The sequence below is a fragment of the Fistularia commersonii genome, chromosome 1, assembly GCF_037954325.1.
Source record: "Fistularia commersonii isolate RoL2024-O1a breed Wild chromosome 1, RoL_Fcom_v1.0, whole genome shotgun sequence".
In the NCBI taxonomy this organism is placed as follows: Eukaryota; Metazoa; Chordata; class Actinopteri; order Syngnathiformes; family Fistulariidae; genus Fistularia; species Fistularia commersonii.
In genome coordinates, this window is record NC_141284.1 from 12,367,055 (window position 1) to 12,435,856 (window position 68,802).

General features: G+C 41.6%; 7 protein-coding genes across 12 annotated transcripts in view; 5 read left to right on the forward strand and 2 right to left on the reverse strand.

Moving 5' to 3' along the window:
* The first annotated feature begins 8,307 nt into the window (after positions 1-8,307).
* LOC147237377 (sodium-dependent lysophosphatidylcholine symporter 1-B-like) lies at positions 8,308-16,502 on the forward strand. Of its 2 annotated transcripts, none has more exons than XM_086148335.1 (14): positions 8,308-8,573; positions 9,617-9,742; positions 10,215-10,339; positions 12,483-12,606; positions 12,699-12,777; positions 12,855-13,006; positions 13,101-13,191; positions 13,713-13,828; positions 13,925-14,008; positions 14,831-14,914; positions 15,120-15,232; positions 15,319-15,462; positions 15,665-15,841; positions 16,367-16,502. In XM_086148335.1, the coding sequence occupies exons 1-14, from the start codon at positions 8,481-8,483 to the stop codon at positions 16,410-16,412; spliced, it is 1,554 nt and encodes a 517-aa protein (XP_086004461.1). In that variant the 5' UTR covers positions 8,308-8,480; the 3' UTR covers positions 16,413-16,502. The 2 variants fall into 2 exon arrangements, with proteins under 2 accessions (XP_086004461.1, XP_086004470.1); XM_086148344.1 differs by having other exon boundaries at positions 8,559-8,573; positions 10,215-10,295.
* A 1,609-nt stretch (positions 16,503-18,111) lies between these two features.
* On the forward strand, positions 18,112-20,936 carry LOC147237378 (uncharacterized). The gene is made up of 8 exons (XM_086148357.1): positions 18,112-18,574; positions 18,668-18,780; positions 19,071-19,177; positions 19,306-19,480; positions 19,587-19,701; positions 19,773-19,852; positions 19,948-20,039; positions 20,111-20,936. Exons 1-8 carry the CDS (start codon positions 18,149-18,151, stop codon positions 20,725-20,727), a joined length of 1,725 nt encoding a protein of 574 aa, XP_086004483.1. The 5' UTR covers positions 18,112-18,148; the 3' UTR covers positions 20,728-20,936.
* A 237-nt stretch (positions 20,937-21,173) lies between these two features.
* Positions 21,174-49,255, reverse strand: LOC147237379 (uncharacterized). 3 transcript variants are annotated; one of them, XM_086148304.1, is made up of 8 exons: positions 48,962-49,255; positions 38,209-38,527; positions 27,263-27,409; positions 27,087-27,130; positions 26,852-26,987; positions 26,528-26,638; positions 22,326-26,336; positions 21,174-21,878 (listed from the first exon to the last, which is right to left on the reverse strand). In XM_086148304.1, exons 2-8 carry the CDS (start codon positions 38,501-38,503, stop codon positions 21,817-21,819), a joined length of 4,806 nt encoding a protein of 1,601 aa, XP_086004430.1. In that variant the 5' UTR covers positions 38,504-38,527; positions 48,962-49,255; the 3' UTR covers positions 21,174-21,816. The 3 variants fall into 3 exon arrangements, with proteins under 3 accessions (XP_086004430.1, XP_086004439.1, XP_086004447.1); XM_086148313.1 differs by lacking the exon at positions 48,962-49,255 and adding an exon at positions 47,940-48,088; XM_086148321.1 differs by lacking the exons at positions 38,209-38,527; positions 48,962-49,255 and adding an exon at positions 28,715-28,931.
* A 6,138-nt stretch (positions 49,256-55,393) lies between these two features.
* On the forward strand, positions 55,394-58,624 carry LOC147237380 (uncharacterized). The gene is made up of 6 exons (XM_086148427.1): positions 55,394-55,467; positions 55,686-55,724; positions 56,092-56,161; positions 56,300-56,710; positions 56,781-56,905; positions 56,993-58,624. Exons 4-6 carry the CDS (start codon positions 56,420-56,422, stop codon positions 57,027-57,029), a joined length of 453 nt encoding a protein of 150 aa, XP_086004553.1. The 5' UTR covers positions 55,394-55,467; positions 55,686-55,724; positions 56,092-56,161; positions 56,300-56,419; the 3' UTR covers positions 57,030-58,624.
* LOC147237381 (histone-binding protein RBBP4) lies at positions 57,189-61,933 on the reverse strand. Of its 2 annotated transcripts, XM_086148380.1 has the most exons (11): positions 61,808-61,933; positions 60,775-60,922; positions 60,541-60,686; positions 60,193-60,366; positions 59,988-60,103; positions 59,117-59,277; positions 58,874-59,000; positions 58,710-58,787; positions 57,987-58,121; positions 57,790-57,900; positions 57,189-57,682 (listed from the first exon to the last, which is right to left on the reverse strand). In XM_086148380.1, exons 1-11 carry the CDS (start codon positions 61,821-61,823, stop codon positions 57,620-57,622), a joined length of 1,275 nt encoding a protein of 424 aa, XP_086004506.1. In that variant the 5' UTR covers positions 61,824-61,933; the 3' UTR covers positions 57,189-57,619. The 2 variants fall into 2 exon arrangements, with proteins under 2 accessions (XP_086004506.1, XP_086004495.1); XM_086148369.1 differs by having other exon boundaries at positions 57,532-57,682; positions 57,790-58,121.
* A 63-nt stretch (positions 61,934-61,996) lies between these two features.
* Positions 61,997-66,296, forward strand: tslig1 (tRNA splicing ligase complex subunit 1). The gene is made up of 7 exons (XM_086148412.1): positions 61,997-62,205; positions 63,968-63,992; positions 64,076-64,197; positions 64,302-64,384; positions 64,547-64,599; positions 65,362-65,398; positions 65,597-66,296. Exons 1-7 carry the CDS (start codon positions 62,124-62,126, stop codon positions 65,681-65,683), a joined length of 489 nt encoding a protein of 162 aa, XP_086004538.1. The 5' UTR covers positions 61,997-62,123; the 3' UTR covers positions 65,684-66,296.
* Positions 66,297-66,529: 233 nt separating this feature from the next.
* Positions 66,530-68,802, forward strand: part of khdrbs1a (KH domain containing, RNA binding, signal transduction associated 1a) — a 5,614-nt gene continuing 3,341 nt past the window's right edge. For both annotated transcript variants that reach the window (XR_015106281.1, XM_086148395.1), the window contains exons 1-4: positions 66,530-66,887; positions 67,411-67,538; positions 68,495-68,611; positions 68,696-68,802. The exon at positions 68,696-68,802 is cut by the window's right edge and continues 40 nt beyond it. Coding sequence is in view for 1 of the 2 variants with exons in the window: in XM_086148395.1 (XP_086004521.1) it covers positions 66,722-66,887; positions 67,411-67,538; positions 68,495-68,611; positions 68,696-68,802 (518 nt within the window). In the remaining variant the exon portion in view is untranslated. The remainder of the gene's footprint in view (positions 66,888-67,410; positions 67,539-68,494; positions 68,612-68,695) is intronic.

Here is a 68,802-nt window from a genome sequence, read left to right on the forward strand (position 1 = left end):
TTATTGATTCTATATGCGGGATCAGCAAGGTAATTTTTACTAATTAAAACTCTCAGAAGTTTACTGATGGGGGGGGGGGGGTATCACCACTGCAAAGTCTCTGTTTCATCATTCAAGTCAATTACACTCATTTAATTTGGAGATGATCGTGGACCTGAGGAATGGAGAAAAGACTCCCTGGTCATCCGGGAGCTTGAAGTAGCGTGGTTGTTTTAAATACCAAAATGTCAACATGGATGGGGACCTCAACTGGTCACTCAGCACCACACAGCTGTTTCAGAAGGCTTTAAAGTGGCTGTACTTTCTGAGGAGGCTGAAGTGTGATACGTCACTTTCCTCAGCAACTTCTACAGCAACACTGTTGAGGGCAACTGGGCCAGTTACTGGCAGCCCCATTGCTATGGCGTGTGAGTGCCCGCAGGGAGTGGTGAAGACTGTGGAGGAGTAAAGCAGGCAGTCCACTGCTCTCTCTACCACCTTCGCGTCCTTGGAAGGGCTGCCTCCATCCTGAAGGACCACACCCACTCCACAGCACGAAGTCTTCACACTTCTATTCTCAGGCCAGAGGGTCATAAGTATGAAATGTAGGACCTCTAGACTGAAGAACTGTTTCTATCCCGCTACCATCAGATTCCTAAACAGCTGACGGGAGTTTACAGCCATGGCCGACCTCTGAACAATCAGCTGCATTTTGACGTTACATTTCAACTTGCACTTTTTTCCAGAAGCACACTCCTCGCTGATACTGCACTTAAGTCGTCAAACTCGTCTGACCTCCCTCAGAATAATCACAGGGTGCTTGCACTCAACTGTTCACCTTTTCTATTTACACACTTTTTAATTTGAACCTTTTAATTTGCACATGTTTAACTTAAACAATGTATTGCTAACCATGGCATACAGTAATAGTTGACAAAATGGTATATAGTCTGCACGACATTATTTAGATTTCTTTTGAATCTTTTAGATGTTGCCTTTTAATTGTTGTTATTGCATACTATTTTTATTCATTTTCTGGGATTTACTGGGGACAGCAAAGAAGAAATTCAATTGTACAGGGAAACTATTTCATATCGTTCAAATGAAAAGAGACACTATGAAGCCATTTTTGCTTAACTTTAGTCGTTGATTTTAGTATTTGAGGCTTAAATAACTTGTTTATCAAGATTCTAAAAATGTCTGTCCTTTTTTATCTTGATCAATAAAAATGTACTTTAAATACAAGGTGGCACTACATTCTAAATGTACAAATATGCATGTTTATTAAGGACTTCTTTTTAAAAACGATTTCTCTATCATCTTTATATACTGAAAACTTTGCTGTAAACCACTTATAAGATATATCCAAGCTGTTACTACAGTGATTTTAAACTAGCTTTGAAACTTTACCAGCATAAAGAAATATATGTGTGAAAATGGAGAATCAATTAAAACATCTTTTTAAATGATCGAATCAGTTCAAATGGGGAAAAAAAAATTAAGCTGAATTAAACAATGGGATGCGTTGGTGAGACGTGAATAAGTAAGATATCTAATGACATCTGTACATGTTTGTATGTAAGGTTATGTGTGTGTGTATTTTCACTAAGATTAATGAGGCAATAATTTTGCTCTGAACCACTCAGGATTGCGTCACATGACTTTTTAAGTGTTTTTTTGAAAGACATTTGCACAAATTTCATTTCGTTTCACAAAATGGGGATTAAGGCAGCTAATCACATATGTGGAAGGGGCACGGGAGTTAATCAATTTACTTTGATTGTTTTTAAAATGTACTAATATTTTACCATATCAAAGAAGTCAAAAAAGGAGAAGAGGGAGGTGTGTTCGGAAGCAGAGAGAGAAGAGGAAAGGCAAGAGTCTGGGACTGAGAGTAGGGTCTTTGAATATCGGAACAATGACAGGAAAAGGTAGAGAGTTGGTCGACATGATGCAGAGAAGGAAGGTGGATATACTGTGTGTCCAGGAGACCAGGTGGAAAGGTACTAAGGCTCGGAGCTTAGCAGCAGGCTTTAAGTTGCACTATCATGGTACTGACAAGAAGAGAAATGGAGTAGGAGTTATATTGAAGGAGGAGTTTGTTAGGAACGTCCTGGAGGTGAAAAGAATGTCAGATAGACTAATGAGTCTGAAACTGGAAATTGAAGGTGTGATGCTCAATGTTGTTAGTGGCTATGCCCTACAGGTAAGATGTGAGTTTGAGCTAAAGGAGACGTTCTGGATTGAGCAACAAGAAGTGATGCAGAATATTCCCAGAGATGAGAGTGGTAGTTGGTGCAGACTTCAATGGGCATGTTGGTGCAGGCACTAGAGGGGATGAAAAAGCGATGGGCAGATTTCGTATACAGGATAGGAACGCAGAGGGACAGATGGTCGTAGACTTTGCAAAAAGGATGGGAATGGCTGTAGTGTACACAATTTTTTCCAGAAAATACAGGAACATAGGGTAAGTTATAAGAGCTGAGGTAAGAGCACGCAGGTAGACCACATCTTGTATAGATGAGGTAACCTGAAAGAGATCAGTGACTGCAAAGTAGTTGTAGGTGAGAGTGTGGCCAGACAGCATAGGATAGTGGTTTGTAAGATGACTTAAGTGACAAGACAGATCAAGTGGACAAAGGCAGAGCAGAGAACAAATTGGTAGAAGCTGAAAAGGGAGGAGTGTTGTATGGTTTTCAGGGAGGAGTTCAGAAAGGCTCTGGGTGGTCAGGGAGAGCTTCCAGGTGACTGGACAACTACAGCTAATGTTTTCAGGGAGACAGGTAAGAGAGTACTTGGTGTGGCATCTGGAAGGAAGTAGACAAGGAGATTTGGTGGTGGAATGAGGAAGTGCAGGAGTACAAACAGAGAAAGCGGTTAGCAAAGAGGTGGGACACAGAGGACTGAAGAGAACAGACAGTAGCACAGGAAGATACAGCTTAAGGTAAAGATAGAGGTAGCAAAGGCAAAACAAAGGGCGCACAATGACTTGTATGCTCGGTTGGACAGTAAGGAGGGAGAAAAGGATTTATACAGGTTGGCAAAACAGAGAAATAACAATGGAAAGGCTGTACAACAGGTCCAGGTGATTAAGGATAGAAAGGGAAATATATTGACGGATGCTAGAAGAGTGATGGGAAGATGGAAAGAGCACTTTGAAGAGATGATGAATGTGGAAAATGAAATAGAGACAAGGGTAGAAGAGGTGACAATTGTAGACCACAAAGTAGGAGAGATTCGTAAAAGTGAAGTGAGGAACGCATGGAAGAGGATGAAGAGCGGAAAGGCAGTTGGTCCTGATGATATACCTGCAGAGGTGTGGAAGTGTTTAGGAGAGGCAGCGGGGAAGAGTTTCTGACTAAATTATTCAACAGGATCATAGAGAGTGAGAAGATGCTTCAGGAATGGAGCTGAAGTGTGATGGTGCCCATTTTTAAGAATAGGGGGATGTGCAGAATGGCCGCAACTATTGAGGGATAAAGTTAATGAGCCATACAATGAAGTTATGGGAAAGAGTAGCAGAAACTAGACTGAGAGAAAAAATCAACAATTGTGAAGAGCATTATGGCTTCATGCCAAGAAGTACCACAGATGCAGAATTTGCTTTGAGAATACTAACAGAGAAGTGCAGAGAAGGCCAGAGGGAGCTGCATTGTGTTTTTGTAGACCTAGAAAAAGCATATGACAGGGTGCCAAGAGAGGAACTCTGGTATTGTATGAGGAAGTCTGGAGTGGCAGAGAAGTATGTTAGACCGCTGCAGGACATGTATACCAGCTGTGACTCAGTGGAGTGCTGTAGGGGTAACACAGAAGTTCAAGGAGGCAGGACTCCATCAGGCATCAGTTCCGAGCCCGTTCTTGATTGTAGTGGTTATGGACTGGCTGACAGATGAGGTCAGACAAGAATCTCCATGGACCGCAATGTTTGCAGACGACATTGTGCTTTGCAGTGAGAGCTGAGAACAGGTCTAGAGGTGGAGGTATGCGCTGGAAAGGAGAGGAACGTAAGTTAGTCACAGCAAGACAGAGTATATGTGTGTGAATAAGAGGAACCCGGGTGGAACGGTGAGGCTACAGAGAGTGGCGATCAAGAAGTTGGAGGATTTCAGGTACTTGGGGTCAACAGTTCAGAGCAGCGGAGAGCGTGGAAAAGAGGTGAAGAGACAGATCCAAGCAAGTTGGAATGGGTGGGGAAAAGTGTCAGGGGTACTATGCGATAGAAGACCATCAGCCATAATGAAAGGAAAGGTGTATAAGATAGAGGTGAGACCATCAATGCTGTATGGCTTTTAAACAGTCACAATAACGAAGACAGGAGGCAGAGCTAGAGGTCGCAGAGATGAAGATGCCAAGGTTCTCTTTGGGAGTGAACAGGATGGATAGGATCAGGAATGAGTCCATCAGAGGGAAAGGACATGTCAGATGTTTTGGAGAGAAGGTCAGAGGAGCCAGAGGGAAATTGTTGTGTTATGTACAGAGGAGGAATAGTGAACGTATTGGTAGACGAATGCTGGAATTGGAGCGGCTAGGTAGGAGGTCTTGAGGAGGACCAAAGAGAAGATTTATGGGAGAAGTGAGAGAGGATATGGAAGTACATTAATTAGTTTTAGAGAGGAGGATACAGTGAATATGGTTAGATTGAGAAGGTTGATTTCTGTGGTGACCCCTGAAGGGAAAAGCCGAAAAGAGAAGAAGACTAATATTTTACCATATCAACACTTGACATGTCGAAGAATCAGTTGAAAAGAAAGGGAGCACTGCTTTCATTTTTGCCTTCAGCCTGCACTCACCTTAGTCTTCCTGAGGGTACAAATTTTCTCTGTTTGAACAATGAGCAATTCTTCATCAAAAGATTGATGTTAATAGAGAGATGAAGCACACACGTGATGCACATATGCGTCATTCTCCACAGACAACATGGCAGAAAGCCAGGGAACAAGTAAAACCAGTTCAAAGATTATGATGATGAAATTATGAGATGAACATGGAAATATTTCTAATTCTAATAATCAAGTTGTGGTAAGCCCTGACAGCAGAAGCTGTGATAAATGGCTGAAACACCCTGTGATGCCAAGGCACACAACTGATGTTGTGCGTAACCCTAACCCTAACCCTAAAGCAAATAACAGGCTTACATCTGTGTCAAACACTTCTTGTCGTGTTTTATCCACATCCTCCTGCCAAGGTTCTCTCTGTGTTGTCTCCATATTTCCTGCGTGGGTTTTCGCTCATGTTGTTCTCGCTTTGTCCTCCTGCATGGGCTTTCCCTGTTCTCATACTTTGATTCTCTGTTTTCTTTCCATGTTCTTCTCCATGGGTTGTCTCCAAGTTCTCTCTATCCAAGTTTTCCTGTCTGGGTTCTCTCTGCGTGTTCTCCTTGTTTTCCTGTTTAGATCCTCTCCCTCGTTCCTCATGTCTCCCCTGCATTGGTTCTCACTATGTTCCCCCACCTGGCAACCATATCTCAAGACCTCCCCATAAGACACAGTGCAAACACCAGGGATTGTAACAACTAGTCCTTTCATTGAATCGTAATGTCTCTTTTTAACCCTAGAACACTAACGTTCAAATAGGTAACACCATCACTAACGTTGGGTATATTTTACCCAATGCAATATCCTGGATAGAATACAGTTTTCATCAATTTATAGATGGGCCGGTGGAAGGAGGGAAATAAACATATAATTAATAACATCAATGAGCAGCTTGAAGCTACCCAAGGACCCATAAAACACAATGACAAGAATTGAATGGGTGAAAATCACCCGACGTTAGTGTTCTAGGGTTAACAAGCAACACAAGAGAGTAAGTAGTCCAAATTGGCTTCACACTTTTAAAGCACTGTAGTTAATATGTGTGTGTCTTTTCAGAAGTGGGGATGTCGTCTGGGTTGGAGACAGTGACAATGAGGAGAAGATAGAGGGCAGACCTGGAAGTAGCCGAGATGAAGGTGTGGCGGTTCTCTTTGGGAGTGTCCAGGATGAATAGGAACAGAAATGGGTCCATCAGAGGAACAGCCCATGGTACATGTTTAAGAGATAGAGTCCAATGCCAGACTTAAATGGTTTGAACATGTAAGGCAGAGGAATAGTGAATATAATGATAGAAGGATGCAAGGATGCTGAGATTGGAAGTGCTAGACAGACGGCCTTGAGGAGGACCAAAGAGGAGATTTATGAAGTTAGTTGGTGTGAGAAAAGAGGATGAGAAGGAAAGGTCAGATGATTTGCTGTGTTGACATCTGAAGGGAGCAGCTGAAAGGAAAAGAAGATGTCTTTTTGGAAGTGGTCTATAATTAGGAACTGACTCATAGAACAGTGAGAAAGGAATGAAAGAAAGTGATATTTCAAGATTCTACTCGGTTTATTATGGCTCTCACGTCACCTGGATGACTCCTCGTGTTTGCCTGCAATAGAGGACACATTTATCGTATTCACTCTCTGATTCACCTTCACTAGGCAAATGTGTTTCAGGCCTCTTCACTCACCTGGTATGGCAAGTGTGAGAAATCCAGTCTGTCTCAATGACATTGACTAAAAATTGACTCTGAGGCACAATCTGATCTTTCCAGCCAAAGTGCCAAAAAACAACTTTGATAATATAGAATAAAAAATAAAAGGTTGTTATTTTTCTCCTCTGGGACAGGGGGTATTTCCTTTGAGTGAAAACAGACTTTTTTATTGCATTCTGTGGATTTAAAGTTATTTGCTGAGTTTTTTTCATCTATCTTGAGTATATTCAATATTTTCAGTAAGTAGCTGTCTCTTTTATGCGTTTTTTACATTTTGCTGGGGACTATACGTGTACATATTCTGTGTCATATACATGTCATATTCTATATGTCCTAATGTGTGTGTATCTATATAAAATAAATTGTTTCTACAAATATAAACCGTGTGTGTCTGTATATATGTATATATAGGGTTCAATGTCAAGAGCACCACCTGATTACCAGAAATATTAACAATTTGTTCAGCTGATTGACTGGTTGAGCTCTTACAAAGTGAAAAAAGACAAGTATATGTAGATTCTATGACTACCCTCAGGCTTAAGTCCTGTTGCCATGGCAATCAAGTGCAAGTGTCCACGCTGGAAAGTATAGAGCATGCAGAATAAGACCATGCATTACAGTATTAACTCCTTCACGTTGTCAGGTTTCTATGCGATGGTATCCGAAGAAGTGTTGCACTGCGCTATTTGTCCCGCGAAAAACTGACAAAAAAGAAAAATCATATTCCTGAAAATCAATTCCCAGCTACGACCACTAGAATGGCTCAATGAGTCGCTACAAACTGCACCTCATTTTTGTCAGTGCTGTGAAAGAGACGCAGAATGACCTCTATTGCATCCACCTCTCTGGTTTCTGCGATGACAAATAAAAATTCATTGACATTTTTATATTATAAGATATTGGAACATTACATGTTTATGAGCATCTTTTGGGAGAGAGCACACATCGGCTTCTTAAACTGAAGGTGATGATCATGGACAGATACTGATGAAGTTTTTTCAGAAATGTTTTTGCATATTATCTATATATCATTATTATATATTATTATATATTATATTATACATCATCAGATATTATATATCTTTTATATATTATACATTATATATGTGTATATATGTATATATTGTGTATATAATGTAACATATATAGATTATATATATAATACATTATGTGTGTATGTGTATATATATATATATGTGTGTGTGTGTGTGTGTGTGTGTGTGTGTATACAGGACAGAAAATTAGAATATTTTGATAAAGTTCTTTATCATCTGTAATGCAATTGAAAAACAAAAAAATACTTTTTCATGATATTCTAATATTTTGAGATAGGATTGTTGTGTTTTCTTAAGATGTAAGCCATAATCCGCGATATTAAAATGATAAAAGGCTTGCAGTATTTCAGTTGATTTGTAATGAATCCAGAATGTATGACATTTTTGTTTTTGTAATTGCATTACAGAAGATAAAGACCTTTATCACAATATTCTAATTTTCTGAGACAGTCTTGTATATGTATATGTTGACGAATACATGTTAGAATCATGCGCTATGAAGTTGGTTTACTCTGAAATCTGCCTGATGTAACTAAAAAACACAATTCATCCCTTATTTATTACACTTCTGATTCGGGTGTTTATCGATCTTGCGGTTGCGTTACCGTATTGATCTCACGGGTTAAGTTCCCGTTTCGCCCACCATTCAGACACGCAACGTGTCGCGGACTCAGATCACGACAGCAACCGTGACGTTGCGTGACGTCACGCTTCATCGTCGACACCGGCGGATGAGAGAGGCTTTAAAATGATGGAGGCGGCGAGGCGTAGTAGTTTCCACGCGTGGCAGGCGGCGGATAAATGGAGTGTCTGGTTGACTGAGGGACAAACCTTACTTTCTGGGGAAGTGGCTTGTCTATTCCGGTACCGGGGAAGTGACTTGTCTATTCCGGTACCGTCGAGGGAAGTAATATTTTTGACGCTGTGAAAGCGCGATGACCCACGGGGAGGGTGTGGAGCGGTGCGCGGCGGGTTTGTTATCCCTTAAATCCAAACGCACACAAAAAACCGCAATGAATTCAGACACGGTGAGTGAAAGGTTTTTATTTTTTTGAAGGGGTTTTTCTTCCGCTCATTTCGACGAATTACCGAAACGCCTCGTGCATTGGGATCCGATTATTTCCTATTGATTTGAATTTCGGTCTCCCAGCGAGGTTCCAATTGTAACAGAATGAGCATCAATTTATCATTAACGTGTTGATTTGTGTGGAAAGTCGAATTTCCCACAAGAATCACAACTGCTTATGTCTATTAACCTCAGCATGGAAACAGCCCGCTTGAAGACTGTATTATTTTTACACGAAATAAGGAAACTTAAGAGACGCCCCACACTGTTTCCGCCTCCCATGATCATAACGCCTTCATCGGATCTTACTGTAGCGCTTAAAAAAAAAAGACATCCGCAACAAGGCTTTCCTTCTAGATGTCGTTGCTATATTTTCACACTTTCTTGGCACATCCGTGCGCCACAACACTGTCACTCCTCGAAACTTCCCGCTCTTCACCCACATCGATCCCTCCCCCGAATCACCGGACCGCATCCTATATGATAGGTCGACAGGCTATAGTTTTTATGATTTCATGCTTTGTTTTATGGTCGTTAAAGTACGTTACAGCTCCTGGTGAGATGGAACAAGGAACTGCAGCAAGTCCAGACCAACATCCGGTGACTGGCAGTGGTCCTGGATGTGATGACACTTCCTATCTCCCCAAAGACTGTGGGCTGCCTTATCCTGGAGTGTCAAACCTCCACTTGAAAGAGCAAGTGGCTGCAGGTCTACTGTGACCTACAGTAACCTAAATTTCACATACAATAGCCGTGTTTAGGCTCAGTGGCATCCCCGGGATTTGTATGTAATCGGACATTCTGAGCGATGGGGTGAGGGAACGTAGCCAATGGCAGTCCCTTGTAATAACAGGTCATGCGATGGGGCGTCGAACATTTTGATGGAAATTTGTAAAGAGGGATATAAGGGCGGAGGTGGGCTACGGAGATGGGATGATTGAGACGTAGCGCCGTTCACTTTGCCTCATCGTTACCTGACATATTTCCTGTTGTCCTCACCTCCAGGAAACACGGCGATCCAAGCTTTCAGTGTGGAACAAAGTGAGCTACGCCATCGGCGGGGCTCCCTACCAGATTACCGCCAGCGTGCTGGGCTTCTTCCTCCAGATTTACCTGCTGGATGTGGCCCAGGTGATTCACAAGTCCCCTTAGAGCAGAACTGTATCCATGCTTCCACCTTTTTACAGCATCAACCACAGTAAATGACAGATGTTTCGTTATTCATTCTGAAATGGCAATTAAATTCACACCTGGAAACACTTTTCTGTCATCTCACAGAGCATTTGAAGGGGGAAGCTTTGCTTTTCCCTGCTGAGGATCAGTTCAACAGTTTTCATCCTCAACCATTCTGTGTTGGCCGGTCAAGTGCATGAACCTGTGGCCCCCGCTGCTTTGCTTTGCTACCTAGTTAGTCAAATGATGGTTAAAGCTGTACGCAGTAAGAACATAGATAAAATACATTTGGCCCTAGCCAGGCTTTTCAAGGAGTTTGGACTTGGTGTTGTTGTTTTCCCTGCAGATCGTCTCTGCTGCCATGTGAGGTAGCTGCTGGAATCGTGTTTGTTGTGGTTTCGTGGCTTGATCCCCTTTTTCTTCCCTCCAGCTGGATCCCTCCATCGCCTCCGCTATCCTCTTCGTGGGCCGAGCCTGGGATGCTGTCACAGACCCGACCGTCGGTTTCCTGGTGAGCCGGAGTAGACACACCAGTATTGGATGCATGATGCCTTGGTAGGTGTTAGCGTCTTATAGCACCACTTATGTCAAAGGATAGGTTAGCGGTAATGTGCAAATACTGACAATTTATGGTATTGCGTGCTGTTTGAATACAGAAATGTTGTCATCGTAGTCAAGGAAACAAACTCCCAGACCATGAGTCACTGTGTGAAATTATAAAACCCACATACCATGATTATAGCTGAAGCAACTCTGTAGTGCACTGAGATATGCAATATGTTATTGTGTTTATGTCTCATCATCTTTATCATATCTTTATCATATCAAATTATAATCCATTATCTAGAATGATTTGGAGAATGTCAGACATTGTAGAAACTGAATAATCTATTGGTTGAAAAAAAATGTAATGCAATATCATGTTTCTCACACTACAATGCTCCACCTGTCTTTGCTCACTAACAACATTTAAGAGCAAAGATTTAATAACATGTCCCATTTATAATTAGGTGAATGGATTCATAGGCCAAAGTTAAGCTTGTTTTACCACCATAAATGGTGGTAAAATCAAAATGTGTGGGATGAGATTTTTACCGACAGTTGTCTCAGTAAGGAAGTCCTCACATAACAATCGGATGACAAATGACCTTGACATTTAGCTGGAAGGGCACAGCTCCTGGTTTGTGCGAGAGAGAAGATGAGAGACTGAGACGTGTTTACCAGATCGGGAAGTCTTCAGCCACCCGGTTCTGAAACCATTCTTGCTATCACAGACTTGGCAACAAACACGGATCTGAAAAGCGGCTTTCTTCACATCACAGGGGTAGTTTCGGGTTTGCGAGTACTTAAATGTGACATGCAGGCCAGGCATGATTTTCACATTGTGCAGGGGCAGGGGCTTTACGGGCTTCTGCTGTAATTGGTTCCATTCCGCAACACACCATCAGCCTCTAACCAATAAGGGTGTGTGTGTGTGTGTGTGTGTGTGTGTGTGTGTGTGTGTGTGTGTGTGTGTGCGTGCATATGTGTGCGTGTGTGTCTGTCTGATGTGATGTGATAATGAGGGGATAGCTGGCTGAAATAATATAATTAAAGATTTCTATATGAAAAAGTTCAGACTTTGCTATTCTGATTGAAATGAGAAATACCCTGTAAAGAGCCTGAATCAATCTAGAGTCATCTGATCGTAAAACACGTGACAAGAGTATGATTTCTCAGCATTTTTTAGACACACTGTCCACATTTTGCAAACATATATTTCATTTGAGAAGAAAACACCAGTGGTTTATTTTTTGCACCTGCACCTAAAAAGACCTCTAAAAGTCACGCACAGTGAGCTTTCTCGTTTCCTGTGTCTGCCGAATAAGACCGTGATGAGTGTAGCTGTGACAACGTTGCAGTGGTGACAACTGTGAGTGCGTGTGTGTGTGTCTAAGAAGTGATGAAGGTAATTTGTAGGTGTGGCTAATTTTAGTGTGGCGTCACTTCACCTCCATGTTTAATTCTTTAAACGTACATTGGTTAAGCATATCAATGGATGGTTTTTATATAATTTACAGATTTCCTACATGGAGTTCTTGGCATAGTGAAACATGCAAAGTGAAATATGTCAGATCAGGAAATTGAAGCAGGCCCTCCACTCAAACTGAGAAATAGCAGAGGGCTATAATTTTAAATATGGGATTGTAACATTGCCCTTATTATTCATTTAATTAATTACTCGGTACTTCCTACTTTATGTTGGTGCAAATATGTTTCCCGATTACCCAAGTAATTCACAGCAAAATGAGGACATATTAAACACGTTTGAAATGAAACACAGGTAAGCAATAAACGCCCTCTAAGAGATGGGGTGCTTCATTCCTATTAGCACTTTTATGCCTTGTAATCTCTCTCCATCCCCGTACAGACCCACATGAGAACAGGAGGGGTTTTTTAATCACTCACCTTCTCTGGGAATATTATCTTGACTGTCAAAAACAATTTTCCTAAAGTCACAACAGTTTTGCCTGGTCTAGCAAGGTGTGCCCTCGGCGTTGCATTGCTGTTACATTATACAGTCTTAGAGCTCCTCACCTGAGCGCTGACAAACCAAGATTAGAGAATCTCAACGTGAAAGACCAAGGTTTGAAGCTTGCTACATTTAGAATTTCTCTTCATCAGTTTCCTAAACAATCCAGCACCATTTTCTCCGCAGGATCCTTCTCTCCACTCCCTTCGCTGTGCTGTCTTACTTTATGATCTGGTATGTGCCTCCGTTCGAGGAAGGGAGGCTCATCTGGTACTTAATCTTTTACTGCCTCTTCCAGTCACTACAAACAGTGAGTATAGCATGTCGACATCCACCCCCTTTCCCCTCGGTTTGTTGCCTTTTTGTTTTAACTGTACTGTATATTTTGTGCTCTTTCTGCAGTGCTTCCACGTGCCTTATTCAGCCCTCACCATGTTCATCACCAGTGACCAGAAAGAGAGGGATTCTGTCACTGCGTACCGTACGTCCTGTCTCCACTTACCGGTTCAACCTGGCTGTTGCCGATCACTTGATAATGTCCATTCCTCTCATTCTCAGGTATGACAGTGGAGGTTTTTGCCACAGTATTGGGCACAGCAATCCAGGGACAAATAGTGGGCGGAACCTCGGATTGTCTCTCCGAGCCCGAAGTCCCAGAGGACAGAAACTCCACTCAGATTAACATGTCCAGAGTTTCACTTGACAAGATGGCAAGACTGGACTCTTTTGCTCTGTATCAGACCACTAGTATCATCAGTTTCAACCTGTCAAGAGATGATGATGATGATGTTTTCTTCTCTACAGAAACAAGCTTACTTGATTGCATCTGGGGTCATATGCATCATCTACATGCTTTGTGCTGTAATCTTGTTTTTAGGTGTGACAGAGCAAAAAGGTATGTATCTTTTTAAGAACCACTGACTTTGTCCGATTCGGCAAGCAAAGACATGGAGCACAAAAGGCGTAAAAAGTCAGACCTGGAATTGAATGTCTTTATGCCGAATTCTATTCATGCAGCTTTCAAAAGTATTCAGATCGTTATAGTTTCATATCATACACATCTTGAGTCAGGAATTTTTAAGTAACTTATGCTTAACAGGTTAAATGACTGAGCGAGTTCAGGAAATCACACATTAGAAAATCTTGTATTCAGATGAAGTCAACCTATTTAAAAACCTTTAAAAACTTCATTAAAAACACAGAAGTGAGACAGGAAATCAGAGAACCGTTTCTTAAAAAAAAAGTACTTAGTTGGTCATCTCAAGCAACATTGACATTTGGCATCAGACTCAAAAGTAAAGCAATCAGCAATAACAGAACCCTGTTTTGGAAGGTTTCAGCACAAGAAAGATGCATAATAATTCAGAAAACATGGAGTTTCAACTACCTTTTCCTTCATCTCTGTTCTCTCTGTAGAGATGCGAAGAAAAACAGAGCCACTGACTTTTGGTCAGGGCCTTTGGCTGATAATGAATCACGAGCCGTACATCAAACTGGTTGTTGGCTTTCTCTTCACCTCTCTTGCATTCTTGGTAATACTGAACTTTAATACCCATCTTGTCTTGGATGCAGAAACTTTGCATGATCATTTCAGGAAACTATGTTTTAAGATTTTTTTTCTTTTACAGCTGCTGGAGGGAAACTTTGCCCTTTTCATCACATATGCACTTGGCCATAGGAAGGACTTCCAGAATATTCTTTTAGTAATCATGGTGTGTATTTCTAGTTTCCATTGAGGAATTATGTAGCTCTGTGTTTTGTCATTAACAAGTTTGAAATGTTGGAGGCCATCCATGTGCATGACAGTAGAAATCTGGTTTCCGGCAGAAGCTGGCATGAGGGGCTGATAGGGCAATTGTCAGGATGAGAGGAGGTGATGTTTGGGCCTCTGGGAACCTCTCTCCCGGTCACACACTCATTCCATTTGAGCAGGAGATTCAGGGACAGACGGGCACACAGTGGAGCTTTTGTTGCCCTAGCGATCTCTCATTGCCTTTGTAGGAACTGCCAAATCTGATTGCACTTTTTGCACCCTCCCTAACTTTGCGGTCTGCCTTAATTAGGAGTGGAAATGATTTTTTTAGACACAACTATCATATTGAGAGAGATAGATTTTTTTTTTTTTGCACGGTATCTGGCCCAAAGTTATTTCTCAGAAATCATTGACAGTACTTGTTCCTGTGCAACTTTGTTGAATGAATTTTGGCAAGATTTCAAAACTTATCTGCTCCGTTCAGCATACACTAACATATTGTGACATTTTCAGGTCTCCCATATTCTACTACTTATTGTGAAGCCCGCTTTTTGTTTGTTTGTTTTCAAGGTCTAATATTTCAGTGAGGGCAAAGAAATTATTTTTTATAGTCCAGCTCTAGCCATAGCCTGTAAAAAAAATATGTGATAGGTTCTATGAAAGTATTGAAATGTCTACATATGAGGGAAAATCTGATTTCTTTTCAGCTTTGCAACACACACACATACATATTCAAGTTGGTTTTTTTTTTAATGACAATTCCATGTCATACACTTTCCAGCTTTCTGGGACTATAAGCATTCCATGGTGGCACTGGTTCCTGAACAGGTTTGGGAAGAAGACCACGGTGTATGTCGGCATCTCGGTACGTTTAAAATGCAGTTACTCAAAAACCTAACAACACAGAATTAACATCAGTGTCAGCTGGTTTTAAAGTTTGAAGTGGTTGAACAAGTGAGCATTTGGATTTTTGTAAATTTAGCTTATATGGCAGCAGCTGAATCTGTAGCAAAAAGCCTGTTTCACAGAAGTGTGGTTTTGGGGATAATGAATGGGCTTTGTCTCTGCAGTGGGCAGTACCTTTCATGATCTTGATTATTTGCATCAAGAGTAACCTGATCATTTCCTACATGGTCTCAGTAGCGGCTGGAGTGAGCGTGGCAGTGGCTTTCCTCCTACCCTGGTATTTTCATTCACATCCTCCGTCCCTGGATCAGTTAACTTTTGTTGATGCCCTCTATAGTGACCTCCTTAATTGTGTGTTTTAAGGTCAATGCTTCCCGATGTAGTAGATGACTTTAAGGTTAAGAATCCAGACATCCATGGCCATGAAGCCATATTCTGCTCCTTCTATGTGTTCTTCATAAAGTTTGCTTCTGGAGTATCCCTGGGTATATCTACCCTTAGTTTGAAGTAAGTTCAAACTTTTGTCGTCATGCACTTTTTTATTAGCTTTCACTCTCTCTCGTAACTCCATCAAACACGATATCTGCTTAGTTCACTTAGAGTTCATTAGTTCACTAGTCATGTGGTCAATAAATCACATAATCCCTCCACTATTACTGCCAAACTGTATTCAACATCAGCTCAACTTTCCATCTGAATTTTTTTGCAGATTTGCCGGCTATGTGACCGGGAGCTGCTCACAACCTGAGGCGGTCAGTTTAACCCTAAAGGTGCTGGTGTCTCCGGTGCCAGTGGTGCTTATTGCCGTGGGACTACTCATACTGAGGACGTATCCGATCGATGAGGAGGCGAGGCAGGCAAATAGAAAACTTCTGCAAAAAATGCAGTAAGTGACACACGAGGCCACAAAAACATTTTAAAGGAACTAAATCAAATGAGGGCAGTACGATGGCACTGATTAGCACTTTCACCTCACAGCAATAAGGTTCCTTTCTGTGTGAAGTGCATGTTCTCTCCTGTGTCTGCATGGGTTTATCCTGCGATCTTCGATTACTCCCAACAGTCCAACAACATGGAGCAGGTTAATGGGAGTCCCAGTTTAGACTTTAGAAAAGAATGCGAACTTTTGAATGCGAGAGTGAATTGTTTTTTGGAAGGGTTGTATGTTTATATGAGGTCATGTGATTGACCGGTGACCAGTCCAGTGTGAAATCCACCTCTCGCCCGGTGATAGCAAGGATAGGCTCCAGCACCCCCATGACCATTTACCACAGGATAAGCGGTATAGATAATGACCTAACAAATAAATATAATGTTTTTAAAATGAGACGTTTAGAGAAATGTTAAACACAAGGTGCTGCTGTGCATTGTGCATCCGTGTGACTCCGTTTTTTTTTTTCTCTGAAAACAGGAATTCTGAGGACGATTCTGAGTCAGAGTGTAGCAATGTGTTGTAGTGGAGAAGAAGCACATCAGCCACATGTTTGCACAGACGGTCAAGAGGGACAAGACCAGAAACTGTCTGGAGCTACAGTGGGACCTCCGTTGACCTTATAGGTTTTTCTCACCCTCTAGTGGTCACTGTGGACCAGCTAGCATGGGACTGAAGAAGTGTTTGCGGAGTCTAAATGAAATGGTGCTCACTAAGTTTTCATGAGAGACATCGTCACAGTCTGGTACGTGTGCAATTTTGCGAATACACAATGAATTCTTCTGCTGTGCCATCACTACTGCTCAATTGACGCAAAACCATCTGGACAAAACTGGCTTGGGTGATTATGGTTCAAAGTCTCATCTAAAAAAATTTCAACTCCCATGTTTGAAAAAATCAAATACAAATATATATTTCTCCAAAATAATGTTTCAGAGTTGTTTCTGTTTTCTTGATCCATGAAAATCAAGATTTCAGTCAGACTTGACAACTCATTCTACATTTAACTTGAAATGTTCATTTGTTGGTTCACATATTGATCCTTTCTTTGGATATTTCTTATTGCTTGAATTCCATACACAATAAAAAGGTATTTCAATTTGCTGAATGGGAAAGGCACATCCTGGAATTTGTCACCTGATAAAAAAGCCTTAATTGTACAGCTTCTTTATTTTAGTCTTCGCAGTATGTTTTAGTGAAATGTGTTAAGCCCTGATGATTTGGTTTATGCTATTGTTACTTTTGCTAGTCAGTGTTGCCATTTCCTCCTTTTGCACTTAAACTTTTCTGCCAATTTCCACCAAATTGATTAGAATCCTGTTAGTTTGCTTTGCATCCTGATCAGTCCAGTATGAGATTCTCCAGCGCATGTGGAGTACAGATGCTTTATTGATTATTATTTATAAAAATGAACCATCTCAGGGATTTTGCTTTTCTAATAAGAGGATGTGTGTGATAATTTATTAAAAGTGGTTGCGACCAAGTTATTTAAAGTCCACAGGAAAGCTGCATTAGCAGTCCTGAGAATATGTAGGCAAAGGACACGTCTTGAGACATGGCCAATCTAATGTTATTTGTTTTTTTTTTTAAACTGGTTTGATACAAGTAGAGCCTGACCCTCCTTGTTTTCAGCGAGCTGTTAAACTGAAGGCAGCTTTTATGGTTCTGTTTTAGTTGCCCACCAACTATTTTTATCTAATATTATTACCCTACCCCAGTAGAGTTTGGCAAAAATCTCAGCATCCCAATTATTTAGTGATATTTTTTATTATTGTGATAGTTCGTGTTTACCCAGATGGTGGACAACTGTCATGATTTTGGATCCCCGCTGTGGATAATTTCAAACCAGTTTCTGAAACATACCCCTTTCAATCCCTTCCTTCACATGATTTTTTTTTTTTTTTCAAATCTGGAAAAAGCACATGTCAATGAAGCATTCAGTCTTTGTTCACGTGGTATTGTATGCATGTGTTTTTTGTCGTTGTTTTTTTTTTTAGATTTAATGAACAACAATAAACAAATGGAAAAAAAAGGAAATGTTAAATATTTGTTATTTCTAAGATGTGAATAACCTTTTCCCAAAAAAAAAAAAAAGTTGTTGTTGTTTTTTATTGGGGGCAGACACTATGGTGGTTTCCTCACTGGGAGATGGAGGCCTCACTTGATGGCCATTTAAATTTCTGGAAGCCAATTGATTCCGACCCTGATTACCTGCAGCCGTGAACGCTGCGCCGTCTGTTCGACGCACGGCGATCAGACGCGATGACAACAAACGGGCGCCTGAGTTTCCTGTGGAGTGTTTTGTCCCTTATCAGCCTCGCCAACAGCGCGGACAGTCACGAAAACCGATCGCAAAAGTTGATCAAACTCCAAACTCTGAGATCCAACCCTGATCCGAGAACCGGGATAAATCCGATAGCCAAGTTCCCCCCCAGCGTCCCCGCCTTTCCACCGGAGACGTCTTGGCCCGTGGGTCCGGGAAAAACCAACTTCGGCCCCCACACGGACGTGTCCGTGACCTGTTCCGCTTCAGACGTCGTCGTCCGGGTCAAACCGTTTTTCTACGGTTTTGGCGCGACCGCCGCGGAATTGAGGCTGGGCGGCAACTGCAGGAGCAACGGAGTCATCGGGCCGTACGGTGACCTGCTCTTTACGTATCCGTTGACATCGTGCGACTCGCAGCGTGAGGTATCGTGATCCTACACACACACACACACTCAAAATTGCCCATTTACTCTAAAAAAAAACAAACAGCCAAACTTACCCTCCCCAACCCGACAGTCGCTTCCGGGTCACGTGGTCTACATGTACAAGCTCCACTACGAACCTGCCCCGGAGCGGCTCCCCGGGAAGGCGCATCCTATAGATGTCGCGATTGAATGTCATTATCAAAGGTAAGCCTTTTAGCCATTTGTGTTTTTATATCTGTTCTAGAACTTGACAGGTTCTTGAGCAGGATCTTGACATCTGTCTAATGTATTTTGAAATTTCCAGTGAGCCCCTCTGAGTAAACAGGCTTGTAGTCATCGTTGCATATTCCGATATTATGGGACTTTGGATAAGCGAGAATTGATATATTTTTATTTTGAAGATCGCTGTCATACAAACCTGGCATTTTATTAGAGCGCCCATGACCCCAACATTCATAACCTCCGAAACCACCTCCCCTTTCTCCCCCTCCCAGAAACCACCACGTGTACCAATTGGCTGTGAAGCCCACCTGGCAAACTGCTGTTGTGCATAAAAGGCTTAAAGGAGAACCAAATGATTTCCAAATCGAACTGATGGATGGTATGAATGAGTCGATGTGGAAATTGATGTTTTGAAAGCCGCTGCATTAATTGATCTAAAAAGAGGGCGTTCAGGGTTTGACCCACTGACTTGAGAAATGCAAGATTTCTTTTTTCCAACGAGCTTAGATTGGTGGGATGGACCGGCCAAGTCCAAGGTGTACCAGCTTGGGCAGCCTGTTCATGTCCAGTTGTCTGCTCCTCTCCTCCCATCTGGACAAAAACTGTACATCAAAAGCTGCTATGCATTGCCATCCGGTGTTTTCCAGTCACCACTTAAATACACAATTATAGACAACTTTGGGTACGTACTGTGGATTAGGTTAAAAAAAAAAAACGCCTTCGCAATGTGAGCTGATGTTTTGATTTGCATGTGACTTAGAGGGTTGTCATGGTGATGTCATTTGTAGCTGTATGCTGGACAGTAAGAAAGACCTCGGGGCATCTCAGTTCGTCTCTCAGACGGACAAAACTGTGAGGTTCTCCCTGAAGGCCTTCCAATTCACTTCCGAGCCCAACGTTGAGGTAAGCGTTGTCGTCTGGCTTCACGGCAACTCACAGCTTCAGATGCAGCTCAACCCTGATTCTATTTTTAGATCAGCATTCAGTGCGAGTTGTTTACTACGTCAAAGGGACCAGGCGCTACGCAAAAGTCATGCACTTATAGACGAGACAGGTGAGCCCCGGTTGCAACGTTTACATTTACTTACAAAAATCCAATTGTTTTAGGCAGGTCTTTTGGACATGTTTGCATGTGTCTCACGATACCAGGTGGGCTGCCCTCACAGGTGACGACGCTATATGCAAATGCTGTGATTCAAAATGTGGGATATCTAATGAGTTCCACACAGCCATCAAGGAAGGTTTGGAACTTTTTTTCTCTCTCTTTCTCAGTTGGTCAAAAATGCCACCTATTGATTCTTCCATTTCCAAGGCTCTGCTAGTAGTGGATGGTTGATGGTCTCTGATCAGCCGTACACGGCAGAGATAGACAGCCTCTCGGTCAGTCGCTCACTGTACAGCATAAGAGGCAAGAGCAATGAGGAGCTGCAGGAGGCCTTCTGGGAAAATACACATACCCTCAGCTTCGACGGCGGTGAAGAAGAACAAGCCGACACAGAAGAGGATGAACTGGATGGAATCACTTTTCTTGAAGAAACGGGAGAACAATTTGTGGAGTCGTTCCTTTTCAAGCCGAACGAGAGAAAAGAGTCTACAGGGAGGGATCTGGGGGATTCGAGAGAGGACAGGTCAGGTTCCCATGTCAAAGACGACCTTTTAGAAAGTGAAGGGGTAGTATTTGAGACAATGGCTGCAGAGACGGCGGTTCACCCAGATCATAAGGAAGGTACGGCATTGCCTTTGGAGAATGCATTATCAGAAGTCACCTCGCAGAAAGGAGTACGCCATCAAGACCCTGAAGATGGAGAAGAGAGGAAGTACGCAGACGGAAGCTCAGAGGCCATCCGAACAAAAGCCCACAATTTGCAGTTTAAAAATGATGGTCTGGCAGACGTAGATGCGGAGATGACCTGGTATTTCACATGGTAGTATTTACTGCACAAAACAAGCTGAACTCTTCTTTAAAACAAATTGACAACGATTAATTTCAATAAAACAAATGTAATGTCTTTCTTAGGTCCTTTTGATATTCCAGTATGGAAATGAAGAGTGGCATACATAAATTACCTCGCCTGTCCTCCTCTGAATGTATTACAATAGAATCTCTGCTAATACTTGTCGTGTATTACACGGAATATGTAGGTTACGGTAATTAAGTGTGACACAATTGCAGGATATAGATACATCAATTACTAGAACTTGAGCTTTTTTTAATAAATGTATGCAGTTGTGAATGACTGACGCTAACTAAATGTAATACCATGAATCTTAATACTTCAAAGCAAACATGTCTCAAACAAACATTGTTAGAAATGAGGAAATCTGCAATTGTGGGACACAAAGTCTTAGTTGAATGAAGTAAAAACGGAAAATGGTTTGTACTTATATATTTGGATTTTATTACTTGTGTGATAAAGGATCATGACCCTTTAATTACATTGGGGGGCCATGCACGCAGAAAGCATTGTTTCAAAGCACTGAAGATGTGTGAGAAAATGCACAAACTTGAATACAATTAACCTAAAATTTGATTTATAGAGATTCCATCGTTTGACAACTTTGCAAAGATTCGACATTTGTACCGACCCACATGTCAACATAACAGGGAAATAACTTAAGATTATATTTCAGTATAAACTGTATGAAATTACTTTTGAAAAATACAGAATGTATCTTATCCTAACTGTTAAATTTACAGTGCGTGCTAAATTTACATATGAGCACCCCAATGCCCCATTGTTAAAACAGTGGCAAGCTCTTGTTCAGCAGGAGACAAGTGGTATAATCAAACAGTAGAGAGCAGTATATTCCCATCTCTGTCAAGAGTACAGCCCATTAGGCATGGAAAATGTTCTTTTTTTTTTTGCTTTTAGTAAAACGCTAAATGTGATCCATTCTATTACGATCAAATTCAAGGAGCTTAACAAAAGCCAGAATGTCACAAAAAAATAACTCCCATGTTACACACATGCCGATTTGCAGCAAAGCCAGTGTTAATGGCAGGCCCTTCCCGGGAAATTACGATATATCTCCTCCTTCAGCGGTGCCGAATACAGACCCATTGGTTTTCTCTGCTGTGTCTGAGGTTGGAGAGAGCACAGTGTTAGTCTGACAGGGCACAGAGGTGAACAATATCTACTAATCTCAATTGCTCTGACTTCAGGAATAAACAGACCGGTGAAAAATTAAAGGGCAAAAACCAATAATATCAACATCTTCAATGTGAGGTTGGGATGACAAACTTACAACCATTCATGGACTCATTATGCACTTTGGATTGTTATCAAAGAAGGGAGTTATCTAAAAATAAATAAAACCATCTGATAAAAGCTGTAACATATAACAACTAAATTCACAGTTAAACACCCTAGCCGCATAACAGAGCCTCTTGTCCCCCTCACTTGAAAGGTTTCTGTTCTCGGTTATTAAGATTTCCCTTTGTCACTCAATGCCCTCATATTAACAGCCGCAAATTAAAGTTTCAAACAAAACACAAAACCCGTCATTGTCAGTTCAACCTCCCTTACCCTTGAGGTTCTCTGGTTGTGTTTCCTGTAGTGCAGTTTTCTCCATCCCATCGCTGGTTTCTGTTTCTTTGGCCTTCGATTTGGGTTTTTTTGCAACCGGTGGTAGCATTTTGACAACTTTATTCCCTGACTCAGTGTCACTAAGTACATCTGAGGAAGAAACCCCTTGGATTTTCGGTGAGGTTTCCTTGCTGTCTGGAACGGGCTTAGTCTCCATCACCACCTTTTTATTGCTCTTAGAGAATATAAAATTTGCTGTGCTGGTGGGGGACTTGTGGACGTCCACTGGTGACGTAGGTGAGTGCATGCTGAGGCGAGCAGCGAGGCTCTCTCTCGATCTAGCGGCGGTCCTCTGTCGTATGGCCTCCTGTAGGTTCATGGAGGGGGACGGGTTCACGGCAGGGGGAGACTTTATTGATGAGGGGGGTACTGTAGATGAAGATTCAGCTGGGATCGCAACAGAATGGGAGGTGGACAGAGCTGGCTGTGACAATACTGTGGCAGGTGGAGAGGTGGATGTAGGAGACATAATTAATGATCTTCTGATAGGCTTCTGGGGAGCCTCACTGCTGACAGATGAGGTGGGGAGCACACTTTTGGACTGTTTAGTGCTCACAGACTCCTCGGCTTGGTCTTGTTCCCGAGCTAGAGGAGGCTCAAGGCCGCTATTAACATTTCGTAACTTGACCCTCTGCTGTAGGAAATGTGAGACAGTGGGAGCGGGTTCCTGTTCTTCAAAAGGACACGAGGGGAGCGTAGGAGTTTGGGTTTCTGTGATGGCCTGAGTCTCACTCTGCACAACGGTAGGTGGATGTAAATCAGCGTTGACAGGCGGAGAAGGAACAGGCTCTGAAGTTGTTGGTATACAGCTTTCGCATGGTTGTGGAGTGGGGAGTACTTGAACCGTTGTGACTTGAGTTTTCATTGGTGCAACCGCAGGTGATGTAAGAGACTCTATTGGGGGTGGCGGTGGAATACTTTGAGGAGGCTTGAGATCCCTGATATACGAAACAGGGGTAGTTTCTGGTTCCGTCGGACTGCCCTCCTCTGTAAGTTTGATCTCCTGCTGTGATGACTTGGGCTGTATCTCTAGGAGTGGCAAAGGTTCAGGCCTCTGTGGTGGTGGTGGTGGTGGTGGTGGTATACTTTCTGGTGAACGGAGGTGAATAACAGAGGCTTCTTCCTCAGAAGACTGAGATGTAACTTTTTCAAAAGAGAAAGGAGAGACTTCTTTGTCGGATGGGGCAGAGCATTCTTTAGCGTGCACCAAGGAGATTTCTGGAGCCTTTGGATGCACAACCTCTTTAACTGTTGGAGACACTGCACTGACCGATAGATGGGAGGTCTCTTTGACGGGAGAAGGGAGAACTTGAATTAGAGGCAGAAGGGGCTCTTTGGGAGTGGGAGAATCCTCTTGAATTGGCAAAGGACAAACCTTTTTAAGCAATGGAGGAGGACTCACTTTGGGTTTTTGGGGAGAAATGTCTTTAAGTGGCAGGGAATCACTCTCTTTGGACGGCGGAGGGGATTTTTTTTCAGGAGGGGACTGCGAAACCTCTGTTGGTGGTGGAGGAGAGACCTTTTTAGTCATAGTCGGGGATGCTTCTTTAACCGGTGGAGGGGGAGCCGCATAGGATGGCGGGGGAGGGATACTGATGAGTGCAGATGTGGTTCCATGTAATGTAATGGACTGCTGTGGTTCACCCTCTTTAGTGGCCTTGACGGTTTCGGTCTTCCCCGCCAATGAAGCAAGCCCAGCTATGGACGAAGGATTAATCTGCCCGATGTTTGCTGCGGTAGAAGTTTGCTTTTTAGGTGACCCCTGAACCGGTGCAACTAAGCCTCCAGCACTAAATACCGGTGGAGGTGGAAGGGGAAAATCTGTGTCATCAGACACAGTGACTGCTTGTGCCACTGGTGGAGGCGGTGGGGGCCACGACAACTCAGGGGATACAGGACATTTGTCTTTGGTATTTTTTGTGCTTGGGGGTTGGGAAGGGCGGTGCACAAGCGGAGAGGGCAAAGGGGATATTCTTAATGATGAAATGGGGGCTAATGCATCCATTCCAGTATTCGCCTCGGAGCCTTGAGCTTGAGTCTGTTTAGCATCTTCTTCTCTTATTGCTGTCAACCGTTCATCGCGCTTCAAAACAGCCTTCGCTAACATGTCATTCAAAATATCACTTACTTTTACTTTCTCATCTTTCTCAGCCACACTAACATTTTCTTTCATATCTACATTCCATACCAGCCTTTCATTGGTCTCATTCTGAGTCTTTGTATTCAAAAATCCACTTTCTTGAACTTTATTTGTCTCTATCTTTCCATTTATAGACTCCGCTGCTGTAATGTGACTCTTTTGTTTTCTTTCTCCGGTTGAACTTTTTGCAGAGCCTTCTGGAAATGAAGGAGCAGACTGCCTCTGCTGTCTCCTGTCTTTTGGATTCTTTTTAAAGATGATACAAGGGTTTTCAGGGACTGGGGGTCCCAGCAACAGCTCAATGGTGCGCTTGCTATGAGCCCATACCTCTGGCGGAGGAGGTGGGGGTGCTCGGACCTTAGGCGGGGGCGGAATGTTAAAGAGTTCTCTCAACGCCCTTACAGAGGGGCTGATACTTACAGAATCCACGGTGCAGTCAGGCTGAGGATCCTCTTTGGGTTTTGCTTTCTCATTAACCCCCGACTGTGTGACAGGGCATGGAGCTGAACCTGGGAACAACCTTTGAAGCTTTGCTAAGATACCTCTCTTGTGGTTCGGAGATGTGCTGTGAGGCTGCTTGGGAAGCTGCGGGGATGTACGCTCTTGACTGGAGAAGCCACTTGACAGAGAAATTATTTTGCCCTGCTTGTTTTCCTGTCGTCGTTCCTGCTTTTTTTGTGGCGTATGTTTGGGAACGGTTTCTACAATCTCGGCAGAGTTGTCTGCCTGTGTTGTCGGCAGCTGGGATTTAGACAGCCTGAATGAGGCAGAGCCTGTAGAGTCATCCAGAGAGCTGATGTCTCCATTGTAACTGGGGCTGTCGATGCTCGAGGACACCGAATAAGATCCGAGTTTGTTATTTTCATTTCCCTGACCTGCCGCCAAGATGCTATGAAGTGAAGACTCTCCTGATGTGAAATCCAAGCCCGATATGTCACGTGAACGTCGTTTTGTTTTATTGTGCAGTGAATATGAACGGCTCGGAGGAGGGGGAGCCCTCTTGTGCTTTATGACAGAGAGACTACGTACAAAGGGACCCTCTCTTTTAGCCTTGTCCCCCTTAAAAAAGAGCTTGCCATTGTTAGTGCATTTGGACCCCTTGCCGATGGGGGTGCGACCAACGCCTTTGTCTTCCTTAGCAGAGGTGTCTTCATCTTGAGACTTCATTAGTCTCGGGGTGCTACTGCTGGAGATAGTCGATGAGTCAGATACCAAGGTGTCCGAGGAACCTGAGTTGCTCCAACAAGAGCTTTCGGACAGATTGTGGGGGTCTTGCCGTGAGGCAGAGGTGATTTTGGAGGCTCTGGTGGAGGTGGTTCTGGAAGACGAAGCTCTGGATGAAGCCCGAGAGGAAGCAGGGCTCGACAAAATCAGGCTGGCCTTGCTGACAGTTCTCAGACTGTTGCGACTCTGTCCACGACTAATTTCCACGACCTCAATGGAAGGTGGCAACACAGCGTTGGGAATGATTTTTGACATGTAAGCAGCCTGGGGAGATATTGACATGACAGGGCTGGGAAGGCCTTGCTGGAGGCTGTTGGCAGTAGTCATTGAAGGGGCAGCGAGGGAATGAGGCCTCTGGGCACCTAGCAAATCGGGACTCAGTCGTTGCAGTAGTGCCAGGTCATCCTTATGTCCAGCATGGGTGACGCAGATCTGCAGCACTTCGTCTGGACTGATTGGCTCGCTGACATTCGAGCACAAATCGGGTCCACTTTCTGGCCCATCACTGCTGGGGCTGTCAACAGTCTCACTATGAGATAGTTGTTCTTCTAAATTTGGATTCAGTGTCCATCCCACTCTATCCAGTCCTGATAAAAGATTAGAGGTCTCATTAGCACAAGTTCTTGTGAATTATTGTGATACTTAGAGAGATACTTGATGGACGGCTTTTAATTATAGTCACAGTAACATGAAATTCATACATATAATTATCGGGAATTAAAAATGCCAATATAATACAATTCAGAGGAGTCCAAAAAATGAGGGCTAAACTACATACCCAGTTCTTTCTGGACATGCCGAGGGATACCCACAACAGTTCTCCTGTGGCGTCTTCGTGTCTTTGTCTTCTCTGACCTTTCCCCAGATTTTAGGGGTCTAAATGTTGATCCTGCACAGTAAGAAGGACGTGTATATAAGCATGACACTTCAACTCAATCTCTTTATCTCACCAAGCAATAAATGATTCACTATCTATACATGTCTATACATGTGCCACATTCGGCACATGTGAAGTAGAATTTTCCCCCCTCACACGTGCAGTTGCAGTCGATGTGATGCCCTGAGAAACACCAAAGATGTAAGGAGATTCCTGTGGAATTACCTTGTCTGGTAAGTCCAGAGCGGGAGGACCTGGTAGACACGGATGATTTTGCCGAGACAACAGAGGAAGTCCCACCGATGGTGCTGTCAGTCATAAACCCTTCACCGTCCCCGTCTGTTTGGATTGTCATTGTTGACTGAAAATGGCAGAAACCAATAATATGTTATAGGTTTGTCATTCTAATATACCATCAGATGAGTGCAAGAAAGTGTTGTGATTGTGATTTTTCTCTTACAATAGTGCTTTCGTTATCTTGGTATTCCACTCCATGATCAGTATCTGCAAGGAGAACAACCTTTAATTCTATGTCAATACAATTACATTAAAAGTGCTTATGGCCATGTATTGGGAGTAAATGAAAATGTAATTTGCAGCACTGAGATTTAATTCTGGGTCATTATTGGCTCGTACCTTCCTGCTGCATCATTTTCAGTCCTTCCAGCGCCTCGCTGTGAAGGTCCTCCAGGTATTTTGGCCGGCTGGCCTCAATGAACACATTTTCCTGAATCTGCGGTGCTGCTGGGATGCCCTCATCACCATCGTGTCTCTTTGGCACAGCTTGAGAGGGGGGAGGGTAAGCATGAATCAACTTAAAGCCAAATGGATAAGACAAGGTGTGAGGTTGGCCCGACAAAAAATATATATTCTTGAACACGAACTCTAGTTCCACTTACGTTGGATTAAAAATTTGTGGCCTACAACTGACACAAAGAAGGACTGATAATGTCAAAAATCTTCACAAGGTGCAGTTACAATTAGTATAAAATGGGTAGACAGCGAAGGAAATTAATAACAAAGATCCTTACCCGAAGGCAGATAACAAAAGTTATTACAACTTCCTTAAAAATGACTTCAATTGATTGATAAAATCAACTCTGGATTCAACATGAAAATTATGAGAATTTCCTTTGAGATACAAATGGTATTGAATTCATGTAACAAAAATTGATTTAATCATTTCTGTATCTCAGCTGCGTTTAGCACCTTAAAACAGAGAAAATTTCACACTTTTTTACATTTCTTTTACATTTCTTACATTTCATCTACCACCTCAGTTAACTGCCCACATGCTCTGAGGCCACAGATCACTAAGTAGCTTCTAAGAAACCTTTATGTAATGTAGACAGCTGGTCTGCATTTAGCCACCTACTGTACTTAATTGTAGGCACTGTCACTGTAATGCCGTGATGGATTTAGCCCTGGTGACCATGTGCTCACAGGTCCCAGTGTTATGTCTGTCTCTGTCTGTAATACCATTAGAAGTGTGCAAAAGAGCACAATACGTGGTATTCACAGAAATATGTAAAGAACAGCTTGCAGTCAAGCAAACACAAAACATATTTATTATCATTTGTTTCCACACACACACACACACACACACACACACACACATATATACACTGCTCAAAAAAATAAAGGGAATATTCTTATGAAATACTTTGCTCTTTACACAGTTGAATGTGCTGACAACAAAATCACACAAAAATGATCAATGGAAATCAATTGTATCAACCCATGGAGGTCTGATTAGGAATCACACTCAAAATTAAAGTGTAAAAACAAACTCCAGGCTGATCCAACTTTGATGTAATGTCCTTAAAACAAGTCAAAATGAATCTGTGTCGCTTCCTGAGTGGACACTATGATTTCACAGAAGTGTGATTGACTTGGAGTTACATTGTGTTGTTCAAGTGTTCCCTTTATTTTTTTGAGCAGTATATATATATATATCCACACACAAACTGCTGATAGCCCTTCAATTCTTCTTTATTTATCTATTCATCTTGTGCAAGCACGGGAAATACAATTTTTTTTTTGTTTTTTGGGGAACGAATTAAATGGTTATCTTAGTCTTTCACTCACCTTTTCTCTTCAAGACTGCTGGCAAGCAATGAAAACGAGTGCTCAGGTCATTAGTGAAAAGCACCACCATGACTTCTCTGATAGATTGTTAAGTAATCCAAAAGTACACCGAGACTATGCTCCAGTTGTTTCCAAAAAGAAATTCTAACAGTTTCAGATCAGATCACACAGAGGCTGTGTGAGGCATGAAAGTTTCAATCAAAAAAAAAAAAAAAAATCCAGCAAGGATCACGATACAATTTTATTTGTTTTTGGTGGCATTGTTTTTGCCACTTCTGTTCTGTGCAGAATGCCTAAGGTCTCAACAGTGAACACACTATCAGAGCTCAGACAGAAATCCTCTGCAGCCTAATTCCTGCCATCTAAAAGCATGCTGGCTTCTGATTGGTTGGCAAGAACATGGATCAAACATGTGAACGCAGACAGAAAGAAATATCTTTTTAAAATAATCCCGAAAAACAGACCCAAAGTTGCATTCATCAGCAATTGGTGTACTGAATTTTATTACACCTTTCAGTGTTTTTACGACACGCATTCATTCATTCCAGTTTTATAATGTAGCCACAAGGGGGAGTACATGCATCAAAATTATCGACAGCTAAAACAGAATTAAAAACATGTTTTAAAACAGCCTGCAGCGAGCAGCACATGGGTACACATGTGAAATATGTTCTCTGGTGTTTTCATCAGCATTCTGAAAAATATGTCACTGCGCAGAATAAATACAGGGGACTATATAAGAAAACGTAGAAGTCTCTTATCTTAAAAACCTGCTGTTGATTCACACACCTTTTCTTTTTTTCCATTTAGGAAACATCAATGTCATGTGAAGTTATGTGGTTTGTTCACTTCCTGGTGTGCTGAGCCAACATGACATGGAATGCATGACATCTGAACAAACAGAAACATTCCCATGGTTGCAATCCTACTGAGCAATTTAGAAAAAAAAACAGACACAAAAAACATAAAAAAAATAATTTCACCTACGCCAAACCAAGCCATGATAAGAAATAAATCACTCTCAATAGAAACTGCTGCTAAGGCTCCAGCCTATAGGCAAACAGAAAGTAGATATGAGTGTGTGGTTTCATGTCAGTATAAGGCTGCAGTATCTGGTTACCATGACAGAAGACATTTCACTGGGTCTCCATGGAATACAATAGGCGGGGCCTCCAATCATATTAATGAGGGCCTCATATTATCATGGAAGAACAGACTGATAATTGTGTAATCAGTGATGTATTAAAGAACTCATCCGTCAGTAGTGGATTTTAAGGATGCTGGAGGTATTAAAGAGCTGAAAATGAATATTTACATGTCAAATTTGTGGAAAAATACTGAATCTTATCAATGTGATCCTGTAAAACCAGTTCAATCGGGTTGCACATTTCACCAATGGGAGGGGGATTTTTTGCTGCAAATCCCGTTTAAGGAATTTCTTAAGGGAATTAAGAGATACGTTGCAGTTTAAACATCAAGGTAAGTTACACGAAGCCAAAATTTGTTTTGGTGATGTGGCGATTTTAGGAGAAAATAACATGTAGAAATATGCCATGTCACTACATACCAGACTAACAATTATATAGAACCACAGCTATTCAAATATTTATTAACTTGTATGTAAGTCCTCCAATTTTATGTGTCTGACAGTGTTATGAAAATATGGTAAAGGCAGGTGTCAGAGGAAAGTGTAAGGTTTTCCTAACGACCTGTTGACAGTCAGTCACAGTTTAAAATAACCTACCCACTAAATTGGTTTATTTAGTGGGCAGCAACTCACAGTCAAGATCTATTGACATAAAATGCTGAATTCTGAAATTCAAACTTAATAAAAACTCACTTGATGTTCCTTTGAACATTCTCATGGTCGGGTGCAACAGTAGAGCTCGGGTACATCTTCTGTAAATGTGTTTTCTATTATGGTCTAAATGCTGTTTTTACGCCTTTTTTACATGGCCAAAACAATCATCTTCCGAAGACAAATCAATCAATAAATAAAGACTATCTAGAGCTATTTGGATTTAAAAAAAATGTGTCAACATCACTATCAATTTTTAGAGGATGCAGAGGATATAAGAAGAGAATATGATCAGTTAATGCTTTGACTTCTTAGGCCCTGTCATAAAATAAGCTGATAAAAAAATGTTTAAAATGTTATTATTTTATTTCCAAGACTGACAAAAATCCTTGGGTTTTTAATCGTTTTCTTAACTGATAAGAGATCAGACAGGGGCACTTGAGAGAGCTGTTTTTCCTTGATCATAGCGAAACCCCTGCCTCACACCAAAATAATGAGCCTTAACTGGTCCATTTTTTATTCAAATGAATAAGATACAGTACAAATTGAGGTTTTTAAATAAAAAACAGCAAGGACCCCACCCCACCCACACACACACACACACACACATCAAACTTCAGCAACCTACCAATGTGATGTGACTCCACTTGGAACCACTTCATGGGAACCACACAGATGCAAATCTCCCCCACGTCTCTGGTCCCTGTCCTGACTTGTCCCCATGTCTCGTCTCACCCCGATGGCTAGACAACCATGTGGGAGTATCGCTCCAGTTCCGAGGGAGCTCTCTGCCAGGTGCTTAAGCCGTTCTAATCGGCAAAATACCGACAGAGCCTAATACAAAGGCAGTGAGGAAGAAGAATGGAGGTTCACCATGTCTCCCATTATTTGCGTCTCTATACACATGGCGGATGTGTCAATGACAGGTATGAACACATCCAGGTAAACGTTTACGCACGCCATTTTCCATTTTTAACAATAAGATTGTTGGCAATCAAAGGAGCGTCACCAATACAACAGTAAAAAGAAATAGTAATGAAAAATCCAACTAACATATGTTTTGGTTTGGTAACAAGAAGATATCATCTTTGGATTCTCTGACTGATACAACAATCAAATATTATTACATTATTACTAGTAAGATTGTGTTTCTCAGTATGTGTCTCTCTACCTGTTGCAAGTGGATCTAGTGTTAAATAATTAAATTATATTTTGCTATCTATTATTATCTACCTATCTACTATTGAAATAAAGCTACATAAAGTTTGTAGTTAACTATCACAAGAAATTATTGGGATTACCTAACAGATATATAGAAATGTGTCAGAGGTAAAAATGATCAGAAACTACCTGCTTCATCATGAGCAGTGAACTTGCTTTCAAAAACAATTTCATCCTTGGTGTAGAAACTCTACCACTGTGTGGTATTTTAACTGAAAATTAATTTTTGTCAAAGAATATAAAGGCTCTGTGTTTTAGTACCATGGCTTGACTCACAAGGGTTACAAATCTTTCCAACTGGATAAACAATGCATTTGTCAATAGTGTTGCAACAGTCATGACACTTGCTTCATAAAAACGATCAGGATGCATCACTAGAAAAGGTGAAATTCTGGCTTCTTTATCATTATTTACTTCAGCTGAATCAATGAAATCCATTGCTTGGTCAATGATATATCAATAGACCTTTAACACCAGGTTTTGCTGATATAAACTGTCTGTCAATTACAGTTAACACAAGAATGCATCTCTGTCAGCACTCTCTGCGGACCTTTAAAGAACAGACTGTTTTGGAGGACGGAAATGATTAGCAACAAAATTTTCTGCTCTTCCAAGAACAAAGTATCTTCTGCAATGGCACAATACATGCATTACTATGTCCTGAACATTGTATCACGTGACAACAAAACAGCTTAATTTGTCCATGGGGACTCGCGACTTTTCCAACACTCACTTATTCGCTGTTCTCTGGGCAAACTCCATTGTGATTTCAAAGATTTTTCCTTTTGTGATGACAAACTGCACTGTTGAGCAACTGCAGTACATCATATCTTGACGGTGACACACAGCATGTTTTTTTTTAATGATATCAGTTGCTGTTAGCCATCAGGGTAAGTGTGTTAATGTTGATGCCAAACATTGGGAAAGTGAAATGAATAAAAGGAGCTAAAGTCCTTTGCCAAAGGGACCAGAGGGCAATCTTGCACTCATTGTAGCCGATTTGAATGACCTGAATATGAACCTTGCTTTCATTTGGGTACGGTGATGCTGCAGCTACCGCAATAAAAACCCTGTAAAAGTTTTTGGTCATGATTAAGTGCTTGGTTTACAATTGAACACCTCATTGCCCTACTTATTGAATGTGAGTCTACTTAAAGGTATTTCTATGATGAAATGGTAAATTCTAAAATTAAGTGCCTGAAAAACAAACTATCTTTAGATTGATCTCATTTTAAGCAGTAAAGAAAATCAACAGACAGATCAATAAGTGTGATTTTTTTTAGTCCATGAATACAATGCAACCCATCATGGATGAACCATGAACAGTTGGCAGCCACACAGTGGTGCCATGGGAGCATTTAGGGGTTCAGTGTCTTGCTCAACGACATTTAACAGGCTTGGTGGAGCACGGGAATCAAACCAGGAATGCTCAGTTCTGAGGATGACCACTCTAATCACCTCAGCCACACCACCCCACTTATACTGAGATCAAGGATTTTGATTATTTAATCCCCCCCCCACACACAAACTAAAGAGACTCAGCCAAAAAGGTACATGATTTCTATCCTCCTTGAGAGGAAGAAAGTGAAAGGATCTTCAGGTCTGTTCTTCAGTATGTGATCGCCATTCATTCTGCCTGCATTGCACCGATAATATATTTTGTGCCCCAGAAGTGACTGCTGCTTTAACAAGACTGAAGAGGTTTTAAATGTGTGGTGTAAATATTTAGATAATTCAGGAAATACATGCTTTTAGAAATTCCTCTCCCTTGCATCATATTGAAGCCAATGACTTTCTCTTATGAATCTAATAACAGGACTCTTAATGTATCACCAATAATCATATCTAAGTGACATGCAGCTCAGTGGGAAAAGTATGTGGCACAGCAAGGGATGTAAGATGATGGGAGCTCCAAAACCAACGCAGTGAGCACAGAAACTCGGGTTAGGTTTGAGTCCATATGACTTCCCCATAGAATCTCCATCCATAGAGGAGGAGATCCAAACTTGAGAGCAGATATCGTGCCAAAATAAACAGACTAATTTTTGGTATTATCACACACACTCCAACTGCTTGGTTTGATGGTAGATATATTTCAGGCCCAATCCAGTGGCTGCTATTTAATTACCATCTTAGTCCTATAAAATCACTTTGCTGTCCCCCAATCACTACAATGCAATTGGATTTTTCTATCTATCTAACTGTTGTGGAAGATGAAAATTACCTGTTGAAATCTTAGTGAGAACAGTACTTTAGTGGTCAAACAATAACATGGTTTTGGATTGACAAAAAAAGATGACAACAACAGATGCTGTAAATACACCCGAAATTCTTCCCTGTCACTATTAGAGCAGTTTTGTTTTTTTAAATCAAATTAAATTTACCCCAATTCCTTCATTTATGCAAACATACACAACAAGGACTGCTTATATCTGGCATCCTCAAAAAAAATCTCTATTAAGCTCAGGAATGTGGGGAATCTCAGGGAGTGTTTTGTGTAAAACAGGTGACCTTCTGATCGAAGCATGATAAGTCTTCTCTCCATTTTGTTTCTATTGAGTCACACTTCATTTTGTTTAAAGTCAATTATGAAGGCAAGAAAGGGTCTGAGATGCCAGAGTTACGTAATAGAGATCTTATGTCTGGTTTTACACGGAAGAGATTGACAGCTTGGCAGGAGAAGGTAATCACTATCAGACAAGTGCATGGAGACTCTTAGAAGACTAAAGACTATTAACAGCTAATGACACTCAAAACCATATTAAGAACCTGAAGCAGAGGTCTGAGAGCTCTTGTTGGGGAGAAAATTAGAAAAAAAATTGAATCTCTGTAATGGACAAAGGTAAACAGAACTAGAAGAAAGGGGGGGGGGGGGGGGGGGGAGTTCCTAACAGGGTCCAGGAGGTGAGTTTGTCACGCAGAGCAGCTACTGTGCACTCCTCCTTCTCTCTCTCTCTCTCCCACTCTGTCTCTCTTGCTGCGCAAATAAACTCAGTGGAGTTTGAGCTTGCTCTATAACCCCAAAAAACTCTTTCTACGGAATCCACTTGTTTACACACTTGCAGCACAGTACAATCCAAGGTTTGGTACAGCTCATACACACTTTGGATCTAAAAAGCATATTCAGATTATGTATGGAAAATCCATTTCTCACAATGTTTTTTTTTTTATTTCCCATAATATTAAATAAGATTTGATGCTGGGATTTGTCGTCCTGATATCATCATGAGCAGCAAATAGTTCATCATTATTTAAATGATATGAATGAATTATCAATACACAGTGTGAATGTGTTCGTGCAAGACAAGCTTAATTCATTATTTCTCCCTTTTTCATTCAAGACAAATTTTAACCAAGTATCGTTAATATTTCGTAATCTTTTTAGATGACATTTTAACTGGATGCTTTTTTACCAAAGTATTCATTTCGAATGGATCAGCGGCATGTTGCACAAATACTTCTGAAAAGAGCACAGTGGAAATTATGCAGTGAAATGGCAAACACATTTGGCTGAAATTGGTTTGCATTGCAATTTAACACTTGTCATCATTTAGTTGGTGCAAGTACATTCTAACTGTGCTGTCTTTGTTAACTTGGTATGACATCAGAGTCTAGGATTCTCTTGACAGAATTCCACTACCTATGCGGCAGATGGGGTCAATGTTATTTGAGGGATTCAGTTGCGGACTGCCCTGCACTGTTACCTCAAGTGACAATGGCCTGGGAAAAAAAAAAAAGGGAACACCATATAACTATGATGGGACAGCACAAAATCAAGTACAGCTACAAGAAGGAGCTTTTGATAAGGGTTAACCATGACCTGGATGACTGAGAACCTCCACAGACATAAAGTTGTGGGTCTCTATGAGTGGCCCTATGTACAACTGGTGACCGATCCGGGGTGTAAGTTGTATAGATTATGAATGAATTACCATGTCGAAACTCTATGAGTCATAAGTATGTTACTATCAGATTGGAAATTGGAAGTAACACAAGTCTCTGTTGAAATGCACCATTATAATGTACATTTTCTATATTTCTTTTTTTTAATTATTGCTGTTTTATTCACCAACTGAACACCACACTCATGCAGGAACACGATGTTTCGAAGGTTTGTTTTATAACCTGTGCGAAAAAAAAATTAACCAGTTTTTATCGAAGCAATGCTTTTGCCTTCACTAATTAAAGGTTTCTCATAAATAACAATTCTTTCTTTAAGTACTTTCTTCAATTCTTTCTTTAAGTACAGTGTAAATATCAGTCAACAAATCAGGAAATAATTTCCTCAGTGCGTAAAAGAACAGACCCAACCACAACTATCAGCTGACGGAGTCCCACTTTTCTATGAATTGTAAAAAAAAAAAAAAAAAACCTGTTCCTTTTATTCAGAAACAATTCTGGTACAACTGAAAATGTGATGGTCTACTTTGTTTTGCTTTGTTTTTTTTCTTTTACTTTTTTCCAGCTGGACCTTGTACTGTGTGACTTTTTTTCGTTTTCAGTCGCGTTCAAAGAAATTGTCTAGCCGTCATAATAGTCACGTACCAATCCTCATGCACCACTGTCTTTCAGAGAGGAGGAACAGTGTGAGAACAACGGTCAGGGGAAAAACAGAACCCTTTGTTCTTCCTTCACCCTAACGGTCCTGGCATGGCTTTTAATTAACTGGCGCTCTGCCTGCCAGCCATATCGGGCATTAAGTGGGCAGGAGGCCACTTTGGCATCAATATAGATCATCATCATCATCATTATCAAAGGCACGGCTACAGTGTTCTGTTAAGTGTATTACAAAGAATAGTGTCCTGCCCAGGCAGTAATCCCTGCTCCCTAGGAGCTGGTGAGGAGTAACCTAGCGAGGAGATGTCTCTGCCGTTCACCGGTACCAAACTCATCTCTGTTTCGCATTATTTCAAAAATACATAATTATCTGCCGACCAGAAAAACAACGAGATGCAACGCGGCAATGAAAAATTAACAGGACGACCTCTTTATATAAACATACCAATAAACATTCAAGAAATATTTCCTGTCTAATAGCGTGTGAAAATAAAGCAAAAACAAAAATCCGTGGCCTCTACCCAGTGCCAGTGTGAGAGGTAGCCAAGTCTTCGACCTTGGAGAAACATGTTATCTCTGTCTTGGTTTATTTTCCTTCACAAAACTCGACTCACAGTGCTTTTGTAACCAACTAAGACTGGCAGCTTGAAACAAAGATCGTGAAAATAGCTGTGGACATATGTAAGCAAAAGCGTGTCATTCATCATCTACCAAAACCACAGCTACGACTGGATATGTGTCTTTTGTTGTGGGTAATGTTTGTTTGTGTCAGGCTGAATGGAAATCCCCCAACACTGTTCCTACTGAGGTCTGGGCTACAGGAGTGACAGTAAGAAACATACTGATCCTCCTCTGTTTGAGAACACTTAACCAAGCACTGCTAAACACATAGATAAAAAAGCCCCAAACAAGAAACCTCACTATCTTTTAGTTTTGCGTGTCTGTTAGTGTATGTATCAAGTTGGATTGCGTCTCTGGGAAAAGGGTGTGATTAATGAGCGTATGAAGAAACCAAAGTTGGTGGTCATATATCTTAACACACTTAACTGTGAAAGGAATGTTCACTTGATTCACTGCACAGACTTTTAAAAAGAAAACCTAAAAAGTGCAGCGGGCTGACACAACAGCAAGCTCTGACAAGAACAGACCTAGAAAAATGTGGCTTCACTCACCTAAGGAGAGTGCAAAGTGATTTTTTTTATGCAGTTGCAGAGTGTGTGAGTGTTTTTCAACCACTCCTGTCATCATAGCCCATGCAGCCTTTTACTCTTGTGTAACCTGAAGATCAGGTGAGTAAGGGAACATATCATGGAACAGGACAGACAGATTTTTTTCTTTTTCACTGCAATCAGAGCAAACCTTCGGGTTTGAGGGTGGGTGGGAAGTCAGTCTCTTCAAACATCCCCAGAGCAAGCAAACAAACGCAACTCTGAGTGGAGAAGCAGGATATTCACAGGAACATGCTGCTCTTTTCTGTAGACATTGTTTTAAAAGGTCCCAAAACAAAGTTGCTATCGTGACTTGAAAATGGAAGTCTGAAAATTTCAGGGTCAATGTTTCAAAAATATATAACACATGGTCCCAGACACAACAGTATGTTAAAACATATTTCTAAAATCTGAGACACTGCACTCCCCTGAGAAGACCCCCACCCCTTGAGGTTCAAATACCTCCCTTGTTTCTTTTCAGAGTCTAGGGTTCTCTTGACAGGAAGAATGACATGCAATAAATATTCACCAGAATGTCTAGTGTCTTTGAACCACATCTTAAAATGGATAATACAACTATTTAATAGTACAACTTAAAAAAACGAATGCATTGTTCTTTTACTTCTCTAACTTAGCCCTGCTGGTAGGCTGACTACTACTAAGAAAACCATGATAATAAAGGGAATCTTGATCATGTTGCGGGCTCTTACCATGACTGTTTCCCTGTTGGTAGGCCTGCTTTCCCGACTTCTGTCCTGCCTTGTTTCCACCAGCGTTTCCAGAACTGTGTCCATCCAACGACAAGTTAAGTGCGGGACCTAGACCGAGACCCTTCTCGTTTGCTGCGAATTTCTTCAGTTTCTTGCCTTTCAGCCAACTGATAGCTCGGCCCAGGGAGCGACTGCGCTTCTTCCTACCCCTTTTACTATGTCTCTCCTGGGCAAATATCTCAACCACATCCCGGGGAAGCAGCTCCCCAAAGCCCATTGAGTCACGGTTTGACATACCACCTCTGCCTGGAGTTACACCCTGAAAAAGATAAAGAGGACAGAAAAGTTAGACAGTGACTGAATCATTTTCATTTCAGTACCACACATACTGGCTACTGTTGGAGTCTATTTAAGAGGTCATTTGTATCCTTTACTGAAACTATACATTTCAGGTGACACCACCACATAATCACTGACATTATTTGTTTGGAGACATTGAAAAGTCAAAAACCCAACAGATTAAGTGTCTGATTCAGATGTGTCATTTGCTGCTGCAGTCCACAGTAACAAGCAATGCTGGAAGGAAAACAAATGCAGAAAATTCAGTGACATTCAAAGCAAAAGTCAAAATACGGCTACAAAGAACTTTTCATACATGGTGCCATAAAGGTTCAAAATTATTTATATTTATTTAATACTGGCCTACTCTTGGGTTTCATTTTGTTTTCAGCAATTTTTGTGATGGATTCAGGTGCAACCGCTGCCTGCTTCTCTGCTGTAGCTTATCCTACTTGCCAGTCTTGGCAACATGATTTCTGGAGGTCAAACGTCTTGCAAAGAATTGAAAGTTTTCATAATTTCGAGCTATCAGGCAGGGCAAAAAAAAAAGAAGAAGTCAAACCTGGTCAACAGTGATGACCGTAAAGCCCCCTTCAATTGTGCACTACAAATTATCCTCAGATAAGTCTACATGAAGGTCTATGTTGGGAATCTTCATCCCTGGTCCAAACACTGGTATCACACATCAGGCACTTACTGTGTATGATACAGCAGCACTTTGAGAATGTTTGAATCTGTGACCCCATCAAGTGACTGGAGGTAAAGACAAACATCACCTGCTTTTGAAGTATATGTTGTTAAAGCAACGAATGGGAGCTTTTTCTAACTTAAAGAAACAACGAGATTCAGTCCTTTCAGAAATGACTGCTGTAAATAAAACACTGTCTTTCAGCTGTATGGTAGAAGCAGAAGCGCGTGTCCATATCTAGGATCAATTTACTGTGTATCGGCCAGAATTGGGATTTGTCTGTAAGGAACTACATAAAATTGCACTCCAAATTAAATACAGCCTTGGACATGTTTCCAATTCCTCAAACTACCGCATTTACGTGCGTGAGTGTCTATTTGTGTCTCTGTGGGCACTGCTCATTCAGCCCACATGGCTAGCTGACTGAGACCACCCCCCTGTGCCTCCAAACTAAACTTCACAGTTCTGTAAAGAAAGACCTGGCACCGCTCCCTTCATTCCATAGCATGGAGTCATAATTCACCAAGCCGCAACCCCGGGCTCATGCACAGTGAAACACAGTTGCAACAGCACGCTGGGTAATGCTACACAGTAGAAAAAATAAACATTCACCATTGTGCAATTTGGTCTTAAGAAAAGTATCCTTTCAAATCACAAATACTTGTTTCACAGTCCCTCTATTTATCTTTTTTATCTTCTTTCATTTTCATTTTGATGAGTTTATTGCCTCCCAACCACCGTCCATCCCTCCACCCATCCCCGTCCTTCCTCCTCCTGAGGATTTGCAGCATACCTTGGACGCCTTCCGGGTGCATACTTTATTAGATATTTATCTACTAATCACAGGTTAAAAGTGTGAACAGACTTTTAAGGATGACAATAGTCAGAGCTTTTAAATATGCAGGAAGAAAACAAAAGAAGTTAGTGAAGGAGCAATGAAACTCAATCACCAGAGTTGGTGAAAGGTTTTTGGAAACTGTGATGTTTTTTTTGGAAAATGCTGCGGACAACATTCGACAATATTCAGCACAAGCAGCGTATTAACAGATGTAAACCTCTTTAAGTCTTTTGGTGCACTTTATTTCTCAGCAGAGTTACTCGATAAGCACATGAGTCACGTTGTCGGGAGCACACATGCAGTATACTACTCGTCCAAATAACTTCTTGTCTTCAAAGCAAGAGAACCAGTTTGAATGCTCATTGGATGGTTTTTGGCCAAACATCCCATGTTCAAAGCTAAATGCCTGACAAACATGAATAATAGATTAACTTTTTATTAATTATATCTTCAGAAAGTAATTTTGGGAACATGAAAATATCCTTCCAAACACTGGTGGGTGACTTAAAGTTAAAAATGGCTCTTGCCTCAGCAGGGCAAGGACCAGTTGAAGTTTAAATTCTTCAAAACTTTTGTGTATATGGTTGCTTTTTAAATACTTAATCAGTCTTAATGTAGCCAAGAGTTTTTTTTTTTTATCTTTTACATTACATTACATTACATTGCATTACATTACATTGCATTTGGCAGATGCTTTTATCCAAATGCAGCACATCACTACCAGGCTGTATTGAAAAGTACTTTTAGAACCATTTATCTTCTTGCAGGAAAAACCAAAAACCAGGTTTTTCAGCTTTAATCAACAGCAATTCAAAAATGACACACACACCAATGACAGCAGAGCTGTGAGAGACAGCAGTCCAGCTAAAATCTGTCTTGAAATTTTCCCTTGGCGGCCAGGATAAGGTTCCAGATTGTGTGAAAGATATGTAGTAGCCTTCGCTCCACCAAATGTTGTGCATATCGTTGAAGAGCTTGTGTTTCTTAACACAAAGGAAATCACTAACCCGTGATTGAAAAAAATTAAAAGAACAGTGACTGATTTTTCAACCATACATGAATCATGGAAATGTATATAACTGAACTGTTAGATCTCAGAATTCGAATAATAATCAGAACTCACTCATGGGGAAAAGTGATAGGTTGGTTATTTTTTAGCCCGAGGGATGCTGAGAAAGTAACAGCGCCCTTGAATCACAGTGGAACAGTTGGTAAAAACTAGAATTCATCATTGTACCACCAAGGTAGACTCCCCAGTAGACCAGACAAGAAATGACTCATCTCACCATTTCAATGGTGGAACTATCTGCTTTACAAGTAATTTGTAAGAGCTGATTGATTTTCAAACACTTTTGGGGTTTACTTCAGTAAACCACACACCTCAGAACAGTAGTAAGTTTCAAACTTAAAGTACCAACATCTTTCTTCCAAGATGGGTGTTTGCAACACACCATAACATGGTGGATCCTATTGTAACAGAGGACATGACCAGACCGAATCATTTCTGTTAAGTCAAATTTGCAGCACAAAAATGCTATGTGCGCTCTGGGGCTGTGGTTTCCAGACTGGCCCCAGTCCTGCTCCAGCAAGCATGTGCTCCAACACGCTGTTTACTTATCCTTCACAAAAGATGTCAGCCTTTCACATTGGACTGGAGGCACCACTCAAACACTACAAACCTCAAGCCAGTGTCAATACCTGCTGCACTGGTATTGACTTGAGTATGTACACATTAGCTCCAAGTAAAGCTGGGACTGATAATACTTTAAAATAATAGACAGTGAAGCTCAGCATATCTGAATATGTCGGGCATTCAATTTTTTAATCTGGAATTTTTAGAGCAGTGGTTTATTGAGCTTGAGGTTACACCATCCTAAGCATATTTGATTCTCTACTCCAGCTTCGAGCAGTTGGGTCAATAGTTTTTGAAAAAAAAAAAAAAAAGGAAAGAAAAACCTCTGGCACCTGCTTTGCCTGACGCTAAACATAGAGGCAAAGCAGATAACTAGACCCAAATCCAGTCTGCTATATGATGGATCTTTGCTAAACTAAAGACAATTAAATGTGGCAAATGCACTTGTTACATTTAGAGTAGAAAATATGTTTGCAAGGCAAACCTTCATAATTCTGTTTTCAAAGATGGATTTATCACACACTGTCACGCAGAGAAATTAAGATATAAACTTCTGAAATGCGACAAACTGATCCAATGTGGTAAGAAAGTGAGTTTAAATGTGTCACTGAGGACTATGATCCTGTTGGATCAGTTCAATAATGCAAGCCATGGACTTTGTTTGTCCAGGGGCCTGTGACAAAGCTCCTGTTTTTAAGGTCAAGTGCTATCATTATCAACACCAGCAAATACAAGCATTATGAATTTGGTAGGTTCTGCTAGGAGAACAATGTCTACAGGAACTGAGGCTCTGAGTCACACAGACAAGGCTGACAAACCACTGCTTTATGGGGATAAGGTAAGACCCAGAGGGAGTGGCAGTGATCAGGGCAACCACCTTTATTTGAATTAGAACAGGCTCAGCGTAACCGGTGGGTCATTCACATCTGCATGCGTACGAAATGTCAGATATACATCGCCCAACTTAGCTGACGGTGAAGGGGTGAGGGTCCAGCCCACTGAAGTTAGATTTTGTGAAAATGAAATGGCCAACAACCTAGTATTCCCCTAGGGGGAAAATGATTATGATTCCTTTTGTCCTGGGCCTTAACACCAGCAACACGCACTTTACAGTAACAGGCTGTTTGGACAGCAAGGATCAAAACTACTCAGGGTTAATGGCAAGTGTTTTGCAACTGTTTGGAAACGCTGAAGTTACTGGGCGTTGCCTGCCTTCTCTGTTCATTATCAAACAAAGGAGGGAGATGCCACTCAAGAGCAGACTTAAACAACTCTTGTTTCTGAAAAACAATAGTTTCTTTTTTACATATGTACACCGGTAATCCATGCAGTGACTGAGGCTTTTTTGCGAAAACCGATGGGTTTCTTTAGTTTTTAGTTTCTGAGTCTTATTATTTCAAGCAGGGAAGTGGACACCTAATAAGAATCTGAAAGTCTCACAAAGATCCAAATTCCAAATTTGTGGGTCCAGAATGGCCACAGTTTCTGACAACTGAATTTCAAACCATCAGTGTAAATACAAAAATAGTAAAGGGTTAAAGCCAAAAGAATATCCCTTACTGAGATTATGTTGTCCTTTTTCTCCCCTGCAGAGAGGATAAAGTTTCAGAAAAAGATCATGTGGGTAATGGCAGTGATAAAAATAACACAACACAAAAGCAAAACAAGATTGCTCTGTAAGGCAATACTGACACCAATAAACCAAAATATGAAAGTGTTCGTGATTTTTTTGTCTGTTTGTGTGCGTCTGTGTGTGTGCGTGCATGCAGGTGGTGCAGGTTGTGGACAGGGTAAAGTGGCGTGCAGTGAAGCCACTGTTGCTGTGCAGCAGCTTGTCTGCTAGGAGAAGTGGCTGCATTCCAGAGAGATTGATAATTACCAACTGAGGAACTCTTCTTTCCCAATGTGCTTTCACCCTCCCAACTTCTGCGTGCCTCCCCTCCTCTCATTCTGCCACTTGCCCACCTCCTCCACACTGCGCGCCCCTCATACGGTGGACTCAGAGAATGACAGAGCCACTTAAAAAAAAGGAAAGGGTATAATAGATGACGCATGACCATCATTTTGAGATAACATGTTGCTCTGCACCCTAAAATTATTTTGAATGAAGGCTTTTCAGAGGGAGAACACAAATATTTAGACTCAAGGGTGAAGAAGGCAGATGTGTAATTTATGCAATGTGTGCACCACTAAATAAGAGAATATGTATGTTTATGTGTATGTGTGTGTGTGTTGGGAAGTTGACTTTTTTAATGCTGAGAAAGCTGTACAGTATATAGTACAAATCCATACAATTAGAAGCATGCCTGCTTATAAACTTTCTAGCAATAGAAAGAGGAACTATCAACTATATCCCAATCTCAACAAAGACTGACAAATAGTATGTTGTAAGGCTTCTAATACTTCTCACCCCTTCCAACCCAAAGTACAGATTAGTGGAAAAGCAACAAAATGTTTGCCATTTTTGCTTTTTGATAAATCAATTTTCTGCCCATACTGTGAAAAATCTAGGATGTTTGTTTGCCTTGTTTTGTTTTCTAATTTTGGACAGAAATCATTTTCCATCGCTCTGTTGATCAATTCATGATTCTGATTATTTCTATGAGTACATTTATTAATCAGATTGTATCATAAAACATGCAGTACCCTCAGATACATTTATTATGTTTTAATCCATATGGTTCGGTTTTACCAAGAAACATTTTTGACAAGACTTTCCACCTGGCTCTTGCTGAGCTGTAGTCCTGCATTCCACACAAAGTCAAGAGAACGTTTGCTTTTTTCCGACAAATATTAGCTTATCTAAATCAAAATTAAATTTCCCCATGATGAAGAAAAACATCGGATAAAGTCTTCCCTTGCCCTTGCCCCCTTTCCTGCGCCAGGCCCGGGGGCGGGGCTCGATGGTGAGCACCTCGTGACTGGCCCTTCACCCATAGAGCACAGCCCCGAGGACTGACATGGGTCCCTCTTCCCTTGGGCTCACCTGGACGGGAGCATGAGGTCTGAAACCAGGCCTCGCAAGAGGAGCTGGACTCTTTTTTTGGAGTTGCCCCAGGTGAGAGCCACCGGGCAGGTGTGAGCATATTGAATGCCTCCCGACTCGGTGCTTGTGGTGGACGAGAGGGTATCCTCCCTCCACCTTCAGGTGGGAGGATAGGTTCTGACTGTTGTTTCCAGCTATGCACCCAACAATAGCTCAGTTAACCCACCCTTCTTGGGGTCCCTAGAGGGGCTGCTAGAGAGCGCTCCTACCGGGGACTCCCTTGTCCTACTGGGAGACTTCAATGCTCACGTGGGCAATGACAGAGCGACTTAGAATGGCATGATTGGGAGGAGTGCCCTCCCCCCCTGAACCCGAGTGGTGTCTTGTTAATGTACCTCTGTGCTCGCCACAGATTTTCCATAACAAATACCATGTCCAGTCCGGAGCTGCGGCCGTAAGGCAGTCAGCGCCTGTCTGGGCCACAACCCTCAAACCCGCTGGTGGACCCCAGCGGTGAGGGATGCTGTCAAACTGAAGAAGGAGTCCTTTCATGCCTTTCTGGCCTGTGCGGCTTGAGGTACCAGCAGGTAGCATGCAGCTTTGGTGGTTGCCGAGGCAAAAACTCAACCTCCTAAACCCCGTTGAAACACCTAACAACGAGGAAGCAGAGCCAGGGGACTCTGGGGTGGACACACCTATTTTCGAGGCTGAAGTTGCTGAAGTAGTCAAATAGCTCTTCAGTAGTGGGGTCCTGGGGTTGGATGAGGTTTGCCCTGGGTACCTCAAGGTTCCGGATGCTGGGGGCTGTCCGGTAGGGCTGACACATCTCTGCCACATTGTGTGGATGTCGGGGGCAGTGCCACTGAACTGGCAGACTGGGGTGGTGATCCCCTTTTTAAAAAGGGCGATCGGAGGGTGTGCTCCAACTATGAGGGAAATCACACTCCTCGGCTTCCTTACAAGATCTATTCAACGGTGCTGGACAGGAGGGTCTGCCGGGTCTTTGAGCCTCGGATCCAGGAGGAGCAATGTGGTTTTCATCCTGGTCGTGGAACAGTGGACCAGCTCTATACCCTTAGCGGGGTCCTCGAGGGGGCATGGGAGTTTGCCCAACCAGTCTACATGTGTTTTGTGGATCTGGAGAAGGCATTCGAGTGTCTCGTGTCTCACAGGCAATCCTGTGGGGGGTGATCTGGGAGTATGTGGTATCGAACCCCGTTATACAGTCTGTTCGGTCCCTGTATGATAGGTGTCGGACTCTTGTTGGTTGTAAGTCGGACCCGTTTACAGTGAGAGTTGGACTCCGCCAAGGCTGCCCTTTGTCATCGATTCTGCTCATAACTTTCATGGACAAAATTTTTAGCCACAGCCAGAGCATTGAGGGGATCTGGTTTGGTGGCCACAGGATCGAGTCTTCACATCTGAGACCATGGTGCTCAACTGGAAATGGGTGGAATGCCCACTATGGGTTGGGGAAGAGGTCCTGCCCCAAGTGGAGGAGTTCAAGTATCTTGGGGTCAACTGAGGGGAGATGGAACGGGAGATCAACAGGCAGATCAGTGCAGCGTCTGCAGTGATGCGGACTCTGTATCAGTCTGTCGTGATGAAGAGGGAGCTGAGCCGGAAGGCGAAGCTCTCAATCTACTGGTCGATCTAAGTTCCCGCTTTAACCTATGGTCACAAGCTGTGGGTAGTGACCGAAAGAACAAGATCGTGGATACAAGCGGCCGAAATGAGTTTTCTCCGCAGGGTGGCCAAACTCTCCCTTAGAGATAGGGTGAGAAGTTCGGTCATATGGGAAGAACTTGGTGTAGAGCCACTGTTCCTCCGCATCGAGAGGAGTCAGCTGAGGTTGCTCGGGTGTCCGGTCAGGATGCCTCCTGGACGACTCCTGGGGGAGGTATTCCAGGCATGTCCATCTGGTAGGAGACCACGTGAAAGACCCAGGACACTATGTTTCCAGGCTGGCCTCGGAACGCCCTGGGGTCCCCCTAGAGGAGCTGGACCACCTGGGGAGAAGTAGGTCTGGGCCACACTGCTCCAGCTGCTGCCCCTGTGACCCGGTAAGTGGGGGAAGATGGATGGATGGATGGATGGATGGATGGATGGATGGATGGATGGATGGATGGATGGATGGAAAATTACATTTCTATGTCTTGCTTAATCCAATAAACTAGAAAGATGTTCTCGAGTACACTTTCTTTCAGTTTGTTTCCTTGCAAAAAGGGGACACAATTTTACGTGTACATGTCAACCTGCTGGCATATTTTACTTGCTTGCAGAGGTTGCTAGGGTTTAAACCAGGGGTGGGCTATTATTTTGGCTGGCGGGCCACATTTCTTATTTAATTTTTATGCGCGGGCCAACTAAGTATCAAGTAAATTGAACAAAATGAAAATTGCAGTTTAAAGGTTTTGGCAATTTATTTCAACTTTAAAATCAGTCATGATCATATAAATGTGCAGACATTGTTTCTTATGTAATCATTTGTACAAAATTAAACAAAAGGAAAAAAAAGGAGTTTCTAAATTCAATATTAATTGAAAATACTTCTTAAAATAGCTAAAGAAAAGAGAAACAGGCCGTAAAATGCCCAGGTCTGGTTTAAACCTTGGCTTCTAGTGTCGACAGAGCTTCAAGGCTCCAGAACTGACGGGTCAGACGCAGAGTGAGAGGGAAAACTGTTGGGTAGCACTAGAGACCAGTTTCCAGTTGGAGACAAACACAGCTGGACATTGCAGCTAAAAAATACACCCTGGGATTTGAGTGCCTCTGTGCTCTCCCAGACAAATCACTCATCCCATCTGAAGTTTGCTCAACTGAGGGGACACTTTTAGAAATATTTTGAGTTTGATGAAAACTCTCCACTTGTTTACTCTCACAGATCACCTTAACTGTGTCCATTATGGTTATTGGTGGCTTTGTTGAGAGGGTCCCAGTGATGAGCTACTCATCAGATAACTCCACTGATTAACGGCACACTGTTTCCCACTCATCACCCAGATGTTCTCACTTACGCACAGAACTCATGACACACACACACACACACACACACACACACACACATCACTTAATCAGCGTTTACACGCGTAATCTTGTGTGTAACCATTACGACACCCCTGATTGTTCTTTGCTTGGCCTCTCCTGAGCAGGAGCTTTCACCACTACGACTGCTTCCTCACTGCCGACCCTGGGGAATGCAGCAAACGTCCTGTAACCGTACAACTTTGAGGAGAGTTTAACTTACCTGGTTACCTCAACCAGCAAACTCACTGTTCCATCTGCCAACTCCAGGATGCACTCCCTGTCTTCTTTCCAGCAGAGCCCTTATTCTTCTGGATTCCTTATCTCTGAACGCCTTTGTGTTATCAACCATTCTCTCCCTTCTTGTTTCTCTCTCTGAATCTCTAAAATATCAGCTCTGCTGTGCCTCCGGTGCTTACATAACTCATCTGTAATCTACAAAGGTGCAAGCCCTGGCAGGGAAGGAGCACCAGTAATGTGGCACACCCTTTCTAAACAAATGGCTACATCTCAACCTCACCTTCCAGAGGGTAAAAGAGGTCACCTCAAAGGAACAGAGAAGGCCGTCAGGCCCTGATCAACCGAAGGGGGGGGGGGGCAGTTTTGATAACAAGATTAAGATTCAGGAATAAGATTCAGCAAAAGGCAGCAAGAGACAAATAAAAGACGAGGGAGGCAGTCAGGAGGCCCTGGGGATGGCCACTGTCAAACACTGCCAAACGCTCATGCACTGGATCAAGCCAAGTGTCTGAGGTCCATGCTGCCAGCAGTCATTTGCTGGGTCAGTGACAGAAAACAACACAATAGTCCTCATTGTCACGAGCTCCGAGACCAAGAGAAGCACCACAGGTCTTAAATTACCTTTTTACCTATTTCCCCTCAAGGCCAAGCTGAGCAAATCTACCACACCTAGTTTTTCATGCCAATACTCACCCAGGATATCCTGGCATCCACTTGCAGCTATCTTTATTGGATTACAATGCCAGTCCGAGCATGTTATGGTTCTTTTCTTAATTTACTGCCTACTTGTAAATATATTTTTACCCCTGAAAATTCTAGAAATAACACAACATGATGCACGTGGTGCATGTTATAAAACCCTGATTCACGCGGCTTTATGGAGTCATTTTTTGTCATACTTGCATGTTTATTTATTTTTTCAACTTGATCAAAACCATTTATTTACCAGCTTGACATCCCAGTGGACTATTTTAAAGAACTATAGAGATTTGGGCTTACTCATACCTCGTTCAAGTTAATTGATCCGGACTGGCTGATCTCCACTCAGGCTGTCTCCATTAGAGGCGTCTACCTGCCGCTTCCTCTTCTTTTTCTTCTTCTTTTTTTCAGCTTAAAAACTTCGTCGCTCCCGAGGACAACTTCAGGTGAACCATTTCGGTGAAATAAACACTAGAAGACAGGAAGACGCGCGGAGTCTGGTCTGTTCGCTGGGAGCCTTCACCTCCTTTTGTTTGGATGTCAGTTCGGTTGGCCTTGTCCCCGTCACGATGGTCTCGCCAGTGCGCCCGACGGTCCGCTCTCCGTGGGGGACCGAAGCGATCTGTGGAGGACCTGTGCCTCCCACCTGGAGGCAGGGCGCGCTCAGGTGAGAATGCGATGCCGGGATCGGTGTACTGGCGACATCTACTGGCGAAAAGGGGGAAGTGCATGGGTAACCCAGCTCCTAAACACCCGCGTTACGTTTCGCTTTAATGGCACTGTCTCTTTAAGACAGGGGTTTCAAACTCCTTTTGGTCCGGGGGCCACATACGCCCTAATTTGATGACCAATAAAACCATTACCTAGAAGTAACACTAAATCGATTTTTTTTCTTTTGTTTTAGTGTAAAGGAGTTAAACAGGTAAATTAAAAAAACAATCTTATGTAATGGACGGTTCCTCTAAAAAAAATACATGACGAATTAATACGAAAAACGAATATTAAAAAAGAATTGATGATATTACACCCTAAAAATATTGTTGATCTTGTCACTGTGGGAAAGCTTACCACTAGAATTTATTTGAAAATTAATTGGTAGCATGTATAAGATGAGGTATAATGTTTACAAGGCTAATAGCGGCTATTCTGGTTATTAAATCAATCTTTTTAATTTTGCCCATTTTTTTTTTTTGTTTGTTTTTGTGTTTGTTTTTTATTGAAATGAGAATAAAAGATCATTTTGCAATGTCACTTGATGTTTTTTCATCAAAAAATCATTTGTTTTCAAATTTTGAAGCAAAGAAATACATTGCAAAGTTACTTTTTCATTTTTTCCTTGCCTGTTTTTTTTTCGAAACCCTCTGTATAAAACCTCCGGATGCATGTGAGAAAAAATGCGCAGGCCGCACTAACACAAAGATTTGATACCAGGCAAGGGCTCACAAAATTTGTTCCGACTCTGAAACACCTGCTTTAAGGGTTATAGCTGGAAGTCCACGTTTACGGCACAGTGTGTGCGTTACCCTAGCTACTTCTTCAATGTTTCATGAACAGAAAAGTTCATGAAAAATATGCCATCCCGTGATGATCTGTGTTGCACGATGGAAATGATTTTGTTTTGAAACACATATATATCCTGTGAAGCTAAATTACTATTTTTGTTAATCATGTGTTCAGTCACACATGGAAGAAGCTGAGCGCTCCAACAGCATTACATTACATTACATTACATTACAGTTATTTAGCAGACGCTTTTATTCAAAGCGACTTACAAAAATTGCAATTCAATAACCGATGATCCAAAGTACCAGTAGTTGTTATTCAGAAGTCACCACTCTACCAAATAGCCATCTCAAATTCATATTTTGTGTTTATTCCTGAAAAGGAATAAATAAATAAAGATAATAGAATATAAGTGGTGTCGGGGTTTAAGATGAATAACTTACAAGAGCAAAATACAACCAGATGGATAGTGAGATGAGATGAGACAGTGTATGTTATTATCAGAGTGAGTAAACAGTCTGATCACCTGGGAGTGGGTGAAAGTGGGTGTTGTAGAGAATTGCCCATATTTTGAACAACATCCACCTCTCAGAGACCACAGTCAGAGTAAAGCTCCAACCCCTGGCCTCAAGGATTACTTTATCAAGTCTGTTAGTGTCAGCCACCCTCAGGCTGCTGCCCCAGTATGCAGCAGCATAAAATATGGTACTGGTCACGACAGACTCATAAAACATCCTGAGTAGTGTCTGGCAGATGTTGAAGGCCTTCAGGTACCTCAGGAAGAAGAGAAGGCTCTGGTCCTCCTTGTGGATATTTCCCTTGTACTCGATCAGGCCCTGTGTGAAACCCAAAAACACCACAAGCACTTCCCAGGGATCCTAAGGCCTAGTTGATGTGCCGACTGGTTTTGATTGTGTAGCATTATTAGATAAAGTCCAGTCTCAGCGCAACCTACACTCAGGGTAAAAGGTGACAACATAACATGGTATCAGAGGACAGTGATTGCTGAGTCCCCCCGCATTGATTGGGCTGACCTTATTTCACCCCCGAGTTTAAGGTCTCACTTGACTGTGCTCTGCTGCCCTACTTGACATTCTCTACTGGCATGAATAGACCGCTGCTGCTTCTGATACCCTCAATCTTGACTTTAGTGACAGCTCTATATCTTCTCACCTTTAAGAGCAGAGAATCACTATGGAAGCGCTCTTATTTTTCCAGGCACTTTTTTTTTCTTTTATTTGTTACATTCATTTGTACATGAAATTTGTGTACTACATTTGATCCATCATGGAGGAACTAGAAGCAGCAGGTAATCACTTAGCCACACCTTGACAGGAGAGGAAGAGCATGGAAATTTAACCAGGGACATCCGGTTGGGAGACGACCACTCTTACCACCTCAGCCATGGCACCCCATGTTGGGAGTGTGTCAATAGCTATCCATCACATTGAACTTGAGCTCAATGTTCCATTAAAGTAATGAACTGGGAGAAGAACAGAAAAGAGTCATTTGGCAGGCGCTTTTAGTCAAAGCCACTCACAATGACTTATGCCAGGGATTGAACCCGGGAAGCATGCACTCTGCCACTGAGCTACATGTTCACAGTGTCAAAACTACAGATTTTGATCCATCAAAAAGCATCTCCAAGATCTTTTGGCAGGGGGAATTATTTGAGAATCGCCCACAGCCCCATTTGAAAGGAAAAAAAATCTCAAATCTATGTGAAATACCTTGGCCGAGTGATTCAAACAAAGAGCTTTAGTTGTTTGTAGGTTTCACTGGCTCCTGTAGAAAAGTTTTTGTAAAGGACTATGCTAAAAATTTTGGACCCTCAAATGACCTGCTTAAAGGAGATTTAGCTCCCAGACACAAAGTTAACAATCATTAGCCCAATCAATGTTACCTTTTGTAGGAGCAAAGTGAGCTGTCTCGCCAATCAGCAATCAAGCTGATCATAGAAAAGCTAACAGCTGCGGCCCAGTGACTTCTTCAGTCCAGTCAGTGTATCATAAAACTTTTTCTCACTAGTGGAGCACCCTCTGGTGACAAGCCGTCTTTGTCGCTGCAGGAGGGCATCGAGCAGATACAGTGTCTCCACGATTGGAAGAGTGGCGGTCAAAGGATTACCTCCACTCTGGGAGCAGTCAAAAATAACTGATCTCTCAGTTTTCTGTTTAGCGCTATCTCTCTATTTCCTTGGTACCCAGATCTTATTTTATTTTGCAAACTGACTTTATTCTTTTTTTTTTTATTATTCTTTGTAAAGACTTAAGGAGACCAGTATCTTGTTCTTTTTTATTGTTAATTGTAAATTTGATGTTTTGATTTTGTTTGTTAATTTTTATTATGGAAATGTGTTGGAAGTAAGAGGCAGAAACGTTTCAGTAATTTTAATTTTTTCAACCTTGGTATCAAACGACAAGATCCTGAATACATGTCCTTGGCTTCCTCTCCTTTTAGCTTTTTCCTTCAGGGGTCGCAACAGCAAATCAATCTTCTTGCTGATTATGGCTTACATATTAAAAAAAGTCAAAAATCCTATCTCAAAATATTAGAATATAATGAAAAAGTAATTTTTGTTTTTTAATTGCATTATAGAAGATAAAGAACCTTATCACAATATTCTAATTTTCTGAGACAATCCTGTATATTCACTATCCTTCCTCTGTAAATGACCAAACGACCTCAGTCTGGCTTCTCTGACCTTCTCTGCAAAACATCTAACATGTACTATTCTCCTGATAGACTCATTCCTGATCCTATCCATCCCGGACACTCCCAAAGAGAACCCTAGCATCATCATCTCTGCAACTTGTAGCTCTGCCTCCTGTCTTTCGACATTGTAAGTTTCTAGGCCATACAGCATCGCTGGTCTCACCCGTCTTGTACACCTTTCCTTTCATTCTGGCTGATGGTCTTCTATTGCATAGTGCCCCTGACACTTTCCTCCACCCAGTCCAACCTGCTTGAACCCATCTCTTCACCTCTTTTCCCCATTCTCCATTTCTGTGGACTGTTGACCCCAAGTACCTGAAATCCTCCAACTTCTTGATCTCTACTCCCTGTAGCCTCATCATTCCACCAGGGATTCCTCTCATTCACACACATATACTCTGTCTTCATACCTCCCCCCCCTCTACCCTGTCCTCAACCTATTCTCTGCTCTCACTAGAGACCACAATGTCATCTGCAAACATCATGGCTCATGGAAATTCCCGTCTAACCTCATCTGTTAGCCTGTCCAGACCGCCTCATACAATACCAGAGTTCCTCTCTAGGCACCCTATCATATGTATTTTCTAGGTCTACAAAAACACAATGCAGCTCCCTCTGGCCTTCTCCGTGCATCTCTATTAGCATTCTCAAAGCAAATACTGCATCTGTAGTACTCTTTCTCGGCATGAAGCCATACTGCTGTCCACAAATGCTGACTTCTGCTCTCAGTCTAGTTTCCACTACTCTCTCCCATAACTTCATTTAATGGCTCATCAACTTATCCCTGTATAGTTGCGGCAATTCTGCACATCCCCCTTATTCTTGAAAATGGGCACCATCTCACTTCGTATCCATTCCTCAGGCATCTTCTCAATCTCTAAGATCCTCTTGAATAATCTACCCAGGAACTCTACCACTCCTAGACACTTCCATACCCCCACAGGTATATCATCAGGACCAACTGCCTTTCCACTCTTCATCCTCTTCAATGCCTTCCCCACTTCACCTTTACTAATTTCTGCTACTACGTGGTCGACAATAGTCACCTCTCTTTCATTTTCCTCATTCATCAGGTCTTCAAAGTGCTCTTTCCATCTTTCCATCACTCTTCTAGCATTTGCCAACACATTTCCTTCTCCATCCTTGATCACCCAGACCTGCTGCACATCCTTTCCATCTCTATGCTTTGCCAACTTGTATAAAGCATTCTCTCCCTCCTTAGTGTCCAACCGAGCATACAATTCATCATACACCCTTTGTTTTGCTTTTGCTACCACTAGCTTTACCTTATACTGTGTCTCCCTGCACTCCTCATTCCAACACCAAGTCTCCTTCCAGGCAACACACCAAGTGTTCTACTACCTTTCTCCCTTATCACATTAGCTGTAGTTGTTCAGTCATCTGGAAGCTCTCCTTGACCACCCAGATTCTTTCTCAACTCCTCCCTGAAAACCATCTAACACTCCCACCTTTTCAGCTTCCACCACTTTGTCCTCTCCTCTGCCTTTGTCCCCCTTGATCTTCCTTATCACTAGAGTCTGGTTAAAAAAATTAAAGAAAATAAAGAAAAAAAAAATCTGATAAAATACAAAATTCAGTTCTGCTGAGATTATTCACCTTCAACATTGATCGGTGTAACATTTCAAACAACACATCTGATAAATTCCAAGACAAATAAAATCAAATATACTTTAAGTTACATGTACCAATCACCATCCAGGCTGAAGGGGTGGAGATTGTGGATTCATATAGGTACCTTTGGGTTCCCATCAAACGACAAACTAAACTGGACACATAACAAAGATGTCAGCCAGCAGACCATCCCACCGCAGTGCAGAACTGAACATTTCAGACTGCTTTGTGTCCAGCTGTTGAACAGACAGTTCAACAGCAGCCTCCAGCAATCATACAACTCTGAACTGCCGGGGTCATATCTGAACTACTGTCACTTTACTCCTGTTCTTACTCCTGTGCTGTCTGTTATGTATTTTTCTAATTCTATTGTCTTTGCCTTTATCCTTTTTAACATCTTTATCTTCTGCCAATCTATCAACCTTAATGTCTTTTTATACCTGTCCTAATGCCATTGTGCTGCTGTGAAATCCAAATTTCCCCAATGAAAATCTAATATTTTCCTATCCAATTCTTTTTCATAAATGCATTGAACAGCCATAAAGATTCCTGTTCTGTCTTGCTTAGGATATCTCTTATTTAGCTCAATATTTATTCAAGAACAAAACCTTCAGATTTTAATTTAGAGACATTCTATAATATCAAGTGATTGTAAAACTTGAAATGTTTCAATCATGACATCAGTAAATACATAAAAGAGCTGTATAAATATAACTAGCAGGGAGGAGGGTTCCAGGCATGTGTTTGTTGATGAATCCAGGGCACTGACACAGTTTATGATCTCTTGTGGGGTGAGAGACTTCCACTGAACTCAGAGATCATGTTTCCACAGTGACCCCAGTTGTTATTAATAAGCACGAAGTCTGCTCCTGTTTTGCTGGAGACAGACGCTGGAGAGAGATCTTGAAAAGTAAAAGCAAACTCTCAGAACTGCTGCCTTTCTGGACTGACACTCACAAACAGTGAGTAAAAATACAAGTTAGACCAACACATTTTATTTCTAAACTAAATCCTTTCTGGGTTTTTAGGGTAATCAAATTTGTTAATTTGGTTTTATTATAATTTCTCTGTTATGCAAAACAACCAGATTATAGTAATTGTAATCATTTATTAGTAGTGCTTGGATTCTGAGGTGAAATTAACGGGTCTTTGATTTTCTCAACTTTATCCCGCCCCCCAGGCTTCTCACAGGACATGGACACTACAAGATTCATGGATGGTGGGAAAGCATCTACAACTGAGGATTCAAATATTGAATCCAAATTTATCAATGATGTTGATGAAAACTGTTGCAGCAACTTAGAGTTGGAATTGTTACTTGGCCAAGAAGGGATTGACAAAGTCAACATGGATAGTTTAGGACAGCTTTTTGAGAATTGCATCCAGCAGGTGTCTAATCTTGAGATGCAACGGGATAAACTCATACTAGAGCTCTCTGACTTGCAAGAGCCATTGATGCAAATTGTGAAGCACCTGATAGGCAAGCTGGCAGAAACCCAAAGGCTTCTTACTATAGCTCAGGTGGATCATACTGCTATTTCTGAGGAAGTGCAGCAAGTGAAGAGGAAATTGTTTTCTGCCATCAGGGACTGCATCCAGAGCCAGGTGGCACTAGCAGAACAGGAGTACCAGGTGGCTCAATCTGCTGTTACAAGGGTAGGATCAGCTGGTTGAAACTTTACATTAGCTTTTGCCAAAAAGTTCCATGATTTGCTGCTTTTATGAGTTTATCTTTTATGTCAACCAAGAAGACATTATTAGTTTTTTTTTAATTGATATTTTGTATTCCTGCAGGAAGAGTTGCATGCTCAAATTGAGAGCTTGACTGAGGAGCTGCTTCAGCTTCAGCAGACCCACCAGAGCCAGCTCCAGTCTTTGAGGGAGCAGGCCAGTAAGCCCTATAGACTAAGAGCCATGAGCGACATCAGCCAGTGTCGCCAGTCTTCACTGATACTGCAGTCCAGGCTATCTGGCAGCATGAACGCACTGGAAGGTCTGTATGAGCCCAGGCTTATGGCACTGCTCAGGAGAAGGCAGACTGTGGAGAACACCTTGAGAATGCACAGGGAGCAGGCAGCTGACCAAAAGGCCAAACTGGAACCCCTGATAGAAGAAATACGGAGACTGCAGTTGAGGAGATCCTGCCTGGAGCATAGGATAAGCATGATGGAAGGGAAGAGGGAGAAAAGAATCACACAACACAAGGTAGGAAGAGTCAAGCCAGACAAAATAAAGTGATTGATGCTAATTGATGGTTTGCTGCTCTTTACCCCAGGAGACAGTTGAAAAGTTACAAGAGACCCTCAGAGACCTGCAGGTAGAGTTTGAGGTTCAAAAACAATCCAAAAGAAATTTGGAGGATCTTGCTGAAGACCTTTCTGGGGAGCTGAGATTACTCGGGTAACTATTTTGATATAATTCAACTGCTTGACTGTAATTTAAGATTAAATTAAAAAAAAAAATGATTGGACACTTTTGTTCTTACAGAGCCTGCAGTGAACCAAGTCAAGATACTGCCCTATGAAATTCAAAGAGATCATCTGATATCAGGATCAACAAGACTAACAGAAATATCAGGTTAAGCCTAATTTATGGTACAACTCAAATCTATTAATCTACCATCACTCATCTATAAGAAATGACCAATGGCTAATTAATGTAGCCAAGAAACACATCAAAAATACAGTAAATATTTATTGTGATTGTATTTAAGTACACATATGTAACACAAGAAACCCAGGGAAAAAAAATATATATACACACAACACAGGATCTGAAAACCTCATACAAATTACCTGCCAAAGAACATAAAAACCTACAGTATGTACATTGGTAATAAAACAATCTCAGTAGAAATATTTTCAATCAATCCAAGAAATAACTTCAGAATTTAAACCTAAATGATCAACACAAACCACCATGTCGTTGCATGTCACATAAAAATCAAACCAAGACTTTTAGACATTGTGACAGGATGGCTGCAAAAAAGTCACCTTTTACAAAAAATGCTGTTGCCCAAAATAGATTTAAAGACACTGATGCTTACGCATCTGGCACTGAAAAATATATTGATTTTTATCAAGAATGTCAAACTGAGCCATGATGAGACTGGAATCATGCCTGAACTTCTGAATCCACAGTACCTTCTGGGTCCTCATCATTGTAGATATTTTCAGCCTGTAGGAAGAGACAATTTGACTTCAGGTGTCATCCTCACTTTTTCCAGAATAACAAAATTGCAGATAAATAGATAAAACTGACACTTGAATAGACACGGAGCTTACCATCTGCCACACTTGCATGATGTTGTCCTCCGATACAGAACAGATAACCCAGGGCTCGTTGGGGTTCCAAGAGAAGTCTGAGATCTTAGCAGTGTGTCCACCGTGTATAAACTAAAAAGTTTGGAGAGACAGATTTGAACAGTAGTTAACATGGAGTTGAAAAACGTATGGGCAGTTTCATATTTGTGTTGGGTTACCAGTAGCTCAGGAGGACCATCCTCAGCATCCTCAGGAGATTGCTCCTCTCCAATCTTACTGAGGTCCCACACATTTAGCCTCCTGTCTGTTCCGCTTGAAGCCAGGATAGTTTCATTATGAGGAGACCACTGAACCTGTGGAGGAGAAAAGCCAAGCTTGCCATTTCTCTGTTCCAGATGACTAACATTCTACCCCTCACACAGCTTCCCCTATGTTCTTGACAAAGCTACAGAATTTAGTCATATGTAAAAATTACAGTATGCAGGCCTGTGCAAGCTTGTTTTAAGCAAATGATGTTTAGATGATGGACACAAAAAAAAAGAACTTCCAATATGCTGTATAAATTCTAGCTGGTGCAGTTACTCAACAAATGACTATGCCACAAAATGACTAAGCTACAACATGAGCCGGATGTCTTTTTTTTTTTAAATTGCTTGAGATTTCCCATTGTTAACCAATTTGTTTGTTAATCCACACCTGGAGCCATATGGTGTAGAGAAAGGTTAGAGCTGTCGTTCTCTGAACTGAACATTTCTGGGTTGATTCCTGCGCTCCTACTGGCCTGTTGAAGTGTTGTTGTACAGCCCCTCTGGCCCTGCTAAGTGGCTGCCTTCTGCCCAAGTATGTATAAATGTTTGTGATGAATAAGGGGATTTCCATGTCTATTCTATTTATCAGCAGCAGCTAAAGCATGATGAAATGTTTGGAAGTTTGGTCTTTACCTGAAAGATTTCATCTTTGTGTGATTCAAAGGAGTGCAGCTTTAGCTTCAGGTTCCTCAAGTCCCAAAGAGCCACAGTCTGCAAATAAAGCAGTCGGCTCTTACCCACTCGACTTTAGAAACTTTGGGATACTGCATTCAGTTGAGTACAGCGAGCTGACACACCTTGTCTGCTGAGCCAGTTGCCAGAATGAACTCGCTGTACGGATTGAATGACAGGCAGTTGACCTCGGCCGTGTGGGCATCCACTGCATGGCTGGGCTTGGAGGTATTGTTGGACCGTGTGTCCCAGCTGTCCATTGAAAAAAGCAAAAATCCCAATATAAGACAGAATGGTGGAGTTGAACTTTTTCTGTCTGAAGTCTTAAGTGAGAAAAAAAAAAATTATTTTGATGTAAGTTGGCTAACATCATGAGTTTCTGGTCATCGGCTACAGATCCAAAGAGTGACTCGTGCAGCAGGTGCCAGGAGACGTCTTCCACCACAGCAGTGTGGCCAGTGAAAATAGTCTTGGCATCAACGATCTTTCCCTCCTTTGGCACTGTGCTGATGTCCCACAAGCAAATAGTCTGTAGAGAAGATGTAAATATTTCTCAAAAAACAATGATCATTTGTAAAGATACAATACACAACAACGCATCACTTTTATAAAAGCCACACAGAACATTTGAATTTAAGGATTGTTCCAGGACACAGATGTGGATCAACATCCTAAACAATCTTAATTGACATATTACCAGCTTTTCAGAGGAGCAACACAGAGCCTGTCATAACGCATTCAGATGTAAGAGAAAACTTGTTCATGTGGTCAAGTATTCATATTCCCTGGGCTTACATGCACACAGATCAGATGTACAAGTTCAAGTCCATTACTTTTATTTTGTTGATAAAGGCATTAAAAAAAATTAGTCTAGTTCTAGTAGTGAACTCAAACCACTGTGATTTGTGCTGCAAGAGGAAATCCAAGAATCTGTTCTTATTTAATCAAGCTAGTCAGTGTTCTATTATTTTCAATAATGCAATTAATATACTTGCCACTGATTCAGTTTTTTTTTTATTAATTTATCAAAACAAGAAAAACTAATTTAGACTGATGATTATTCTTGTACTGAAAACACTCAGTGAGCCACACTGCAGTGCATCATTTTGAAAGGCAATATAATGATTAAAAAAAAAAAATAAAAAAAAAAAACACATGCAGGTTAAAAAAGACTATTGAAGCTGGTTATAATAAATTATATGACTGATGGATGTAGATATGCTGGGGAAGGTTACTCACGTGGTCATCGGATGCACTGAGGAGGCAGCCGCTAAGGTTTGGGTTCCAGGACAGTCCATAGCCTTCTTTCTGGTGACCTCGCAAACGGAGGTCAGGAGTACATTCTCCAGAGGGATCTAATCAAACAAACCAAAAAAACAGCAACATTGTAGGGAGAAAGCATAAATTACTGTTCATTAAATTAAAGACAGAAATATAATTCCACCTGGCTTGGATGGGTGCTTTGTATAATCAAAGACCAGAACATCACTGGTGGGGGTCTTGGTAGCAATGATGCAAGGATTCTGAGGCATATACCGCGCTCGGTTCACTTCTCCCTCATGGTTGATTTTGATCTCAATCTCAATCTTACCACTCACAGAGCCAAATCCTCCAAACTCTGAAACAGGACACAACAAAGGCAGAGCACTGAAATTTTAAAAAAGTACAACTGAAATGTTACCAAAGCACAATGTTTGACACTCAGTACAATCCAGTGACTTTAGTTTTTTGTCTTTTTTTTCACAACATCTGCAAATGCAACTTTGTAAATGAAAATGCTTTTTATCCTCACCTCCTTTCTCACTGTCATAATGTGAAGCATCAAACTGGGCATCATCATTGGGGAGCTGAACACTTGCAATCACAAGATGATTCTGCTCATCCGAAGTGTGTGTTCCCAGAACTAGTCTGTGTACACTGTAGTCTTTCCCTTCAGGTCTGCACAAAGGCGCAAACCACATAGCACATATTAATCAATCACTTAAAGAAAGGTAAGTGTCTTATGATACAGAATGTCTCCACAAACCTGGTGACATCTGGGAGCCACTGGGCAGTGAGACTTGGCCACTCTAGGGCATGAGTCATGACCAGGTCATAGAGGAAAGGGGTGTTCTTCTTCCATATTTTGTATTCTTCATTGATCACTCTTTCTTCAACAGCATCATCAAATGCAGCTGGGTATGTAATACATTAAAGTGTCAACACCTTGTTTAAAACTATTGGACAAGACTAAGCATGGAACATAAAGGAAGCACAAATAAGATGTGTTTAGCCAAATAAACAAATATGAAGTATGGTGAATAAAGTATGATCATTAAATGTGACCATGAAAATGATATAGTGTCGATTGATCAATGTACCTGGCAGGTAAACACGTGTACTACAGTACAGCTCTGTCATAAATTCTGCTATGAGTTATAATGTTCAATGACCAAAGCAATTTTGAGTGTTTACTGACTTGAAGTGTAATTTTAGAAACTGTTGCGAGTAGCTCTGCTGAACTATGCCAGGTTATAACAAGAAATACTTCCTGGAGGGGCAAACTATTATAACCCATGTCGGGTACATAAACTAACAAGTGAAGTAAATGGCCACACCGCGCTCAGAGCTTCATCCGTTATGACAGGGTTGATTTCTTGGGCATTCAAACCAATACCATTGTTGTAATTATGTAAATATTAGACGCTAGAAGACAACCCCGTGTCAGCAACGCCAAAAAAGAAAAAGTTGTGCAGAATGTAATTGGCATAAACCGATGACAGGATACTAGTTCGACGGACAGGTACGACTTTATCAAAGAGGAGGAGCATGCCAATCCACGTAGAACAGAAAGTGAACCCGGTTATGTATCACTTCTAAAAGTTAACGATGATACATTAAAATCGAAGATCTGCTTATAGCTAACGCTAGTCGTCAGCTAGCTGGATGGCGTGTAACAATGAAAGTAGAGGCTCCCTGGCGCGCTAAAAACCACTGGTACATTCGGTCTTGTACTTTATATGTCCAGAAACAAATACACACTATTTTAACCACTGAATTCGCGAATACGACACCCTTACCGTCTTTGTCTGCCATCCGGTCAAACTTAGACAGTTACTACTGAGAGAAAAAAACATTAATTGGTGAAAAGCGCACGGCGAACAACACTAAGGCGTGCGATGGCGCCAAGCACGCAAAATACGTCCAACCAATCAGCATTTAGGGAAAAAGGACGGAAGTAGAATGTCGTATACAACTTCCGGTTACTCCCCCCCGAAGTAGGTTTCGTATTAACTATTGAAATCCAAGAGGAAACGGGGAACTGTCCCTAAGAGGCTGAATGCTAATATTCAGATTAATTCATCTCACAAAAGATTAAATTATCTTATCGCTTGAATGGACGATCGTCAGCTAGACCTGACAAAGGAGCAGGCAGCGACCAAGGCAAAATATCCTCCAATCAACAAGAAATATGAATGTGAGTGCGACATTAGGACCGAAGTTTTTTGACAAGCGGAGACACTGAAAGACGGTTTGTTTACGAAATGAATTTTTGGGTCATCTAGAAGCTTTGCTTTATTCGTAAATGAATCAGAATCATAGAAGCATGGAACGAGATTTAAAATTGTCCATTGTGCCAGTAGATGGTATGCACCTACATGTGGTGTGTATTGGGAGCAAAAATAGAAACTGAAAAAAAAAAATTAAATTTTGGGACACTTCCTCTTCATGCCTTTGTTTCATAGGGTGTGTTTGCCATTTAACACTATACACCCTCCTCAAAGGCGGCCAGCTACAGGTTGATCAGGTCTGAGCTTGTGTCCCATGCCACAAATCATTACAATGTTAGTTACTAAGTGGGACATTTCAGAGATGGCTCTAGCTGTCTGCCGAAGAGCCTGTCCTTCAATATCAAGGTCTTTTAGCAGCCTAATGATGGAGGAAGTCACAAATACTTTACATCCCACCTCAACAGGACAGACTTTTGCATCCCATCCTTGCTGCTGATGTATCGCAGTTTCTTGCGCTCTTAGGCCTCTTCAACTGCAGGGAATAGTCACTTCTATGATGTACACAGATTTCAGTGATGGGGACCAAAGTACCAAATCTGGCCTTAGGGCAGATGCGATTTCTGGGGGAAAAGTTAGTTGCTATTGGCCAGTGTCAACCAACATTTTCCAATCTCGGGCCATGGCTAGCTGTCCAGGCTTGAGTATGGTGGGAGGATGGTTAGGCTGCAATGATGCTGATCTTGTGCGCCGTACTGTATGTTCTATTGCTTTCCATATTGGAGGACCAGTCTCCATGTGGAAATCGGGAGGTTGGATAGGTGGGATATCATGCGGAATGACGAGCTGTTCGTGTCTTGTTTTTTGTCCCGATGGACCTTTTCTAGATCTTTTTTTTCCAATTCTTGTCCAGGGGTTTTTTAATATTCAAACTTTTTCCTGAATGAAGAAGTCTTTGACAAATTTGAATTAAAAAAAAAAAAAACACGCTCCTGTTTTCCTTCTTTTTGCAAGGTTTCCTCATGCTCTCGGCTCTTCGCAAGGTTGTTAACTGACATTTGATCTCCGCCTGGAGCAGTATTAGCTCTTCTCGCGCTGTATCAGAGGCTTCGGCCTCCATCTCTCTCTGACCAGGCTTTCCATCTCTTGCTGCCTCCTGGATTTGGTCGGTGCTGGTTTTTTTGGCACCGCTCCCTACATTCACTCCAAAGCGATGTTCTCAATAGTGGTAGATGATGTTGCCCATTCTTTCCAGCTTCTTCTCTGCTGTGCCCACTTGTTGTTCTAGGATTTTTGTTAAATCTTTGTTGACAGATTCCCATTCTTTCTTCCCAACAGCTATGGGCCACTTTACATGCAATCTGTGCCATATGATCTTTTCCTGAGGAGGTCTGTGTGGTTGGGGCGGTTCCTCCATCTGCATTACTGTGCTTGTATCATCTTCTTCAGAGATAAGGGTTCTGATGCTCTGCGAACTTTGGGTTTGGTCCGGTCGCTGGGGTTCACTCGGCTTATCTGACTGATTGCTTCGTAGGAAGTACTGGCCAATGCAAGGCCCTTTTCTCTGCTCTCTAAAGCACCCCCTCTTTCCTTGGTAGATCTTCAGTCCCCTGGCTGACAGATGTTAAACTTACCTAGTGATAGTTTTATTATTGACGGAAGATTCAGTTTGTCTAATTGCAAGAAATCAATCATGTGTTCTAATTTTTCCATGTGTTTGATGGTTTACAGACTTGGATCACACAGCAGATGTCCAGTAAGTTAATTTTGTCGTCTTGGTCAATTACTGTCAAATGTTATTTTTCCTCACTCATCTGTGTTTCAACGTTTTCTCTGAAGAATTCACTCCTGGGGAGGGTCTCTGGAAGAAGCCTTTGAGCAGTGTGCCATGGGCATGTTCGGATACATGACTGACACCGAAACAGTAGAACCCGTTGATACAGTAGAGGTGGAATCAGAAGGTGAGAGGATACATGTGCCACACTTACTGCCATACAACTTCACCTGCTTTATCCAGCTCTTTGCATCAAACCCACTGAAGTCAATGCTTTCCCCCTCTTGAAAGGTGATGACATGGAATCTCTGCTCTTCCACTTCCTTGATGATTGGTTGTACAAGTTTAGCGCAGAAATTTTCTTTATTCCCAGGGTGAGTGTTCCTCAGAATATGCTGCATTGGACATGTTTTGATTTTCTGGCAAAAACGTTTTGTTTCAATTCAGAATGGAAATACCTTATGTTTAAACCATATTGTTCTGACCAAATACTGCATCGTTTTAATGTAAATTATCCCAAAATATTCTTCTCACAGGAGATCAAAGTTCTGAGCTTGGATAGAATGCACTTCAGGATTCGCTCAATTGGGTGAGTTAGTTAAGCTTATCATCTTGGTATCAATGTTAAAGCAAATTGGATGATTTCTGTGATATTAACTGGACATATTTTGGGCTCAGTGGAGAGCGCCGACTAGAGACCCCAATATAGTGAAAACACAAGCATAGACAAGTAAAGAGGACAGCAAGGGAGCAGTTCGCGATTTGGGGCTTTGCTCAAGGACCCTTGTGCAAATGCTAAGAGAAGAAAATCTGCTGTTTTACACTCCTTACCCTAAATTCTATCCAAAAGACGAAATAATTGAAGCAGTAACCCTTGAGTTTATGGGTTTGCTTCTCTACCCTCTCCACTCAATTAGGAGGAGATATTTTTGGTTTTGATTTGTTTTATCCATCATCTGCTGCTTATCCTGTACTCAGGGTTGCACGGATGCTGGAGCCTATTCCAGCTGTCATTGGGTGAAAGGCGGGGTACACCAGGGACCGATCGCCTGTCGATTGCAAAGCCTCATATAGAGACAAACAACCATTCACTCTATCATTCTTACCTCCTGCATGTTTTTGGACTGTGAGAGGAAACTGGAGAACCAGGAGGAAATGTATATTTCTAATCAATTTTCTGAGAGGTTTTGAATCAATAAACTCTTTCTAGTCTTTATCAAAATTATATCTGATTAGTTTTGTAATGTAAAATTTTCCTCCTGTACCTCAAAACTAAGAGCTCATATTATAACCATTTTAATTTCCCTTCATTTGCAAACTCCTATGGTCTCTTACCTTTTGTCCACTGAAGGTGGGGTGACGAATTCTCTCTGGAGAAACATCCTCAGGTAAGGACATAACTAAAAGCTTCATCAGAATAAAATGTTTGAATGTAAATGAAATTGATTGTGAAATTAAACAATTAAACAGAATTCTAACAGAAATTAAACAGAATGTTATTTTGATCGGATGCTTGTCTCAATGATGACGACTGTCAAAATAATAGTGATAAAGAGCAGGGAATAACTACTTTGTTGTCATTACAGGGAACAGAAGTCAAAGCCATTACATACTCTGCCATGCAGATCTATGACAAGGAAAACCCAGAGATATTTGCCATCATCGATATCTGATAATTTCTCAAGGGGCACATGGCACCGCTGGTTCTATGCGACTGGAATATCCAAATTGCCAATTAAATGGCTATTTTATGTAAATCTCTGATGACTTACAAATTGAGTCATTTTTCAGCTCATGATTTTTTTGAGATGCTACACATTTTCCTAAAGTGCTGCAAATAATCAAGGAATTGTTTTTTTAGGACACTATATTGTGTATATAAGGTTTATGATTAGTGCTGCAGCCTCACAACTGTAAGGTTCCTAGTTTGATCTGTGTGGGTTTTCTGTGGGTTCTCCAGTTTTTTTCCACAGTAAATTAATTGAAAACTCTTAAGTTAGCTAGATATGTGAATGATTGAATGTGTCTATATTTGGCCATGTGATGGACTAGCCACCAATCCCCAGCAGGACGCCGGAGTCAAAACAAGTACAAAACAAGAGCCTATAGATTTTGAACTGCTCTGACCTTAAAGTATTTCCCCATCTTTTCAGTTCTGAATATTTCCTGCTTATGAAATCTTTCAGTATGAAAAATTGCCTTTTGTCATATGTATGCCACCCTCTCCAAGTGTTTTTATTTTTGTCAAATAAAAGTTGAGCAAGTTTTGCTGTGATGAAACTGAAAGTGGAACTGTCATGAATGTGATGTTTAAGATGTTCAAGAAAGTGAACAGTCACATTTCATTTTCTGTTTTACGGGACGAGTTCTATAAGTCTATCGTAATATGTGTTATAATAGTGTTCTTTTTATTTTTGAGAGAAGCGCTTAAAGACCCTATTTAAAAAGAGCTGCGTAGCAAAGGTAGTGGTGTGACGTCAGATGCCGCCCCCCTCCTCTGTCTGTTCCTCCCTCCCTTTAGCATCAAATGCAGCTGCGCCATCTCTCCTTTGTCCACTGAAGAGTTCCGGGAGTCCCTTCTGGTGGATGAACAACGCCGGTCACTTATTTGTCAACCCGCTATCCTATTTCTGTTTGGCTTTGCTTCTATTTGTGAGGACAGCGAAGCAAAGACGCTTTCTTTCGTTTAGCTAGGATCTTACAGCTGCACTATGAGCCAAGAAGGTGCTAACAATAGCACGTTTGAATCCGCCATAGATTCAAGCCCACCACAAAAGAAAACCAAAATGGAAGACACCAAATACCTCCCGGAGCTTCTTGCCGAAAAGGACAGTCTGGATTCGTCGTTTACACATGCCATGAAACTTATAGCTGCAGGTGAGTTGGTTTTAAGCTCTTCTCTAGATGATGGAGGCCAACGAGCTAACGTTAGCAACACGAGGCCTCCCATCCTTTTCTTGAACCCAGCCTGCACAAGCAGACTCAGCTAGACAGTGATCCCCAAAACGTGCTGGTAACCGATTTGGGTCAACCATTCTTTGCTGAACGTGTCAGGTGTTCGATCGTTCTCACCAGATCGATTAATTCAGTTGGGTACGTGCGCGTTTTGGTGCAGTTGAAGATGAAAGTGGTGGTCATTTCTATTCAAATACACTAGAAAGCAGTAGGCTCCATCTGTTCCTCCCAAGGCAGCTGGGTCATTCGATTAACTTAGGCAGTGTTGTACCTTGAAGGCAAAATGTGTTTCCGCAGTGGGATAAGGAAGAATATGCTCATTTAGCCAGTCCTAATAGAGCTGGATTTTGGCCTCCATCCCTTAAAGAGGTTTCTATTTTCATGGATGGTGCATGTGTTGTGTATATATGTGATTTTAATGTATGCACACACATCCTGTCCACAGAGATTGAAAGGATCCAGAAAGGCGAAATTAAGAAAGAGCCAGAGAAGGAGACCTACTTGGATCTGTTTGCTACCAAGAATCTTAAACTCAAAGAACGAGTCCTCATTCCAACCAAGCAGTACCCCAGGGTTTGTATTTCTTTCTCTCTTTTTTTTTTCAAGATCTAAGTATTACCGTACACAGATTATGGCATTTTCTTCACATCTAGGCTTGTCATTGCTTAAGTCACTGACACTCATCATAAAATGACTCAATTTGTCCTCATCAATTTCAAACCTTGAATGTCAAGTTACATTCAGTGTATTCACTTGAACAAATCCTGCCTATCCATTCTCTTCTGCCAGCTTAACTGCTCCAGAATTAAGTCATTTTTTCATTGCCCTATTAAGCTTGTTCTCGCATGATCAACTTTGCACCTGTGTATAGGCTGAACTGAACACTCTGGTGAAATCTAAGGGTTAGTGATGTTATCTTAAAAAAAGCCACCCCTTTTACCTAAACAACCATAAGTAAAAAATTTTATCTGAAGTGTTGCTCTTGTTTTATTTTTAAAGGTAAAGTCTACCTATTTGCATCAAGAGTGCCTTAGCTGACAAACCTGATAGAAATTGAATGTTCATTAGTTGCTATTCCTTATCAAGCACTACGTGTGAGCAGTCCTGCTCACTAGTAGTTGCCAAATGGGCATTTAATATCTGTCCGCTGCTACCATGAATTTGTGATGTGGTAATACGAAAGACACTGATCCCAACTGTTGTATCTTGCATATCCATATCTGGGATGATATTCAGCCTGTCAATGATCCCATGCCCATCAGCTGAAAATATAACATAATTATGGATGTGAACTACTGCCTGTTACGGAATTACATAATTATCCGGGAAATTATCCCCCTTATTTACCGATAGTTTTTCTGATATGCAATTCATCATTTCTTCAACTAGGCTAAATGTTTGTTTGAGATGCTGAAATTTATACCAGTACAAATAATAGTGTCAAATCAAATTTATAAATAAAAGTGAGTACTTCCCCACTGTAGAGGACGGAGAACATTTATTTCTGCTGCTTCACCTTACTCCTCTAGGTCAATTTTGTTGGCAAGCTCTTAGGACCCCAGGGCAGCACAATCAAGAGACTTCAGGAGGAAACTGGTGCAAAGATTTCAGTTCTGGGCAAAGGATCCATGAGGGACAAGAACAAGGTTTTTATTGAAAAAAAAAAAAGGCTGTGCTACTGTGTGCAAACATTTTTTGCTTGAACATTTTAAGTCATTATTTGCCCTCAGGAAGAAGAACTGAGGAAGGGTGGTGAGGCTAAATATGCCCACCTTGCCATGGAGCTGCATGTGTTCATTGAAGTGACTGCACCAATCCCAGAGGCCTACCTGCGCAT

What these genes read in the sequence shown, in the direction of transcription:
- LOC147237377 (XM_086148335.1), top strand. Translation starts at nt 8,481, where the DNA reads ATGACCCACGGGGAGGGTGTGGAGCGGTGCGCGGCGGGTTTGTTATCC. An exon ending in GAGTTTCACTTGACAAGATG is followed by an intron (nt 13,007 to 13,100) that starts GCAAGACTGGAC and finishes TCTTCTCTACAG; the next exon opens with AAACAAGCTTACTTGATTGC. An exon ending in ATATCTACCCTTAGTTTGAA is followed by an intron (nt 15,463 to 15,664) that starts GTAAGTTCAAAC and finishes ATTTTTTTGCAG; the next exon opens with ATTTGCCGGCTATGTGACCG.
- LOC147237378 (XM_086148357.1), top strand. Translation starts at nt 18,149, where the DNA reads ATGACAACAAACGGGCGCCTGAGTTTCCTGTGGAGTGTTTTGTCCCTT. An exon ending in CGTGCGACTCGCAGCGTGAG is followed by an intron (nt 18,575 to 18,667) that starts GTATCGTGATCC and finishes CCAACCCGACAG; the next exon opens with TCGCTTCCGGGTCACGTGGT. An exon ending in CTTCCGAGCCCAACGTTGAG is followed by an intron (nt 19,702 to 19,772) that starts GTAAGCGTTGTC and finishes TTCTATTTTTAG; the next exon opens with ATCAGCATTCAGTGCGAGTT.
- LOC147237379 (XM_086148304.1), bottom strand. Translation starts at nt 38,503, where the DNA reads ATGTCAAACCGTGACTCAATGGGCTTTGGGGAGCTGCTTCCCCGGGAT. An exon ending in CCAACAGGGAAACAGTCATG is followed by an intron (nt 27,410 to 38,208) that starts GTAAGAGCCCGC and finishes CCCCCTCTCAAG; the next exon opens with CTGTGCCAAAGAGACACGAT. An exon ending in GCATGTCCAGAAAGAACTGG is followed by an intron (nt 26,337 to 26,527) that starts GTATGTAGTTTA and finishes ATCTTTTATCAG; the next exon opens with GACTGGATAGAGTGGGATGG.
- LOC147237380 (XM_086148427.1), top strand. Translation starts at nt 56,420, where the DNA reads ATGAGCGACATCAGCCAGTGTCGCCAGTCTTCACTGATACTGCAGTCC. An exon ending in AAAGAATCACACAACACAAG is followed by an intron (nt 56,711 to 56,780) that starts GTAGGAAGAGTC and finishes TCTTTACCCCAG; the next exon opens with GAGACAGTTGAAAAGTTACA. An exon ending in GGGGAGCTGAGATTACTCGG is followed by an intron (nt 56,906 to 56,992) that starts GTAACTATTTTG and finishes TTGTTCTTACAG; the next exon opens with AGCCTGCAGTGAACCAAGTC.
- LOC147237381 (XM_086148369.1), bottom strand. An exon ending in AAAGCACCCATCCAAGCCAG is followed by an intron (nt 60,104 to 60,192) that starts GTGGAATTATAT and finishes TTGTTTGATTAG; the next exon opens with ATCCCTCTGGAGAATGTACT. An exon ending in TCATGCAAGTGTGGCAGATG is followed by an intron (nt 57,683 to 57,789) that starts GTAAGCTCCGTG and finishes CTCTTCCTACAG; the next exon opens with GCTGAAAATATCTACAATGA.
- tslig1 (XM_086148412.1), top strand. Translation starts at nt 62,124, where the DNA reads ATGGACGATCGTCAGCTAGACCTGACAAAGGAGCAGGCAGCGACCAAG. An exon ending in AATCAACAAGAAATATGAAT is followed by an intron (nt 62,206 to 63,967) that starts GTGAGTGCGACA and finishes GATGGTTTACAG; the next exon opens with ACTTGGATCACACAGCAGAT. An exon ending in TTCAGGATTCGCTCAATTGG is followed by an intron (nt 64,600 to 65,361) that starts GTGAGTTAGTTA and finishes TGTCCACTGAAG; the next exon opens with GTGGGGTGACGAATTCTCTC.